This window comes from Hyla sarda, unplaced genomic scaffold (assembly GCF_029499605.1).
Source record: "Hyla sarda isolate aHylSar1 unplaced genomic scaffold, aHylSar1.hap1 scaffold_273, whole genome shotgun sequence".
Lineage (NCBI taxonomy): Eukaryota > Metazoa > Chordata > Amphibia > Anura > Hylidae > Hyla > Hyla sarda.
This window is the reverse complement of record NW_026609429.1, coordinates 215,139-287,227: the sequence shown is the minus strand read 5'-3', so window position 1 is coordinate 287,227 and position 72,089 is coordinate 215,139. Positions and strand designations below refer to the sequence as shown.

Here is a 72,089-nt window from a genome sequence, read left to right as displayed (position 1 = left end):
TCACATCATTACCTCACATCTTTACCTCACACCTTTACCACAAATATCTACCTTACATCATTACCTCACATCTTTACCTCACACCTTTACCACAAATATTGACCTCACATCTTTACCTCACACCTTTACCTCACATCTTTTCCTCCCACATTTGCCTCACATCTTTTACCTTACATCTTTACCTCACATCTTTACTTCACACCTTTACCTCACATTGTTACCTCATACATTTGCCTCACACATTTGCCTCACATCTTTTACCTTAAATCTTTACATCACATCTTTACCTCACATATTTACCTCACACCTTACAGTGGGAAGATGGAGGCTCTTGTCACTCAGTGTAGAGACTCCAGGAAGACATCAGAGGCCATATTCACCCTTTTTAAAGGATTCATAAGGGCACAGTGTCTCCAGCAACAAACATGTGACTCCATCTCAATCTGCAATCCTCAGCCAAAACAGAGGTCACCATGGTGGTTGAGGTAAACCCTTGTGGTAATGAGGAAAATGACACCATTTTGGGATCCATATATATCTTATTGTTAAATATTGGGTAAGTCTTTTTTATGTTGTGGAAATAGAAAAAATTTGATTTTTTCATTCCGTATATGAGTTCTAAATTAACACCATGATGGACACCATTCATCAAACTTTACCTCTGCGCAGGGCGCAGGAAAAACTATAGCACAAAAATGACCCCCATACAGCCCCGTATACGGAAAAATAATACATTTTTTTAAGCATATTGGCCCACAGAATAAAGAGAACGTGTGATTATATATATATATATATATATATATATATATATATATATGTGTGTGTGTGTGTGTTTGTGTCAACAGCAATAAATGAAAATAAACATATTTCAATAAAACTGATTAAAAGATACAAAAGAGGTTGTAGAAAAATGTATGTGAAATAAACAGCACAAATAATGAGAAAATAATAGAAGTATAATGGTCAATCTCCCTACTATATGTGATACTTTCCATCCAGGACCCTATGTGGATTTGTGGATTTGTGGATTTGTGGTTTTGTGGATTTGTAGATTTGTGGTTTTGTGGATTTGTAGATTTGTGGATTTGTGGTTTTGTGGATTTGTAGATTTATAGATTTGTGGTTTTGTGGATTTGTAGATTTATAGATTTGTGGTTTTGTGGATTTGTGTTTTTGTGGATTTGTAGATTTGTGGTTTTGTGGATTTGTAGATTTGTGGATTTGTGGATTTGTAGATTTGTGGATTTGTGGTTTTATAGATTTGTGGTTTTGTGGTTTTATAATTTGTGGTTTTGTGGATTTGTAGATTTGTGGATTTGTGGTTTTATAGATTTGTGGTTTTGTGGATTTGTAGATTTAAGGATTTGTGGTTTTATAGATTTGTGGTTTTGTGGATTTGTAGATTTATAGATTTGTGGTTTTGTGGATTTGTGGTTTTGTGGATTTGTAGATTTATAGATTTGTGGTTTTGTAGTTTTGTGGATTTGTAGATTTGTGGTTTTGTGGATTTGTAGATTTGTGGTTTTGTGGATTTGTAGATTTGTGGATTTGTGGATTTGTAGATTTGTGGATGTGTGGTTTTATAGATTTGTGGTTTTGTGGTTTTATAATTTGTGGTTTTGTGGATTTGTAGATTTGTGGATTTGTGGTTTTATAGATTTGTGGTTTTGTGGATTTGTAGATTTGTGGATTTGTGGTTTTATAGATTTGTGGTTTTGTGGATTTGTAGATTTATAGATTTGTGGTTTTGTGGATTTGTAGATTTGTGGTTTTGTGGATTTGTAGATTTGTGGTTTTGTGGTTTTATAGATTTGTGGTTTTGTGAACACGCCCCTTATCCCAATCCCTAATTCCCACTATAGGGTCTGATTTTCTCACCACCTGAGTTGTGCTTGTTTTCCTGATTCCACAATTTCCCCTTCACATTATCTGCTAATCCTAAAGGTTCACATACTTTTACCCCTCACAGATAAATATTATTCAATCATGTCCAATATTTTTATTATTGTATTTGTTTGCTTCTTTATCTACTTTAACCACTTAAAGGGGTACTCCACCCCTAGACATCTTATCCCTTATCCAAATGATAGGGGATAAGATGTCTGATCGCGGGGGTCCCGCCGCTGGGGACCCCCACAATATAGCATGCGGCACCCACCTGTTTCTTGTTCAGAAGTGCTGGAGGGTCTGGGTCCCGACCACGGGAACGGAAGTCCATGACATCACAACTCCACCCCTGTGTGACGTGACGCCCCGTCTCCTCAATGCAAGTCTATGGGAGGGGGCATAGACTTTCATTGAGGGGACGGGGCGTGACGTCACACAGGGGCGGAGTCGTGACTATACGAACTTCTGTTCCCATGGACGGGACCCAGACCCTCCAGCGCTTCCGGACAAAAAACAGGTGGGTGCTGCATGCTATATTGCGGGGGTCCCCAGCAGCGGGGCCCCCGTGATCAGACATCTTATCCCCTATCCTTTGTATAGGGGATACAATGTCTAGGGGTGGAGTACCCCTTTAAGGACCCAGGGCGTACCTGTACGCCCGTGGGAATTCTGGTCCCCACTGCTCTCCGGGCGGGGACCAGACTGGGAGGCCTCCTGAAATCGTTCAGCAGACACCCCGTGTAAACCCCTGTGGGTTCTTGAGACCCCTCCATATGGGCAGTTGCCGCAAATCACCTATTCAGATCGTCAATTTGCTGCAATTCCGAGCTGATCAGGTCTCTGGTGACCCGATCACCCAAAAAATAGGGATGATCTGAGCTGTCAGAGACATCCCCGATCATCCTGAAGGATAGGAGCGAGGCGGCAAGGGTCCCACCTCCTCCTATCCCCTGTGATTGGTCAGGACTGACCGGCAAATCGCAGGCAGGTGCGGGGGGGTGAAAGTTAATTACCCCACTCTGCCCACCCCTAGTAGCCCGGGAAGATCGGGGGAAGATGGCGGCGGCTGCGGGGGCCCTTGATGCGGGTGGGGGACCAGCGGCAGATACCTGGAGGACACGTGGGGACCGGCGGCAGAAAGGGGGCGCAGGCAAGTGGATCCAGCGTCGTCGTCGTCAGAGGCAGCAGTGAAGATTTCTGTAAAGTGATCTTCACTGCTGCTTCTAGGAGTTTCAAAACTATAACTCCCAGCATATCCAGACAGCCTTTGGCTGTCTGGGCATTCTGGGAGTTGTAGTTTTGCAAAATCTGGAGTGCCACAGTTTGGACACCACTGTGCAGTGGCTCCATTCTGTGCCCTTCATATGTTGCCAAACTACAACTCCCAGTATGCCCAGACAGTCCAGGCATGCTGAGAGTTGTAGTTCTGTAACATCTGGCCCTTTATATGTTGCCAAACTACAACTCCCAGCATGCATGGACAGTCTGGGCATGCTTGGAGTTGTAGTTTTGCAACATCTGGAGGGCTACAGTTTGGACACCACTACACAGTGGTCTCCAAACTGTTCTCCTCCAGTTATTGCAAAACTACAACTCCCAGCATGCAGTGACAGCCGAAGGGCATGCTGGGACTTGTAGTTATGCAACAGCTGGAGGCACATTGGTTGGGAAACATTGTCTGTTTCCTAACTCAGTGTTTCCCAACCTGTGTGCCTCCAGCTGTAGCAAACCTATAACTCCCAGCATGCACTGACAGACCATGCATGCTGGGAGTTGTAGTTTTTGCAACAGCTGGAGGCACACTGATTGCAAAACACTTAGAGTTTGTTACCTATCTCACTGTTTCGCAACCAGTGTGCCTCCAGCTGTTGCAAACTACAACTCCCAGCATGCACTGATAGACCGTATATGCTGAGAGTTGCAGTTTTGCAACAGCTGGAGGTGCACTGGTTGCCAAACACTGAGCTAAGTAACAAACTGTCAGTGTTTTGCAACCAGTGTGCCTCCAGCTGTTGCATAACTACAACCCCCAGCATATACAGACAGCAAAAGGGTATGCTGGGAGTTGTATTCTTGCAACAGCTGGAGGTTTGCCCCCCCCATGTACAGGGTACAGGGTACATTCACACGGTCAGGTTCACAGTGAGTTTCCTCCTGCAAGTTTGAGATGCAGCAAATTTTCCGCCACAGTTCAAACTCCCAGCGGGAAACTCACCGTGAACCCGACCATTTGAATGTACCCTAAAAACACTACACTACACCTACACTACACCGCATTACATTACACTACACATTACACTACACTACACTACACCTAGACTACACTGCACTACACTGCACAACACTACACTACACCTACACTGCACTACACTGCACTACACTACATCTACACTACACTGCACTGCACTGCACTACACTACACTACAATACACTGCACTACATTACACCACATTACACTGCACTACATTACACTACACTACACTGCACTACATTACACTGCACTGCACTACATTACACTACACTACACAGTACTGCTTTACATTACACTACACTACACTGCACTACATTACACTACACTACACTACCACATAATAAAAAGTAAAACACTACACACACCCCTACATAGTTACCCCCCCCCCCCCCAATAAAAATGAAAAATGTCTTGTATGGCAGTGTTTCCAAAACGGAGCCTCCAGCTGTTGCAAAACAACTCCCAGTATTGCTGGACAGCCATTGACTGTTCAGGCATGCTGGCAGTTTTGCAACAGCTGGAGGCACCCTGTTTTGCAAACACTGCCGTAGGGTCATTTTGGTATCGGAGGCAAGTGTAATTCTAGCATCCGGGCCCGTCCCTATGCAAATCCCTAATCTAGGCTTCAAATGTGCATGGTGCTCTCTCACTTCGGAGCCCTGTCGTATTTCAAGGCAACAGTTTAGGGCCACATATGGGGTATTTCCGTACTCGGTAGAAATTGCGTTACAAAACTTTGGTGTTTTTTTCTCCTTTTACCCCTTATGAAAAGTAAAGTTGGGGTCTACTCCAGCATGTTATTGTAAAAAAAAAATTTTTTTTACACTGGACATACTGGTGTTGCCAGTGTTAAGGTAAAAGGAAAAAAGGACCCCCAAAATTTGTAACAGATTTTCTCCTGAGTACAGAAATACCCCATATGTGGACGTAAATGCTCTGCAGGCGCACAACAAGGCTCAGGAGTGAGAGCGCCCCATGTACATTTGAGGTGATTTGCACAGGGGTGGATGATCGTTACAGCGGTTCTGACATAAACACACAAAAAAAAAAACACCCACATGTGACCCCATTTTGGAAACAACAACCCTCACGGAACATAACAAGGGGTACAGTGAGCCTTAGCACTACACAGGTGTTTGACAAATTTTTGTTAAAATTGGACGTCAAAATGAAAAATTTGTGTTTTTTCACAAAAATGCTGGTCTTATCCCAAATTTTTCATTTTCACAAGGGGTATTTGGAAAAAAGCCCCCCAAAATGTGTAACCCCATCTCTTCTGAGTGTATATATACCCCATGTGTGGGCGTAAAGTGCTCTGCGGGTGCGCTACAGAGCTCAGAAGAGAAGGAGCGCCATTGGGCTTTTGGAGAGAGAATGTGTCTGGAATTGAAGGCCATGTGTGTTTACAAAGCCCCCATAGTGCCAGAACAATGCTGCCGAATGGTGCCGAAGCTTTAAGAAGAGCGGTGCGAGTCTCTCGCCAAATGGAGGAAAAATCCTGGATGAGCCCATCAACTGCAGGAACAGAAGAAGAGGAAGACAATGGCAGAGGGGGTAGAGGATGGCAAACGTAGACCACGAAAAACGGTGATTTGTTGGAGGCGAAGGAATTGCTGTAGTTGTAGGAGAATTCCGCCCAAGGAAGAAGATCAGCCCAATCATCATGACGTGAAGATACAAAATGGCGTAGATATTCCCCCAAGACTTGGTTTACGCGTTCCACTTGGCCGTTATTTTGGGGGTGATGAGAGGATGAGAAATCTAATTTCACTTTGAACCGTCCACACAGAGCTCTCCAGAATTTATAAACAAATTGCACCCCAGGATCAGAAACAATATGCAGAGGAAGACCATGAAGGCAAAAAAATGTGCAGGAAAAAATGTGTCGCCAGCAGAGGCGCAAAAGGTAATCCTAGTAGGGGTACAAAGTGTGCCATTTTAGAGAAACGGTCAACAACGACCCAAATGACCGTCATACCCTGGGAAGGAGGAAGGTCAGTCACAAAGTCCATGGCAATGTGAGACCATGGGGTCTAAGGAAAAGGAAGAGGTTGGAGCAGCCCAGCCGGCTTCTGACGAGGCGGCTTGTCCCGTAAGCAGATTGTACAGGCTTGAACAAACTCAAACACATCCTTAGCCATAGTGGGCCACCAATATCTTCGGGAGATTAGTTCAAGGGTCTTTTGTACACCTGGATGACCCGCCAGCAAGGAAGAGTGCCCCCACTTAAGGACTTCCATCTGTTGGCTAGGAGGTACAAAGGATTTACCCGGAGGGAGAAGACGAAGATCCACAGGTGCCACGGCAATAAGGTGCTCAGGTGGAATTATATGTTGTGGAGTAACCTCTTCACCCACTACATCAGCAGAGCGGGGGAGGGCATCTGCCCTAATGTTCTTGCTAGCTGGACGGAAGTGGATCTCAAAGTTGAAGTGAGCAAAGAACAGGGACCAACGAGCTTGTCGTGGGTTGAGCCTCTGTGCGGACTGGAGATAGGCAAGATTTTTGTGGTCTGTGTAAATGCAAAAAGGAAGGATGGAGCCCCCGAGAAGATGCCTCCACTCTTCGAGTGCCAATTTAATGGCCAGCAACTCTCTGTCTCCAATGGAATAGTTCCTCTCGGCTGGGGTGAAGGTCTTAGAGAAATAACCGCAAGTTAAGGTCTTGCCCTTAGATGATTTCTGGGTGAGAACGGCTCCGGCTCCTATGGAAGAGGCATCCACTTCCAAGGAAAAGGGCTTAGCGGGGTCAGGTCTGGAAAGCACTGGTGTGGAGGCGAAGGTGATCTTTAGCGATTGGAAGGCCTCTTCAGCCTGAGAAGGCCAGGATTTTGGACTAGCCCCTTTCTTGGTCAAGGCCACCATAGGAGACACCAGGGTAGAGTAGTGCGGAATGAATTGCCTGTAATAATTAGCGAAACCCAGAAATCTTTCAATAGCATGAAGTCCAGAGGGGCGTGGCCAGTCCAGGACCGCGGAGAGCTTAGCCGGGTCCATCCGTAAGCCCTGGGCGGAGATGATGTACCCTAGGAAGGGCAGACTGGACTGTTCGAAGAGGCACTTCTCGATCTTGGCATAGAGGCGTTTTTTCTGAGGCGGGACAGAACTTGTACCCAGTGTAGATCAAGGTTTGAGGAGAAAATGAGAATGTCATCAAGGTATACGACCACGCAGGTGTAAAGCAAATCTCTAAAAATGTAATTGACAAATTCTTGAAATACGGCAGGTGCATTGCAGAGACCGAAGGGCATCACCAGATATTCGAAATGGTCATCCCGCGTGTTGAAGGCAGTCTTCCACTCGTCGCCCTCTCTAATTCGGATCAATTTGTAGGCTCCTCTCAGATCCAATTTGGTTAAAATCTTGGCACCTCTAAGTCAATCGAAGAGCTCAGAAATGAGTGGAAGAGGATACCGATTCTTAATGGGGATCTTGCTTAGGATGGAGGGAACCGTCCTTTTTAGCCACAAAGAAAAAAACTGCTCCTGCAGGAGAGGAGGACTTCCTAATGAATCCTCTCTGCAAGTTTTCCTGAATGTAGTCCGACATGGCGAGAGTCTCTGGTTGAGAGAGTGGGTAGATTCTACCCTGAGGGGGTGTAGTACCCGGCAACAAGTCGATTGGGCAATCATAGGGTCTATGGGGTGGAAGAACCTTGGGTTGTTTCTTGCAAAAGACGTCCGCGTAGCTGTGGTAGGGCTCAGGAAGGCCAGGTGGAGGAGGAGCTACGAGGTCATGCTTAACAGGAGTTGACTGGAGACAGCGGCCAGAGCAAGAGGGACCCCAACTCTGGATCTTTTTGGAGGACCAATCCAGGACAGGACAGTGGCGTTGTAGCCAGGGCAGCCCCAGGAGGAGTTCAGAGGAGCAAAAAGGAAGGACCAGGAATTCCACTCTCTCGGTATGCAGGATGCCAATGTCCATCTGTAAAGGTGAAGTGCAGTACTGCACTGTAGTGGTAAGTCTCTCACCATTAACTGTAGAGATGAAGAGAGGCTTGGGCAGACGGTGAACAGAAATCTGATACTTGTCAACCAGAGCGACGTGGATGAAATTGCCGGCAGATCCTGAATCCAAGAAGGCGGTAGCAGTGAAGGTAGACTTGGACGGCACGGTGAGCTGTACTGATAGTGTAAGACGTGGAGAGGAAGAATCCACACCTAGCAACGCCTCTCCCACGTTCACTAGGTGCGTGTGTTTCCCGAATGCGGAGGACGGAGAGGACAGTCTCTAAGGAAGTGCTCGGTACTGGCGCAGTACAGACACAGATTCTCATTTTCACGAGGACTCCGTTATTGAGGGGTTATCCACCTGCATGGCCTCCACAGCGGGAGGCCCAGAGAAGGGTTGCGGTGGATGCTGAAAAACCATAGCCAGCTGAGGATAGTGTCTTGGACGAGCTTTCTCCTTTTCTTGCTGCAGTTCCTCTTTTCTCTCCAGGAAACACTTGTCAATCCTAGTGGCCAGCAGTATAAGCTCACTAAGGGTAGATGGCATCTCACGTGCCGCCGGGACGTCCTTGATTTCACTGCATAGTCCCTTCTTGAACGTGGCACATAGAGCATCATCATTCCAATTCAACTCGGAGGCAAGAGTGCGGAATTGGATGGCGTAATCACCCACGGTAGAACCTCCTTGGGTCAGTTTCAGCAAAGCAGTCTCTGCAGAGGACACCCGGGCAGGTTCCTCGAATACACTGCGGAACTCTTGGCAAAAATTCAGGACGGAGGAAGTGGCTGGATCAGAGCGGTCCCACAAAGGTGTAACCCAGGCCAGGGCCTTCCCGGTTAACCAACTGAGAATGAAGGCCACCTTGGCACGTTCAGACGGAAACTGGTCGGCCACTAATTCAAGGTGGAGTGAGCACTGTGACAGGAACCCACGGCACTGCTTAGGATCTCCGCCATACTTTTCAGGCAAGGACAAGCGGATTCTGGAAGAGGAGACGGCTGCTGGCTGAGGCGGAGCAGCCGGCATAGGTGGAGGAGACGGCTGTTGCTGGACAGGCAGGAGCTGCTGCACCATGGCGGTCTGCTGCGTCTGCTGAGCCACTACGGTAGTGAGATCCGCAAGGCTAGGAAGAGGTACCTCAGCGGGATCCATGGCCGGATCTTACTGTAACGGCCCGGACAGATGACTGGAGGTGGATCCACTGGACCAGGGGAGTGATGGCGTGGGCCGTACCCACGGAACGGAATCTAAGGAGCTACTGGTCTTCACCAGAGCCCGCCGCAAAGCAGGATGGTCTTGCTGAGGCAGGTAACCCCCAGGTCGTTCCACCAGATAGCGCCTCAACCCCTCTGGTTGCTGAGATAGGCGCGGTACAGGAGGAACAGGCAGAAGCGTAGTCAGACATAGCAAAGGTCAGGGCAGGCGGCACAGGATCAGAAGCGATAGTCACTGGCAACAGGTCTAGGCAGGCAGCACGGGTTCAGAGGCGGAGGTCACGGGCAAGGGTCGGCAACAGGCAGGGAACACTTTAATAACAAGGAACGCTTTCTCTTGGCACGAGGCACAAAGATCCGGCAAGGGCAGGAAGGGGCAGGAACCATTTATAGGGGACTTTGGGCCAGGCACCAATTAATGGTGCGCTGGCCCTTTAAATGTCATGAAGCCAGTGCAAGTGCGGCCTAGAGAGAGGGGCCGCGCGCGCCGGGGCACAGAGGGGAGACGAGGAGCCGCAGAAGGTAGGGGACAGTGTCGGGATCTGGCACGTGAGCGGGAACCTCCCGCCACGCTAACCGCATCCCCGTCGGGAATCACTCTGTGCTCCCGGTCAGCGTGTCTGACCAGGACGCGCAGGGACGTAGCGGACCGGGACAGGGGCAGTGAGCGCTCCGGTCCAGGAGCGGGGACCGGAGCGCACACTGTAACAATAATATTCACATAGGGTTCAAGGCTTCCAGCAGGGGCTGCACATTTACTTCTAGAGTGTGGTTTGGGTTCCTTTGTTGGTTCGGTAATGGAAATGTGTATGGGCAGACGTGTCTTGGCTAATGTGAATTCTCCAGTTCAATTCCCTTCTAATCGGATTCTAAGCTTCATATCCCCAAGTATCCCATACTTTACGATAGTTACCATTTACTTATCCCACTAGCTAGGCCAATCCTTTCTATAATATTACACCAAGTATTCCTTTTCTTTAAAATATTATCACCCACTAAAATGCCTGACATACACTTATAGGTTTTAAGGAAATGGGTGACAATTACAGAATCTGAACTAGGCACAACTTTATAAAAGGTTCTTAATTGTATTCTTTACTGTATCTATGGTTAGGGAATCAGTACATTCAGACAAGGACATACTTATATTGGCCCACCCCAGGCAGTTAGATGAAGTCTACTCAGTCTCTGAAACAGGTAAGATGGTTATGGAGCGTGTTGGTCAGGTACCTTTATTGTTTTACCTAGGTCATAACAGATATAAATAATGAAGTCTGTACAAACCTTCTTTCTGCATTGTTGAATCCTAGGCGACCCAATATATGGACATTACTACACACATAGCTCCCTTCTGCTTAGTGAATGGGGTCATATATGTTACTATGGGGTACAAGACTGCTGGCACACACAGTTTCTTATCAACTTTTCAGATGCCATCTTTGCCCTGTACCACCTCTTTCTTCTTCCATTGGTCTCTCTCAGCATACATTGCTGGTTCCTGCAAGAGACCTAACCAGACAGATTCACACTCCCCATCCGCCTGTACACTTTGTACCATAGCTGTGGGAGGACAGGAGCACTGCAGCCTTGGCAGCCTTCTCCACCACCCAGTCCCCTTGGCTTCTGGGGCTGTTTCCTCCATGTGGCTCTGATCTTTACGATGGCCACTTTCTCTGGCTGCTCTCGGACTTTTAACACTGGAATTGTCAACTACAGATTGGTTTGCCCCAGGATTCAAGAAAATCTTTACTCCAATAGGCCCATACTTGTGGGCAGTAATAAAAGTGCACCTGTACTCATTATGTCTTACCTTCAGATATCGTACACATCTCAGTGAATATCATCAACTCTACTTTCCTGAACCACCAGCTCAGATCGAGTGGTTTATTGCAGCAGAACTTCATTCTGCGTGTGGTCACCATATATCCTGCCTTATGTATTACATCTTTACATTACTTGGAACAAGCTTACATTTATAACTCAGCATCAACCATGGATTCACTGATATCCTATCATGGCTCTTGAATTTTTAACCTTATAAGTTTAAGACAATCAGCATCTTCGTGTTACACTAAATTATCATTAAAAAGTTATCCACTCAAAATTGATGTTATTCAAATAAATACAATGTAGAATGTATAGGTATATCACATTGTGTATGCAGGTACTATAAACACATTCAAGTTTAAACAGTAGATATATCATTTCTTCAATCTAATGTGACTGTGTTTCAGTAGATCAAGGCTGTTTTGTCAATCTTTCTATAAGCCCCGCCTTTCTCCCCCCACTCCTCTGTGTCACTGGTCACCACCCCTTTGAGTCTGGCTTTTTGTTCTCCCTCCTATTTGGTCAGTCCTCAATCAGCCTCGAATGTCTAGGTATCTGCTTGGATTCATGTGTTGCTTTACAAAGAGACATACAATACACATTTAACATGTAACAATACCAACATTTACAAATACTCAATGTACAACACACAGAGCCCACATTCTCACCAAAAAATGTAAAAGAATAAAAATATACAGAGCTCTTTAAAAAATTGGGAAAAATCACCTTCAATGCGCATTATTTATAATCAATAAACCATTAGCTGATTTTAAATGCTTAAAGTAATATTCATTCATTAAACAGTGATCACTTTTTAATTTATTTAACATTTTATTTTCCTTGGCCAAACTTCTTCTCTGGTTACTCCTATAATATAATCAGACAATTAATTGCATTTCCTTATGCATTTTAAATTTTTTTTTTTCTCATCCATCCTTCACACATGTGAAAACAAAACTTAATAGGAACTTAATAAAATATCATCAGATAGGTTTTATCAATACCACGTGGATTGTCTTTTGTTCTTTGCCAATTTAAAAGTATCCATTAAAACATTAACACATACATAAACAACTTCACCAGAAAACATTCACTGGTCATACTCCATGTATTCCTAATTCCTTAATCTACATCATACATACTTCACTATATTAGGTGTGCTAAGTTGGCTGCCGGGGGTGGAGGTGGGAATAATTGGGTAAGCTAAAGTGGCTGTTTGGGGCGGAAGTGGGAATAATTGGGTGAGCTAATATGGCTGCTGGGGGAGGAGGATGTTGGAGCAGTGGGTGTCTCAATATGGCTGCTGAGGGAGGAACTTCACTTCTGGGGGTGGTAACATGGCTGCCCCCATACGGAGTAAGCATGGTATATACGGAGGAAGAAACCATGGCGGTAACAAGTATTACTCCATAAAGGATTTTTAGCACCACAATGGAAACATGACCAATAAGAATATGGCGGTGGCTGGTTACTCCCTCCAACATTGGATACAGATGGCACGGAAGGTATTTCATCTGAATTTTCACATCCCCTCCCCCCTCACATTCCTTTGCTTCCCTCACTCAATCTCCATTTTCCATTCATGGTATCTCACACCCTAAAACAAAGTTCTCTTCATTGAATATATGATATTTCTCACTATCTTATCACTAGTTTATAAAAATGTATGTCTGTACATCAGTGTTAATTTCATTACCGAAATATTTTCATCATACTTTCAGCCAACAACTTCTGACCTATCTATACCCATTCAGATGACTACACTATAACTAATTTAAATCACAATTGTTCTCAGGAATCACACGCTGTATATGACTGTATATAACACTGCTATATATGAATGTATATAACCCTGCTGTATATGACTGTATATAACACTGCTATATCTGAATACACTTGTCCATCAACCATTAGTATATATCTTTAAATTTTGGACTAACTCATCCTCAACTTTTGGACTAACTCACCTTCAACAACAATGCATACTGTTATTTTTCTACTCAAGCTACTATATCCAATACAACTAAGGAACATTCTGTGGGAGATAATTGGGCAATCCTAATCAGCAACTTAGTTTACCACACAGACACAGTTTTGACATTTCTGAGGGTACTACAACTCCTATCATACCTTCTATTCATCCCTTTATACATACACCCTCTTTTTCAGATTCTCCAGCTTTCATAAGTTTCCCATCTTTGCACAATCATACATTCTTCCCTTGGTGTTTCTGCTCACTCACTAGGGCTGATGGTGGCCCCCTACAGTTCCCCTCCTCCTTTCTTTTCAGCACAGACTTGCAGCTGTGTTATCTCAGCCCCCTGTGTCTCATCTAGAGCCCACAGCCCCCCTTCCTGATGGGACCTATTCATGGGCCTCCAGCTGTTGCACAATTAAAACCCTCTCAACCCCTCCTGTACTTTAGGAGGTATCTTTTAACCTCTAATAGATTTAAATGCAGTTCTTTTTAACTAGGTCTAGTATTAGAAAGGAAAGATCTACTCCCTCTCTTCCTCTGAATTAGCTAATTTAACAATCTATGGACACATTAAGACAAAACATGACACATACACCACATATTCAATCAGTTACTATGGGAAGATGGTCCCGAGGATATTTTATTTTTGGGGAGTCCCTGGAAATATGTTATTTTAAGAGTCCCATGAACCATATACACACTGTCCTAGATGACAGTCTACCCCAAAATTCAATTCCCCCAAGGGACATAGGCCCGTTTAATTTGCGTCATGCGCCAAAACTCCACTGATACTCTCTTTGGATCATCAACTCACCCCAAACAACTCAATCCTCCCAGGCGACCCAATCCCTCCCGCCAGGATCCTGCTTACTCACTCACTCACTCACATTTCATACACACTCGGGCAGTAGATAGTTACTTTATGACAGGTGCAAGGTTCATGACACTGGGCGAGAATTTACCTGCCTCTGGTAAAGACAGGGGTACTTTGGCTAGGTACAAGAATGTCCTACCGTACAGCCTTTGTCCAATCTGTCTGCTCTGTGTATTGCGACTTGCACATGAGGCCTAAAACCCAGTGCCCCACTTTGGTTGAGCGCCAAATCTGATATGGATTTTATCAGTGATCTTGTAACTATCTTACTCCCGACCAAATCAGAATGTGTACACCAAAGTAAATCAAACGGAGCCATGTCAGTTTCAAATACTTCTGCCTCTTTATTAGCCTGTTCACTTGGTTATATAACCTCTGTACTTAGCATAAGTTCCCACCCTCACTAGGGGGATGTTCTTAGTCTTAACATACTATATGCATACCATATAAGGTATAGTCCTTTGTTAAACTTCAGGGGCAACAAGTCCTCTTGCCTGCTAGCCAGCAATTTCCTCTCTTCGATGGTGGGGGTCAGACAGGAAATAGCTTTCGGGGAATGGAGGCCCCTAAATGAACATTTTACGTGTACACATACATAAGCATATATATATATATATATATATATATATATATATATATATATATAGACACACACATATATATACATGACACTACTGCTTCCACACATCTGCTACTACCTACTGTCTGCTGGATTCTACAACTACCAACAGTCTTCCACCTGCTGCTGTAGCTACTACAACTACCACCAGTCCACCACCTTTTGCTGTCACTCCATCTCATACTGATATTCGCTGTCTGCTACAACTCCCAACAGTCTTCCACATCCTGCTATAAAACTGGCTTGCTTCAAAGGCGGTGGAGAGTTTCAGTGCTGAACAGACCCAACCAAGGATAACAGCAACATGGTTTATTTTCCCAAGATGCAACACATTTCATAGAACAGAAGGCTTCTTCATCAGGTGTTGGTAAAATAAACCATGTTGCTTTTATCCTTGGTTGGGTCTGTTCAGCGCTGAAACTCTCCACTGCCTCTGAAGCAAGCCCATTTTATTTTTATGTTCCTTTGGGTGGAGGGGCTGCAGAACGGCTATCATTCTCATGTACTTTACCATGGTTGTATATGGAATACATAACTATTTGGGGTAAGCGTATCTCTCACCCCCTATCTATTCATTCCCTCTTGCTTTGATCCTGCTACGCTATGGAGCGCTCTCTCTCTTTGTTTTAGACATCCTGCTATATGCTGGGTACTACACATACCACCAGTCCACCACCTCATGCTGTCCACTGGATACTACAACTCCCAACACTCTGCAATCTTTTGCTGTACACCAACTGCTACACTTCCCGTCTATCTGCCACCACTTGATGTCTTTTGGCTACTACAACTTCCACCAACCACATCTACATACTGTTTGCTATTTACTACAACTGCCAATAGTCCACCACTGCCTGCAGTCTGCTAGCTTCTACAATTCCCACCAGTCCACTACCTCCTACTGATGCCATTTTCTGCATGTATGTTGGCTACTTCAACTCCCACTAGCCCACTACTACCTGCTGTCCGCTGTGTACTACACTCCCACCATTCCATCAACTCCTGCTTTACGCTGACGACTACAACTCTTTCCAGTCTATCATCTCCTGCTGTACACTGGCTGCTGCTACTCTCATCGGATCGCCACTCTTTGCTGTCTGCTGGCTACTACCATTCCTACCAGTCCACCACCTCCGGCAGTTCACTGGATGCTACAACTCCCACCACTATGCCACCTTCTGCTGTCTGCTGGAGACTACACCTCCCACCAGTCCGGTACCTCCTACTGTGTGCTGACTAATACAACCCCGACCAGTCCACACACATTCTGCTGTCCGCTGGCTGCTATAATTGCCACTAGTCTGCCACCTCCTTCTGTACACTGGCTACTACAACACCCACTAATCCACCACCTTCTGCTGTAAGCTGGATACTACAAATCCAACCAGTCCGCCACCTCCTGCTGTCTGCTGGCTACTACAACTCCCACCAGTCCGCACCAGTTACTTTAGCTTTCACAAGACTGCTACCTACTTATATACTTTGGTTTCATCTCCCAACAGCCTGACGTCTTCTGCTGTACCTCAATACTACAATGCCCATCAGCCCACAACATTCTGCCTGCTGTATGCTGGCTACTACTCCCACCAGACCCCCCCCCCCCTTCTGCTGTATAATGGATTGTACAATTCCCACTAGTTCGCCACTGCCTGCTGTTTGCTGTCTACTACAAGTCCCACCAGTCTACCGCTTCCTTTTTTACAATGTTTACTACAACTCCCACCAGTCTACCACCTCCTGCTATATGCTGGATGCTACTTCGCCTACCAGTTTAACACCTTCTGCTGAATGCTGGCTTCTACTCCTTTTTCATCTCCTGTTTTCTGCTGGCTAATACAAGTCTCACCAGTCCACCACCATCTGCTGTCTACTATGCCTCCCACCAGTCCACCAACTCCTGCTGTCTGCTGGTTACCTCTCCAACCAGTCAACCACCTCCTGCTTTATGGTGGATTCTACAAACCCCACCAATCTGCAACTACGGTCTGTCCACGCAACTCCTTTCTCACCATTCTCATGTCTTATCCCAGACATCCTGTGGTGGGATTGTCCACTTCTGTCTACAATAGACACATATGGTTCTCACCCCCTATTCCTTATCACATCATAAATATTGAGGTGACTTAAGGCGAATTCTTCCCTCTACTCAGAGAAGGACGCAATATGGCAAAATCTAATAAGCATATTAGCATGGCCACTTGAATCAAAATGGAGACTGGACATGTCTCCTTGGTTCATTTTGGCTTATAATTAGTGTGACACTTCCCCCCTATAGTCCCTCATGAGTGGCTGTCACTCCCCCCTATAGTCCCTCATAATTGTCTGTCACTCCCCCCTATTGTCCCTCATTGATTTTCACTCACCCCTATAGTCCCTGATTGCCCCTATGGTAGATAGCTTAGTGGTACATGTCACATGTCTTGGAGCTTCCACTCTTATTCTCTGCTTAATCTATGGGGCATCGTTGGATTGGACCCAAATATATGAGCCATTGGGTAGTCAGATCCCATGTAAAAATGGGGGATCATATGGGATTGGGTGGAAGTTAGGCAATTGGTTAGAGAGGTTCATTAATGCCCCTGCACCCCTTGGTTTATCTTCTCAATCTCCCACTCAAACTTTAGTAAGCAAGGGTACAAGACTTCTATTGCTCATGCTCATAGCGGTGAGAATTCATTGCAACGTCCTGGAAATTACTAGTCCCACCCCCGATTTCACAACTTTTAGCTAAAATTTGGGAAATTATGTCCCATAAGCATTATATGTTTTGGTTATACAAGCGTTACATGTTTTCTTCCATTTGGGCTTTGATTGTTTACTGATGCTTTGCCCCTTTTCTTCTACCCCCAATGTTTTTGTGTATTTCTGTGTTGTCTTGTGGTGGTTTTGTTAACTCGGTTGTAATAACATATGCTGATTATGTTGGTAAATTTTGGTGCTTTTGATGCCATTAAGGAATTATCACTACTTACAATAGACTCTACTACTGTGTACTACCAATGTAGCTGAGTCAGGTTCAGGTTTGTCGCTTCTATTACAATGTTGGTCAAGTCTATAACAATGATAGCCAAGTCTATTACAATGTTAGTCAAGTCTATTACAATGTTAGTCAAGTCTATTACAATGTTAGCCAAGTCTATAACTATGTTAACCAAGTCTATAACAATGTTAGCCAAGTCTATTATAATGTTAGGCAAGTCTATTACAATGTTAGCCAAGTCTTTTACAATGTTAGCCAAGTCTATAAATATGTTAACCAAGTCTATTACAATGTTAGCCAAGTCTATTATAATGTTAGGCAAGTCTATTACAATGTTAGCCAAGTCTATTACAATGTTAGCCAAGTCTATAACCATGTTAGCCAAGTCTATTACAATGTTAGCCAAGTCTATTACATTGTTAGTCAAGTCTATTACAATGTTAGTCAAGTCTATTACATTGTTAGCCAAGTCTATTACAATATTAGCCAAGTCTATTACAATATTAGCCAAGTCTATTACAATGTTAGCCAAGTCTATTACATTGTTTGTCAAGTCTATTACAATGTTAGCCAAGTCTATTACAATATTAGCCAAGTCTATTACAATGATAGCCAAGTCTACTACAATGTTAGTCAAGTCTATTACATTGTTAGCCAAGTCTATTACAATGTTAGTCAAGTCTATTACAATGTTAGCCAAGTCTATTACAATGTTAGCCAAGTCTATTACAATATTAGCCAAGTCTATTACAATGTTAGCCAAGTCTATTACAATATTAGCCAAGTCTATTACAATGTTAGCCAAGTCTATTACAATATTAGCCAAGTCTATTACAATGTTGGCCAAGTCTATTACAATATTAGCCAAGTCTATTACAATGTTAGTCAAGTCTATTACATTGTTAGCCAAGATGATTAAGGGCTCATCTGTAGCCCTAAACGCGTCGGCGCGATGTTTTTATTCATTATTTAGTTATTTTTGTCCTCATGGATTTTAACCGTCCACAGTAAAGGTTACGTTTTAATTTTTTGGTCAGCGAGCTGAACTTCTCAACTTCTTTCCACATGCCATTAACGGGAAGCGGCCCGTGTGTTCGTGCTCCAGACTGCTCTCTCCCTATGAAGCCCAGGACTACATTACGGTGTGGTGAGTGAGCTGAGTTGCCCCTTGGCTCTTCCTACATTACTATTACAATGTTAGCCAAGTCTATTACAATGTTAGCCAAGTCTATTACAATGTTAATCAAGACTATTACAATGTTAGCCAAGTCTATTACAATGTTAGCCAAGTCTATTACAATGTTAGCCAAGTCTATTACAATGTTAGCCAAGTCTATTACATTGTTAGCCAATTCTATTACAATATTAGCCAAGTCTATTACAATGTTAGCCAAGTTTATTACAATGTTAGTCAAGTCTATTACAATGTTAGTCAAGTCTATTACAATGTTAGTCAAGTCTATTACAATGTTAGCCAAGTCTATTACAATGTTAGCCAAGTCTATTACAATGTTAGCCAAGTCTATTACAATGTTAGCCAAGTCTATTACAATATTAGCCAAGTCTATTACAATGTTATCCAAGTCTATTACAATGTTAGCCAAGTCTATTACATTGTCAGCCAAGTCTATTACAATGTTAGCCAAGTCTATTTCAATGTTAGTCAAGTCTATTACAATGTTAATCAAGTCTATTACAATATTAGCCAAGTCTATTACAATGTTAGTCAAGTCTATTACATTGTCAGCCAAGTCTATTACAATGTTAGTCAAGTCTATTACAATGTTAATCAAGTCTATTACAATATTAGCCAAGTCTATTACAATGTTAGCCAAGTCTATTACAATGTTAGTCAAGTCTATTACAATGTTAGCCAAGTCTATTACAATGTTAGCCAAGTCTATTACAATGTTAATCAAGTCTATTACAATATTAGCCAAGTCTATTACAATGTTAGCCAAGTCTATTACAATGTTAGTCAAGTCTATTACAATGTTAATCAAGTCTATAACAATATTAGCCAAGTCTATTACAATGTTAGCCAAGTCTATTACAATGTTAGCCAAGTCTATTACATTGTCAGCCAAGTCTATTACAATGTTAGCCAAGTCTATTTCAATGTTAGTCAAGTCTATTACAATGTTAATCAAGTCTATTACAATATTAGCCAAGTCTATTACAATGTTAGTCAAGTCTATTACATTGTCAGCCAAGTCTATTACAATGTTAGTCAAGTCTATTACAATGTTAGTCAAGTCTATTACATTGTCAGCCAAGTCTATTACAATATTAGCCAAGTCTATTACAATGTTAGCCAAGTCTATTACAATGTTAGTCAAGTCTATTACAATGTTAGCCAAGTCTATTACAATGTTAGCCAAGTCTATTACAATGTTAATCAAGTCTATTACAATATTAGCCAAGTCTATTACAATGTTAGCCAAGTCTATTACAATGTTAGTCAAGTCTATTACAATGTTAATCAAGTCTATTACGATGTTAGCCAAGTCTATTACAATGTTAGCCAAGTCTATTACAATGTTAGCCAAGTCTATTACATTGTCAGCCAAGTCTATTACAATGTTAATCAAGTCTATTACAATATTAGCCAAGTCTATTACAATGTTAGCCAAGTCTATTACAATGTTAGCCAAGTCTATTACAATGTTAGCCAAGTCTATTACATTGTCAGCCAAGTCTATTACAATGTTAGTCAAGTATATTACAATGTTAGCCAAGTCTATTACAATGTTAGCCAAGTCTATTATTATGTTAGGCAAGTCTATTACAATGTTAGCCAAGTCTATTACAATGTTAGCCAAGTCTATTACAATGTTAGTCAAGTCTATAACCATGTTAGTCAAGTCTATAACATTGTTAGTCAAGTCTATTACAATGTTAGCCAAGTTTATTACAATGTTAGCCAAGTCTATTACAATGTTAGTCAAGTCTATAACCATGTTAGTCAAGTCTATAACAATGTTAGTCAAGTCTATAACAATGTTAGCCAAGTCTATAACCATGTTAGCCAAGTCTATTACAATGTTAGCCAAGTCTATTACATTGTTAGTCAAGTCTATTACAATGTTAGTCAAGTCTATTACATTGTTAGCCAAGTATATTACAATATTAGCCAAGTCTATTACAATGTTAGCCAAGTCTATTACAATGTTAGCCAAGTCTATTACAATGTTAGTCAAGTCTATTACAATATTAGCCAAGTCTATTACAATGTTAGCCAAGTCTATTACAATGTTAGCCAAGTCTATTATATTGTCAGCCAAGTCTATTACAATATTAGCCAAGTCTATTACAATGTTAGCCAAGTCTATTACAATGTTAGCCAAGTCTATTACAATATTAGCCAAGTCAATTACAATGTTAGCCAAGTCTATTACAATGTTAGCCAAGTCTATTATAATGTTAGCCAAGTCTATTACAATGTTAGTCAAGTCTATTACAATGTTAGCCAAGTCTATTATAATGTTAGCCAAGTCTATTACAATATTAGCCAAGTCTATTACAATGTTAGCCAAGTCTATTACAATGTTAGCCAAGTCTATTACAATATTAGCCAAGTCTATTACAATGTTAGCCAAGTCTATTACAATGTTAGCCAAGTCTATTACAATATTAGCCAAGTCTATTACAATGTTAGTCAAGTCTATTACAATGTTAGCCAAGTCTATTACAATGTTAGCCAAGTCTATTACAATATTAGTCAAGTCTATTACAATGTTAGTCAAGTCTATTACAATGTTAGTCAAGTCTATTACAATGTTAGCCAAGTCTATTACAATGTTAGTCAAGTCTATTACAATATAAGCCAAGTCTATTACAATGTTAGCCAAGTCTATTACAATATTAGCCAAGTCTATTACAATGTTAGTCAAGTCTATTACAATATTAGCCAAGTCTATTACAATGTTAGCCAAGTCTATTACAATGTTCGCCAAGTCTATTACAATGTTAGTCAAGTCTATTACATTGTTAGCCAAGTCTATTACAATATTAGCCAAGTCTATTACAATGTTAGCCAAGTCTATTACAATGTTAGTCAAGTCTATTACAATGTTAGCCAAGTCTATTACAATGTTAGTCAAGTCTATTACAATGTTAATCAAGTCTATTACAATATTAGCCAAGTCTATTACAATGTTAGCCAAGTCTATTACAATGTTAGTCAAGTCTATTACAATGTTAGCCAAGTCTATTACAATGTTAGCCAAGTCTATTACAATGTTAATCAAGTCTATTACAATGTTAGCCAAGTCTATTACAATGTTAGTCAAGTCTATTACAATGTTAGCCAAGTCTATTACAATGTTAGTCAAGTCTATAACAATGTTAATCAAGTCTATTACAATGTTAGCCAAGTCTATTACAATGTTAGTCAAGTCTATTACAATGTTAGCCAAGTCTATTACAATGTTAGCCAAGTCTATTACAATGTTAGTCAAGTCTATTACAATGTTAGCCAAGTCTATTACAATGTTAGCCAAGTCTATTACAATGTTAGTCAAGTCTATTACAATATTACCCAAGTCTATTACAATGTTAGCCAAGTCTATTACAATGTTAGCCAAGTCTATTACAATGTTAGTCAAGTCTATTACAATGTTAATCAAGTCTATTACAATATTAGCCAAGTCTATTACAATGTTAGCCAAGTCTATTACAATGTTAGCCAAGTCTATTACAATGTTAGCCAAGTCTATTACATTGTCAGCCAAGTCTATTACAATGTTAATCAAGTCTATTACAATATTAGCCAAGTCTATTACAATGTTAGCCAAGTCTATTACAATGTTAGCCAAGTCTATTACATTGTCAGCCAAGTCTATTACAATGTTAATCAAGTCTATTACAATATTAGCCAAGTCTATTACAATGTTAGCTAAGTCTATTACAATGTTAGCCAAGTCTATTACAATGTTAGCCAAGTCTATTACAATGTTAGCCAAGTCTATTACATTGTCAGCCAAGTCTATTACAATGTTAGTCAAGTATATTACAATGTTAGCCAAGTCTATTACAATGTTAGCCAAGTCTATTACAATGTTAGCCAAGTCTATTACATTGTCAGCCAAGTCTATTACAATGTTAGTCAAGTATATTACATTGTCAGCAAAGTCTATTACAATATTAGCCAAGTCTATTACAATATTAGCCAAGTCTATTACAATGTTAGCCAAGTCTATTACAATGTCAGCCAAGTCTATTACATTGTCAGCCAAGTCTATTACAATGTTAGTCAAGTCTATTACAATGTTAGCCAAGTCTATTACAATATTAGCCAAGTCTATTACAATGTTAGCCAAGTCTATTACAATGTTAGCCAAGTCTATTACAATGTTAGCCAAGTCTATTACATTGCCAGCCAAGTCTATTACAATATTAGCCAAGTCTATTACAATGTTAGTCAAGTATATTACAATGTTAGCCAAGTCTATTACAATGTTAGCCAAGTCTATTACATTGTCAGCCAAGTCTATTACAATATTAGCCAAGTCTATTACAATGTTAGTCAAGTATATTACAATGTTAGCCAAGTCTATTACAATGTTAGCCAAGTCTATTACAATGTTAGCCAAGTCTATTATAATGTTAGCCAAGTCTATTACAATGTTAGTCAAGTCTATTACAATGTTAGCCAAGTCTATTACAATGTTAGCCAAGTCTATTACAATATTAGCCAAGTCTATTACAATGTTAGTCAAGTCTATTACAATGTTAGCCAAGTCTATTACAATGTTAGCCAAGTCTATTACAATATTAGTCAAGTCTATTACAATGTTAGTCAAGTATATTACAATGTTAGTCAAGTCTATTACAATATTAGCCAAGTCTATTACAATGTTAGCCAAGTCTATTACAATGTTAGCCAAGTCTATTACAATGTTAGCCAAGTCTATTACAATGTTAGTCAAGTCTATTACATTGTTAGCCAAGTCTATTACAATATTAGCCAAGTCTATTACAATGTTAGTCAAGTCTATTACAATGTTAGCCAAGTCTATTACAATGTTAGCCAAGTCTATTACATTGTTAGCCAAGTCTATTACAATGTTAGTCAAGTCTATTACAATGTTAGCCAAGTCTATTACAATGTTAGCCAAGTCTATTACAATATTAGCCAAGTCTATTACAATGTTAGCCAAGTCTATTACAATGTTAGCCAAGTCTATTACAATATTAGCCAAGTCTATTACAATGTTAGCCAAGTCTATTACAATATTAGCCAAGTCTATTACAATATTAGCCAAGTCTATTACAATGTTAGTCAAGTCTATTACATTGTTAGCTAAGTCTATTACAATGTTAGCCAAGTCTATTACAATGTTAGTCAAGTCTATTACATTGTTAGCCAAGTCTATTACAATATTAGCCAAGTCTATTACAATGTTAGTCAAGTCTATTACATTGTTAGCTAAGTCTATTACAATATTAGCCAAGTCTATTACAATGTTAGCCAAGTCTATTACAATATTAGCTAAGTCTATTACAATGTTAGCTAAGTCTATTACAATGTTAGCCAAGTCTATTACAATATTAGCCAAGTCTATTACAATGTTAGCCAAGTCTATTACAATGTTAGTCAAGTCTATTACATTGTTAGCTAAGTCTATTACAATGTTAGCTAAGTCTATTACAATGTTAGCCAAGTCTGTTATAATGTTAGCCAAGTCTATTACAATGTTAGTCAAGTCTATTACAATGTTAGCCAAGTCTATTACAATGTTAGCCAAGTCTATTACAATGTTAGCCAAGTCTATTACAATGTTAGTCAAGTCTATTACATTGTTAGCTAAGTCTATTACAATGTTAGCCAAGTCTATTACAATATTAGCCAAGTCTATTACAATGTTAGTCAAGTCTATTACAATATTAGCCAAGTCTATTACAATATTAGCCAAGTCTATTACAATGTTAGCCAAGTCTATTACAATGTTAGCCAAGTCTATTATAATGTTAGCCAAGTCTATTACAATGTTAGCCAAGTCTATTATAATGTTAGCCAAGTCTATTACAATGTTAGCCAAGTCTATTACAATATTAGCCAAGTCTATTACAATGTTAGCCAAGTCTATTACAATGTTAGCCAAGTCTATTATAATGTTAGTCAAGTCTATTACAATGTTAGTCAAGTCTATTACATTGTTAGCCAAGTCTATTATAATGTTAGCCAAGTCTATTATAATGTTAGTCAAGTCTATTACAATGTTAGCCAAGTCTATTACAATGTTAACAAAGATATAACACTATGTGAGAAAAAATAGTGGTAAGGGAGGTGCTAAATAAAACTTAACATTTATTAATGTCCTGATAAAATATAAAATCACGTGATGTGATGAGTAGTTTGATCAGCTGGGTACAGTGCCACCCATGCGACACTGTTTAATAGAAAGACACTGTTAATAACACAAGTTATCTCTTAGGTTTTCCCAGGAGAATAGAACCCCTATTGAATCCACTCTATTCCCAACGCGTTTCTGGCGCCCCTATTGGTGTAGCGCCTTCCTCAGGGGAATTTTAAAGGGGGTATCGCATGCCCATACACCATCTGCTTTGCAGCCAACCAGAATATTTAATTGTATCTAGTTTGCTACATATGTGTTGGGCTCCAAATATTTTACAAGATCCAGCCAGCGCCTTCAGAATTTCTGCTGTGTACTCAGCCCTGAAGTGCTGTACGATTAAGCTGATCTTCTCCTGGTTACATTCCGGGAGCGCAGCGTCCTGCAGTAGCACAAATGCCGGCTTGTTTCAGCTCGGCGCGCGCCGATGGCTGTCCGGGCTTGCTGGGAGTTGCAGTTTTGCAACATCTGGAGGTCCGCAGGTTGAAGACCACTGATGAAGGGAATGACAGGTGGAGAGTTCACTCGAGTATAAGCCGAGGGGGGGCGTTTTCAGCACGAAAAATCGTGCTGAAAAACTCGGCTTATGCTCGAGTATATACGATATCTGTGGGCTGAAACTGTAATAAAATACAACAACCATGTAATTCAGCAACTTTGAGGGATTTATTTTGTGCGCCATACACTTTGAAGTAAAACTGATGTGTTTTCTTCATTCTGCCGATAACTATGGTTACTTACTCCATGTATATATTTTTTTTTTAGCTACTTAAAAAAAAACTAAAATTTAAACTTACTAATAATGTTAAATAAAAAAAAATAACAAACTAAATGCTAAAAATACTTAAATAAATGTAATAATAAATTTAAATAAAAATACTTTGACTCAACTTATTCGGACCCCTATAACCTTTCTATGGTGTCTCATATTTTGCGCGGTGTCCTGTCGCAGTTGTCGATGTTGTGTTGTGTGGGTCCCTCTTTCTAGCAGCAGTTGTGTGATTTGTTACTACCAGCAGAGATTAGTGATGAGCAGCAGGGGTCATATTCAAATTCGCGATATTTCATGAATATATGGACAAATATTCGTCCTATGTTTGCGAAATTCGCTATGTTCGTTCCCTTTTTTTCCATGCGAAAATTCGAATAGTGCGCATGATATCTTTCACCTAAAAGAAGGGAGGGATTAGTGTCCTCTGGAAGTGCCTATATTAGCAAAAATTTGCATATTCGCATATACGAAATATTCACGCTCCACATCGACTTACACAGTAAATAATAGTGGAGCCTTCTTTGGACCACAAGCTGGAAGCAGGGAGGGATAATCACTTTTTTTCTTACACTACACACATTGGCCCTCATTTACTAAGAAAATCGGGTTGTAAGTCTATTTTGCTTTCTTACCCGACTGCTTTTATCCCCTGGTATTTATTATTATGTCGCATCCTGTTTCTCGCACGTTGGTTTTGTAGGTTTTGGTTTCCAACTCCTCTGAGCTGTCGGGAAAAAATCCACAACAATTCAACTAATTCGGGTTGGAAACCTTAATAAATACGTGGGAAAGCTCAGAAATGTCGGGTTACGCCCCTTTTTCGGGTTTGGGAGAATCCACATCGGGTCTGTCGGGAAGAAATGTCGCATAGTGTCGCAGACTGGCGCACGATGTCTGCGACATGGCGCAGACAAAGATGCGACAAAAAAACCCGACAAAAGAGGCCGGGTTTAGAATAGTAAATGAGGGCCATTGTGAATAGTCGTCATTATGAATATATATCGCTATATTCTAAATATTTGCGAAATCGCCAAGTGCCAATATTCGTGGTAAAAATTCACATTTTGAATATTCGCACTCAACACTAGCAGAGATGAGTGAATATTTTTGGAAAATATTAAATTTGCCCCCCTCCCCCACTTTTTTTTTTTTTTTTTGAGATTTGTTTTGGGTGAATATATACAGGAGCAGGAACTCCTGTTTAAGACTGGCATCCCTGCTCCTCTACTTACTGAGCATTGAGGCATACAGTTATTGCCTGCTGTTCAGTCCATATTTAGTGATCTATATGTGCCCCAGATCACCCAGAATTAAAATCTGACAAAATTCCCCCACTCCACTTACATAACAGTAAGCCAGGGGTGCTGCCTCACTGTAAGCGCTCTGCCTGTGGATTATCCAGTGCTGATTAAATGTATCTACTAACATCATAGGGTTTCCTGAACAAAAGCAGAAAGTGCAAAAGATGACATGGGTATTGTGGGCCACATTCTGGTGCACTTGTGCTCCTTACAAAGCGCACTATGCTGCTAATTAATGTAGGGCATCTTTCGATAGATGTAGCGCACCAACTATACAGCTGGCCCTGCAGCATTCTTATCAACATTGGAGTTTTTGGGGGGGTGAATTAAATTATTGATGGGATTTCCCTGCACTACATTAGTGGTGGCCTATCCATAGGATGGATCACTAGATTCCTGACTTCCCTGTCCTGCTGATTGAAGGTGCGGCCGTGCTCCACCGGTAAACCATCCTCTTCATGACTTTCCAGGCATAGGTTTGTACATTTTTTGTGGCTTTCGTGGTATCATGGCTCGGCTCCCTTCCTTCACCAGGTAAACTACTACATACTGTATGGGGTTGTGTCTGGTGACAATGGAGAGGCTGCGGCTGATCGGGGGAGGAGTTGGGAATCAGATCACTGCTGATCTGATATTGATTACTTCCCCTAAGAATAGGTCATAAATATTAACTTCCTCATAAACTTTTTTAAGAAAATGACTGTAAATTGTGTTTATTGTAGCATAAACTACTATTGTATCTGTATTTAGGAGAAGAATCTGACTGTGGTGACAGAGATTTTCCTTTTAGGACTCCAAGTCAGTCGAGGACTAAGAATTTTCTTTTTCTATCTTTTTTTTTGTTCTTTATTGTGGGACCATATAAGGGAACCGCCTGATCACCTCCCTGGTGTCCTCCAGCAGGAACCTCCGCACCCCCATGTACTTCTTCATCTCACATCTGTCCATCAGTGACATCTTAGTGGTCACAGACATTGTCCCCCTCTTGCTCTACGTTGTGCTGAATAATGGGGGGGGGGGCATTACTTTTATTGGTTGTGTCACTCAGTTTTATTTTTTATGCTCTACAGAAACAGTTGAGTGTGTTCTCCTCGCAATGATGTCCTATGACAGATATGTGGCCATCTGTAGCCCCCTCCATTACTCCACCATCATGACTATTGGACATTGTGTGAGATTGTCTATAACCTGTTGGTTACTTGGATTTTCTATGGTTTTAATTTATATAATAAAAACTGGAAACTTATTATTTTGTGGACCCAATATTATTGACCATTTCTTCTGTGACATTGTCCCCTTACTAGACCTCGCCTGTTCAGACACTTTCATTGTCCACTTGGAGATATATCTCATAGGAACTCCACTTCTCCTAATTCCAACCACCATCATTGTAGCATCTTATATTTATATTGTTGTAGCAATCCTTAAGATACCATCCAGTACCGGCAGACAGAAAGCCTTCTCCACCTGTAGCTCCCACCTCATTGTGGTCTCCATATTCTACGGGACTCTGTTCAGTATTTATCTTGTCCCAATGAAAGGACAATCATCAACCATAAGTAAGATCCTCTCCCTGCTATACACAGTGTTCACTCCTTTGGTCAACCCCATTATATACAGTCTGAGGAATAAAGACATCAGGAAAGCCGTACAGGAAACCCTTCAGAAGTGGCTGATCTGGTGACCCGTCAGTAATGTCATTTACATCACTGAGGTTAGACCTCAAGATTCGAGAAGCGTCAACCAAATTGCATCTTCTTTTTTTTAGCTTTCAAAAAATAACGGTGGAAAATGTGAACTGCTTTATTTCCCACTGAAAAAGATTAAAAATGATAGAGTGACGCTTGGGACAATTGGGACTTGTAGTTGTTGCATTCACCATAATCAGTATCACAGACGCAGATGTTAGGGTCTCTGGTCTTAGGGTACTTGTCTAGTGTCCAGAGCACTGTATATGGAGTGCACTGGTGATGGAGTCTCTATCCCCCTGGATATATTCTGTGTAACACGTCTGGTAGATGGTAAATGGGGTACTCATGGTGTTCAATGACCCAACCAGATATAGGTTTTGCAAAACAGTGGAACTGTTTTATGTGAATAAACTTGTCAGAAGAAATTTTTTGCAGGATTCAGTCTCTTTTTTAACAGTAAAGTAATAGTGTGGTAGGAGGTTGCCCGTACTAGCTGTAGTGCAGGCAGGGGTGCATGTGGTAAAGAAAACATTCCTGAAATCCTTTACACAGTAATTCCCAGTAGGTGACGGTATACATAGTAAGATGGTACTCGTGAACGTTGAGCTGTAGTTTCCTATCACAGGATGCAGGTCTGTATGAAGACCGGATGTGATCTTCTCTTAGACAGTAATTTGTTTTCAGATGCAGAGTAGTATATACACATATATATATATATATATATATATAATTCACCCCCCCCTTTGTATAAAGGCTGCAGGATGAAGCTGGTCCTCTAGGATATAGAGAACACAGGATGCGTCTTCCTGAGCTTGAGTAACTATATCTGCTCAGCCATAGTCACTGACTCTGGTCCAAATCAGATCCTTGCCCATAGCTAAGAGAGAGTCAGGACTAGAGAGGGTTTGGGGCATTATATAAGTAGACAGTGGAATCCATTAAGCCATGCAGCACCGGCAGCTTGGTCAGGTGAGAGTTCATTTGTAGCACAATGGCTGGGTGTGTATTGGTCTCTGCTCACACATTTTATTACAGAGAAGCAGTAGATTGTGGTGGTGGTGATAATTACAATGGCCGTGTACCACCTATGGATGTGACCTGGCTAGTAGAATGGATAGGAAAAGGGAGAAGGTGGACAGTCCTCTTTAGATAGGTGGCCAATTTCCAGGGTAAAATAGTAAAAATAAAAAATATATTATACCCAGAAAGTATGAATGAGCAGAGGCCAATGTGACTAGAAGTCAGCTGGGTACAGGGGGTGGGGGGTGTTGGTAGTTAAGTATCAGTGATTTTTCATATTTTCCAGTCCCCCAGCAACATGTAAAAAACTTTATTCCAGAAAACCCCTTTAAAGCCTAACGTCCAAATTGATCAGTGATTTGGGCCTAACATTGTCGCACACTGTGGGTGATTGAGATGGGAATGAGACCACCGCTGCTACGCTATGGTGCTAGAGACCCTGCAAACAGCTTGTAAATTGGGGCAGAATAGATGTTTGGGCATTTACCTACTTTGGAGCCCAATATACGGGCATCAGCTCCTCCAATCAGAATCCTTCTCCAATTCCTCTCGGTGGAGATCCTGGGAACTCTGACTGCTCCGCTCTGACAAGTAAGTCTGAGGTTGGAGATCTGAGGGGCGTAGTGTAGTTCTTGGTCTTTATCTCATTGAGAGGAGCAAAAAAAATCTCTAAACGGAAAGAAAATCTTTTTATTAGGAAACACCTGAGGATGAAATGAAGTATATGTGATCACAGCCTCAGATATAGGGTCCCACAACCTACATCTCCTAAAGTGTCCCCCAGGGCTCTGATCAGGTCAAAGTTCTGTAGAGATGCTTGGATATAATGTGTTCCATATTGAAGATCTCAACCAATGTCTATTGAGAGCTTCGTCTTTGAGGATTCCCACTACGTAGAGGAATGTGTCACCTTCAAACTCACTATTACCCTAGAAATCTCAGGGTGGTTAGGTCTTTTTCCATTAAGATGCCAGGAGGACCATCTGTGGTGTCCCAGCACAAGCTCCTCCAGCTGCTACCCTCTAGACTAGTCAGGTGGCTGAGTAATATGATGATTGCTGGATGTATAGTATGTCTCTTTTGTATTGTACGCTCAAGCAAAGTATTTTCTGCATTATATAGCATACGCCAAGGTCTACGAGAGGGTAATGTTCCTACATTGTAATTTGTGTACAGCTGAATGATTAATCTGGTCACATGTGGACTTCTGTCCAATAGATGCAAGAACCAGTCCTAGCTTCACCCCCTCTATTGGGAAAAGAGATGGACCTAACTTTCTTCTAGACAGTTCTGAGAACTTGACTAACATGTAGACCACAGGTCATCTGCCAGAAAATCCTCATCCTTCATCAAGTTCCAGTGCCATTGTGAGGACACAGTCTTCAGTCTTACTAGCTCCAAGAGATATTTCTTTAAGAAGGGATAAGTTAAACAAGGGCCCCTCTGCGTTTCACTGGATCTTTTATTTGCCTGTGGTCAGCCCATCAAATCATGTTGGTGTATTTCTGCCACGATGTCCTCTTTTTGCTGATAGAAGTGAATCCTGTACACAACAGGGAGGTGGCTTTACCTGTTGAAATTGGTCACCTATCTGAAGAGGACTGTCCACCTTCTCCCTATTCCTATCCATTCTACTAGCCAGGCCACATCCACAGGTAGTACCCGGCCATTATTATTATCACCACCATCTACTGCTTCTCTGTAATAAAATGTGTGAGCAGGAAACAATACACAGCCAACCATTGTGCTACAAATGAACCCTCACCTGACCAAGCTGCCGATGGTGCCCCATGGCTTAATGGATTCCACTGTCTATGGACAACTTATAGTGGGGGCTCCTCCTCAATGGAGGATTCCCAGTCGCCATTTCTCAACTAATTATATTAAAACGTACTATATAGCCAACAGCGCAAGGCGGGGGAGAGTGAGAGTATAAACAGTGCGGTATCTAGAGGGTAAAGCAATCAAGTGTAGAAGCGGTTAATGTGGAAGGTCACCAGTAGAGATGAGTGAATCGAATCTGACGAATCCGAATTTGTTACGAATTTCATGGAAAATTCGATTTGCAACAAATGCGAATATCGCGCAAATCGCTTCATTAAACTCCATTTAGTGCAGTCCAGGTTTCAGGGCGTCTAAAATGGCGGATCCACATGTGAGGACATGGGGCAAGAAACTCTGGGAAGGCGGGTACAAGGGTAGGTGGGATGACCCTGAATCACATGCAGGATGCAGCCTATCAGCAGCCAGTCACCCCTGTGATGTCACAGCCCTATATAATCGGCAGCCATATTCTGGCCAGTCACTTCATCCTTTCACTGCAGAGAGATAGGACAGCCTGTGTGTGTTACACAGAAAAGCTTTTTCCAGCAGCGTTTCACATCCTAGTCATGTCAGCGTTCTGGTGGACAGAGAGCAGTGCATTTTTCACAGAAAATAATTTTTACTGCAGCGATTAACCTCCCAGTCACTTTCTACAGCATTGTATTACAGAGAGGGGCAGAAAGCTGTGTGCTGCCTCATACGTATGAACAAGCTGGCTAAGCTGGAGAAAGGTTAGGAGAGGTGGGAAGAAGTTTTTAGCACAACTCTGTGTCTTTGTTCAACATCAAATGGTCTGCTGGTCATAGTAGTCTGTAGACAGTATAATAACCCAGCAGTCCATTCCTTTGAGAGAGAAAGTGCAATTTTGTGTTTAGTACACAGCGAGTTTTGTACTGATGGTGTTGTGCACAAATACTTATATAAGCGTACTGTAGCACATTTTTCTGCCCTCATAAGTGCATATCACATACCTACATCTAAGTAGTGTACTATGTTGTACCTGTTAATCTGTCAACGGCCTAGATACTGTGAAAGTCCAGGCAAAAGTAATCACCGGCTGGTGTTTTACTCAAATACTTTTTTAAGCGTATTGTATCGTATTTTTCTGCCCTCATAAGTGCATACCACATACCTACATCTAAGTATTGTGCTATTTTGTACCTGTTAATCTGTCAAGGGCCTAGATACTGTGAAAGTCCAGGTAAAAGTAATCACCGGTTGGTGTTTTACTCAAATATTTTTTTAAGTGCCCTGTAGCGCATTTTTTTGCCCTCATAACTGCATACCACATATGTACATCTAAGTGGTGTACATTTGGTTACTGATAAAGTCTTAAGGGCCTTGTTACTGTAAAAGGACAGCCAAAAGTACACACCTGTTTCTGTTCTAAACAAATACTGTTTTAAGCATAGTGAAGCGTATTGTACTCCCCTCATATACGCACTGATAAAGTCTTAAGGGCCTTGTTACTGTAAAAGGACAGCCAAAAGTACACACCTGCTTCTGTTCTAAACAAATACTGTTTTAAGCGTATATGCACTAAGTATGTCAGGCAGAAAAGTGCCAGGACATACACAGAGGTGTGGCAGATGCCTAAATTCATCAGGCGCAGGCAGAGGTCACAGCAGACTAGGGGTGAGTGGCAGCAGGAGTGGCAGCGAGAGGACTGATCTCCCGGTATCAGCTAGCGGTCGTGTCTTGACCAGTAACCCATCTGCTGTCGTCGATTGGTTAACACGCTCATCCACATCACCACAAGTGACATCTGACATCCCCAGTCAACAGTCGGTGGGTTCCTCAGACACAACCCTCAGTTGGCGTGGCCCGGGAACAGTCCCTGTCCTCCCATTGCCTTTGTCCTATGCTGTTCCCTCTCCTACAGAAGTATCTTATGCTGTGGGTTCAGCTCCACTATTTACTGAGGACAATCTAATAGAGGACAGTCTAGCAGCTACTGCCCAGCCAAGAAGGGGAGGAGACATGCGCCGCTTCCTCCGCTAGGTGGGCAAGTAGTGATGAGGAGAGTGAGGTGGGAGGCGGTGTTGCCTTGAGGAACCTGAGGAGGACATCAGTGACGGGCAGACACAACTCGATGAGGATGAAGCCGATCGTGATTGGGAGCCGGGTGCAGAAGGGGCATCATCATCATCAGGAGAAGAGGGTTGCAGGTTGCCCGTGAGGCAGCAGTGGAGCCAGCAAGGTGGTAGAATGATTGGCAGTCAGTATGGTGTCAGAAGTGGAAAGTCAAACGTGCCCGGGAAGACCACCTGCTTCGCGGCAGCCTACCATGCTCCCTGCATGGCACACGTGTTCAATCTGATTGTCAAGTGGTTCCCAGAAGTGTTTCCCCCATTTGCAAGACATCCTAACAATGGGATGGAAACTGTGCATGCACTTCAGCCACTCATACACCGCAAAGCACACCTTCCTTGAGCCGCAGCATCAGAACGGTATCACACAACATAGTCTGATTTGTGACGTTTCCACACGTTGGAATTCCACCCTCCATATGTTGGACAGACTATACAAACAGAGAAAAGCCATCACAGATTTCTTGATGATCCAAGCAGATAGGAGTACTCCCCTGTGTAACTTCAATGTGAACCAGTGGCAGCTCATACGTGACACCTGCCGTTTGCTCAGGCCCTTTGAGGAAGCCACATTATTTGGAAATCGCCAGGATTATGGGATGAACGATGTCATTGCACTGCTTCATTTCCTACAACACGTGTTCAGGAAAAAAAGGAAAAAAGAGATATGCGCCCCTAGTGAAATATGTCACAATACACACAAGCATACAATAGATGTAGTTGCACTCACCCTGTGGAGTTGCACTAAGAACGCAACACCTCAGTAGATGTCTGGTATTTGTAGTGCTGTTTTTGGATCCGCAGCCGTAGCTCAGCCAGACTTGAACAGTGCAGGTCTGGAACACAATTCAGGTAGGCAAAAAGGAACTCAGCTGGAATACAGCTGTATTGCCAATAAATTTGATTTTAGGACATTTATTGTGTCTTTCTCATTTATGAACCTGTTGGAACAGCGCCTATCAGCTCAAATTGTCCTTTTTTGCCTACCTACAACACGTGTTGGAAGCTGGTCAGGGCACTGGAGACGTGGCGCCTACATCTCATGGCCACTTGAACCCTGTGGGGCTGAACTGGAAGAGGAGGGGGAGGGGCACAGTGGAGCACAGTTTAGGTTTCGTGAAATGGGCAGTTTTTCTAGTCATCTGACAGGAGAGGAGGAGCAGGAGCAGCCAGAGGAGCTGGAGGGTTATGAGGAAGGCAAGACAGAGGACCCAGAAACACCGTGGCAGTATGCAGTGGAGATGGAGGCAGGGAGTCTCTACGAGTTACTTGCACACATGGCACGATAAATGCTTGCTTGTGTAGTGACCGTAGAATTGTCACCATTCGGCAGCGGGATGACTTCTGGCTCTCCACCTTATTGGACCCACAAAATGGGGGCCTTTTTTACAACCACTGACAGGGAGGACAAACTGACCTACTACTGAGACGTCCTATGTAGTCAGTTGGCTGATGCCTATCAGCGCCATCGTCCATCCACTCGCAGGTCTGACTTGGGGGGCCCTCTGCGCTCACCTTTCACTGCCATGGCTGCTGGGGAGGGGAGGGGAGGAAGCAGTACCAGCTACATCAGCAGCAGCCTGAGTCTATAGTCGCTGATGAGTAGCTTTCTTCACCCGCATAGTGAAGCAACTCATCAGCAGCAGGTAGACATGGAGCAGGACCTGAACCAGCAGGTGGTGGCATACCATGACATGGCCATGCCAACAAACCTTGAAGATCCGCTGGACTTCTGGGCAGCCAAACTTGATTTATGGCCACAACTAGCAGAGTTTGCCCTGGAAAAGCTGTCCTGCCCAGCCAGTAGTGTGCCATCAGAGCGGGTGTTTAGTGCGGCCGGGGCCATAGTCACCCCATGGAGAACTCGTCTGTCCACGAAAAATGTGGAGAGACTGACCTTTGTGAAGATGAATCAGGGATGGATCAGCCAGGATTTCCAGCCACCAATGCCAGATGCCTCAGAGTAGATTGGCCATGGTGCTACACCAATACAAATATGGATAGTGCCAAACAGATTTGGCCGAAACTTTGCCTGTAACATTATTTGGTGATTCAATAAAAGCCACCCCTTTTTGAACACTAATTTGGAGTGCTGCCGTGTCTCCACTTGCTGCATGTAGAGGGGCCTTTGACCAAAGCCTGACCGCAGCGTGCACCCATCTTCTATTTACTCTGAGTGCTGCACCACCTGCTTGTTATATGCCATGTCTTGTGTTTCTCTTTTCTATTCAGCAAATAAACTTTGACCCTAATAAATCCCCCGATCCGAGGCCTTGATGACCTTCTGGGCGCCGTGATTAGGTTAATGAATATATGATCCATTAGCACCAATACATGGAGGGTTGATTAACCTATTTACCAAAAGATCACCAAAAGGGTGATCCACTAATACCCTAAATTTGCCATATATTATATCTTTATTATAATTGTAATTAAACACACAAAAAGAAAAGGATTAAAAACATCAGTGTGTCTCTCTTCCCATCTAGATTGATTATACTGCCGCCGCTCCGGCTTCAAAAGGTCACTGGTTTACCTGTGTGTACCTGCAGTGTGCACACAGTTGTGGGAAGGACAATCACTGATTTTAAATTCAATTAGTGGCCCCCCTCGACATGTTTCGCCGCTTCACACTGCTTTGTCAAGAGGTGCCCAGTTACCTCTTGACAAAGCCGTGTGAAGCGGCGAAACATCGAGGGGGGCCACTAATTGATTTTAAAATCAGTGATTATCCTTCCCACAACTGGTGATCTTTTGGTAAATAGGTTAATGAATAGATTTGCCCTATGTGCCGGACATACACCAGACCTTGTATTCTTGTGTATGAGTAGTCGGGCAGCTTAGATATATTTAAAGCGTATATGTTGTTTAAAATGATTTTTATAAACCTGCCTGGTTTGGTTAGATTAACCCTTCAGAGGGGGGACTAGTGCCACTGGTTAGACACTACTACCACCACCCCAGTTGTCCACTGCCTACTACAACTCCCACCAGTCCACCACTGCCTGCTGTCCTGTTTGCTGCCTAAAAGAATTCCCACCAATCCGCCACCTTCTGCTGTATGCTGGATAATACAATTCTCACAAGTCTGTCACCCCATGTTGTATTCTAAATACTACAACTCCCATCAGTCTCCACCCCCTGCTATACGCTGGCTACTGAAACTCTCACTAGTCCACCACCTCTTGCTGTATACTGGCTACTACAATACCACCAGTCTCCCACTGCCTGCTGTCTGAAGTCTACTACAGCTCTCAACAGTCAACTGACTCCTGCTGTACACTGGCTACTATACATACTGTTGTATGCTGGATACTACAACACCCACCAGTTCGTCCCCTCTTGTTTTCCGCTGGTTACTACACCCCACCAATCCAACACCTCCTGCTATACACTGGCTATTACACTACCCCCTGTCTGCCACTGCCTGCTGTCTGCTGGCTACTACAATCCTGCCAGTTCACCACCTCCTGCTGTGCTCTGACTACTACTCACACCATCAGTCCACCACCTCTTAATATCCTCTGGCTACTACAATGCACACCAGTCCACCACTGCCTGATGTCCTGTCTGCTTCCTAGAATAATTCTCACCAGTCTGCCACCTCCTGCTGCGTGCTGAATACTACTCTCCTACCGGTTGCCATCTCCAGTCATACGTTGACTACTATAACTACTACCAGTCTGCCACTGCCTGCCGTCTATTACAACTCATACCAGTCTATCAATTCCTTATGTACGCTGGCTACTATGACTCCCACCAGTTCAGTACTTCCTCCTGTATGCTGGATACTATTACTCCCACCAGTCAACCACTTTCTGCTGTTTGCTGGTGTGGTGTCCCGGTACCGTATCCTATCCGGTACCGTATCCTATCCGGTACCTGCGTGTGTGGGTCCCCTTAGCCAGAGTCCCTAGGACGTCGGGGTCCCCATTGTCTAGTTCACCCCTGGTCCCCTCTCATCCAGATAGTTATTGCTCTAATAGTTTATTTAGGAAGCATGTAAATATTATATCAATGTCTATAAATAGTTAATTACCTGTCTGTAGCGTAGCAGGATCTTCGGGTCACGTGGTCAGGTGAACTCTATGGTATTTCTGCTTAAGGACCTTTGGAGATCCCTGTGACGTTGTCAATCCCATCATACTGTGTAACAGTGAGTGACGGATGTTCGGACCAGTCAGATTCCCCCCGCCCATATAAGGGAGTGGCGGCCATTGTTCTCTCTCTTGTTCCTGGGCTGTCAAACGAGCAGGATCTGCGCAGCTGTCTATCGCAGTAAGTTATGCCTGAGCCTTGTGGCAATGGCTGATATATTCAGGATCGCGAGTGCATCAATCCCTAAGCACTCTGCAGGATCACCGGACCTTATCTATCCCCTAAATCCGGACGGAGCTGCAATAATTATCCTAAATTAATTTAATTTCATTCAAGGTCCGCAAAAATTGTCAGTCATTGAGATATATAGAGACTGTTTGCCTGAGACTGTTATTGTTCATTGGATGTACCGCAAACATCTAAGTAAAGTTCTTCAAGTTAAAGTTCAACTACTTTGTGGATCTTAAGTCATTTTATTACATGCACCTGTCTTTACTGGGAAGGGCAGCGATAGGCCGGAGAATTACCTCAGCATACTACCCCTCAGCCTGGCGTCACAAACTATAGAGTTAACATTAACCCCTCATTTACCGAAACAATACCCCCACTACCAACACCCCCCCAAGGGCTACCACAAAGCCTTATTGGCGTCACAAACAGGATACGGGTGTGTGCCTACTACAGTCGCCATTAGTGAAAGTGTACTCCCCCCCCCCCAGAAAAAGAACTTTATTCATGTGCTGTAAACCGTTTTGCTGTGTACAAGAACGGTGCTTGTGGTGCACCATACAAGGGGGCCAAGAGAAAAGTAAGGGGGGGAGGGGAAAATTCTGTTACAACTAAAATGTGTAAACTGCGCAATGAGTTCATGCTGCGATCCTTTGGTCCGGTCTGCACAGGCGGAGCCGAACTGCTGCCGGGAAAGCGCGCAAAGAAAGCCCGCGCTGCGCGACGCCCCGCCCCTGAGCGTGGCCACCAAGTTGCAGTGTCGCAGCCGAAAGGGAACTCAGAGATACAGGAGTAATTTCTGGAGGGACCGGAAGTCGGGGCTGCACCGCTAGTGTCCTTCCTGCTGGGCGCCATTTTGGAGAAGCCCACTATAAAAGACGCCACGCACAGCGACCTCTTCAGTCTGCACGGAGAGCCGGAGAGTACAGACATGGCGGAGAGCAGCGTTCCACGTGGTGAAGTCAACAAAATGGGGCCGGAAACACGGAAAGTTGTGGCAGTCGCAGTCCAACTTTTTCAAGAGCTTGGTGACTTGTCATTAGACGAAGAGGGGGCCTGCAATCTTCCCCCACTGCCTGATGATTACGACGATTGGCCAGAGACACCTCCAGCGAACAGTGCAGGGACACCTGGAGGTGCGTCACCGGTGACATTGTCCCCTCACCACAGAACCTGGGGCTCGTGGGCCGAGATCCCGTCGGAGGAGTCGGCGAGCAGTGCAAAGGCCATATCTCCATAACAAGTTCTACACCTTGGAGGTGGGTGAAATTGTGGAGTACAACCCCGTCCAGAGCCTTCGTGGAGAATGGGCTGCAGCGGTCACCAGACCAACAGCCCCAACACAGCTTCCTTTCAAATATTTCCTGTCAATGGATTGGGAGCCCGATCCCTTCAACTTGAGGCCGAAAAGGTCTGCTCCTAAAGCCTCCACCAGCGTACCCAAGAAGGAGGCGCTTCAAGAGTCAAGTTCATCATCTTCTATGTACAGCAAGGAGCCAAGTTCTTCATTTTCTACAGATCATCGAGAGTCAAGTCCTGCTCAAGTTCAGGAAAGTAAGCCCAAATTGCGGGCACCAAAGACCGTACCTAGACCCTCTCGGAGCAATGAGAGTTTGCCTCCTGCACAGGTACCAACGTATGTACCAAGGCCCTCTTCTGACATGGAGAGTTTGCCTGCTTCCAGGGTACCCTACTTTGATCCCGGCTAGAAAGCCTATAACTCCTTTTCAAGCTGCCTTCCACAACTCCATCCTCACCAATGTGGTGTGGCAAAGCTATGTTAAGTCTAATCCTGCCCCTGATGTTGGCAGATATAGAGGAACCCAGAGAGGCACTAGAAGAGTAAAGAAGAACATCTTCTAAAGAGACTCTAAAGTAATGTCCTATTGTTTTCCTGTCTAACCATTTTTGTCTTACAGCAACCAAGTTCAAGAATAGTGCCTAGCAGGACTGTGCTAAGATTGTTCCAGTTCAAAGTTCAACAACGTAACCACTAAGCTTGTGCCTGACTATTAAGTCAAGAGACTCCTAGCCTGTAGGAGATTCATTAAGGACTGTACCCGGCTGAGTTGTGGTTAAGGCAGTGTTTACCTTTCCCTTTAATTGAACTCTTAGTGTAGGTGGACTGCTGATCCTTACACGCCACTTTGCATATTTCCCTTTAAATGGACTCCTAGTGTAGGTGGACTGCTGATCCTTACACGTCTATTTCATGTATATACCAGCAACTTCATAAGAACTCTTATGCTAAATGTTGCACTTATCAAGTGCACCACTTCACTAACACCTGCGGTAAGTTGGATGCTACAGTCCTATCTGTTCACCAACTGCTGCTTTACACTGGCTGCAAAACTTCCACCATTCCAACACATCCAGCTGTATGCTGACTACTACTAACTCCCACCAGACCATTACTTCCTGCAGTATGCTGGCTACTATCACTGCCAGCAGTTCGCCGCAGCCTGCTGTATCCTGTCTACTACAGCTCCCAGTAGTCCACCTCCTCCTTCTGAACACTGGCCACTAAACTCCCACACATTGTGCTGGCTACTTCAACTACCACCAGTCTGCAACCTCCTGATGTCCTCTAGCTATTACAACCCCCAGTCTCTTACACTAGACTCTACTACTGTTTATGAAGTCAGATTATTTGGGAATTTATTGTAATTATTTCAATGCTTAAACTTTACTAAAAGCAACAATTGTAAAATAAAAATATTAATAACAATAAAAAAAAGTTGCAGGAATTTTGGCCCATTTCCCCTGCCAAATCTGGTGTAGCTGAGTTCTAGTTTTATTTATTTATTTTACTTGCAAAAACAAAGGAGACTACAGAGACGGGGAAAAGAAATCTCCCCAGACTCCCAGTCCCAGGCACCGCGCCATTTATTTAGTACATAAGCAGCTGCTGTAGTTCGTAGTTCATACGGCTTACACCGTACACACCACCGCTACTACATCATCTGAGCTCTCAACCATTTCCCTCTGGGACATTTCTATTTACCGGAGATTTAAAGAAAGAAAAGGAACTTAAAATGAATATTGAGAGGAAAAGAAACTTAGACATAAGAAACCTGAGCGATCCAGAGAGGATGAAGGTGACCGATGATTTCTCTCTCACTGTAAGGATTAGATTTATTTATATAAAAATAGAGAAATGTGTTCTTCACTAGATATAGAAAAGATCCAGAAACCGGTTCTAACGCCTCATGTTCTAAGTGCCAGAACTCTCTTATTTCTCCACAGGAGGGTATTTTTTTGTAGGAGCGATTAAACTTTTAATATTATTTACCATAAAACAGAAAAAAAAAATTTGGACTTAATACTAAATGTAAATATTTTTTTAAACAAATAAACTAAATAATACATTTAAAAAGTTGCTTTGAATTACCTTATTCTGAGCTCTTTAACTTTGTTTTTCTTTTTTGTCGGGGGATTTGTATGATTTTTTGCACCGAGCCCTCTACTGTTAATCCCCACCATGCTCCTAATATACCCCACCACCAACAGACGCCATTGTCACCAGATCACCCATATGATCACTGCTCCTGTCTATTGTTATGGCTGATTTTCTTATGTACCGGGAGCAGCTCTTGTTATAGAGAGAGTTATTTTAGTGTTAGTTGTTTATGTGGGTCCGTTCGTCTAGCATCAGTCATGTGATTACTGACCACCAGCAGAGATGAGTGAATCTTTTTGGAAACAATCAAATTTGGTTTGAAGGTTTCCCCCAAAAAATCAGATTTTTTGTTTTGTTTTTTGAGATTCACTTTGGGAGAATCTGTACAGGAGCAGGAATTCTGTAAAGACGAGTCCCTGCTCCTGTACTTACTGAGCAGTTAAACATACATTGATTGCCTGCTGTTCAGAATTCCCCTTCTAAACTTAGAAAACAGTAAGCCAGGAGTGCTTTATGCATTAACTGCTTACTGTTAATAGCTTACTGCTTACTGTTGGCGCTCTGCATGTGGGTTATATATTGATGTCTTACTGTATCTGCTGAATGCCACAGGGTTTCCTGAGCAAAAGCAGAAAGTGCAAAAGAATACATGGGGATTGTGGGCTACATCCTGGTCATCCTTACAAAGCGCATTGTCAGGAGCCGGGGGGGTTAAACGGTTTTGACAACTCTCACTCTGTTTTGCTTTGCCTTTTGCTACGCCCAGCTGTTTTAATTCTTAATTTTATTAATTTATTTATGCCACTTTCATGTATTTTCATCACTAGTCACATGTCACTATATTATAAATATATATATATATATATATATATATGTATCCTCACATTGTACACTGCACTGTACAACATTCATCCACATATGTCTGCAATACTGATATGGGCATGTCTTATGTATCTATTTATTACTGTATTTATCAGCGTATAACACGCACTTTTTAGGCTAAAATTTTTAGCCTAAAGTCTATGTGCGTGTTATACGCCGATAAGCCGCTGCAGTTCAATGATTTAAAGCGGGCGCTTTAAATCAATGAATTGCAGCGGCTTTGCAGGTGCAGAGACAGCCAGCGCTGCCGGCTTCTCTGCCCCTGCCTTTGCTGGGGTCTAGAGCCCTGCTGCCGGCCCTTCTCTCCCCCTGGCTATCGGGGGGAGAGAAGGGGCAGAAAAGGGCCAGCGGCACCCATTGCCAGCGCCGCTGCCCCGTTGCCTCCCCCCATCCCTGGTTGCATAATTACCTGTTGCCGGGGTTGGGTCCGCGCTGCTTCAGCCCTCCGGTGTGCGTCCCCTGCGTCGTTGCTATGCGCTGCACGGCGCGGCGCATGACGTCAGTGCCGGGGCGCCAGCACCAATAGTCAGGGGGAGAGAACGGGCAGCGGCGCAGATAGCCAGCGGGAGAGAAGCGGCGGCAGCAGGGCTCTAGACCCCAAGAAAGGCAGGGGGAGAGAAGAGGGCAACGACGGCCTCTCTCCCCCTGCCTTTCCTGGAGGTGTATCGGGGTATACACGCGCACACACACACACCCTCATTTTACCATGGATATTTGGGTAAAAAACTTTTTTTACCCAAATATCCTTGGTAAAATGAGGGTGCGTGTTATAGGCCGGTGCGTGGTATACCCCGATAAATACGGTATAAATTTTTCTATTATATTCTTCTTCTTTTATTATTCATTCATTTTTTATTTATTATTTAATTTATGCATGTTTCTTCACTAATATTAATCTATACCCCTTATTCAGTTTAATATTTTTCCTATATGCATTCATTCTTAGCTATTATCATGTGTTAGCCCTGGTCCTGGTGTGGTTATTCACTATCGATGCAGTGATCAGGTTTGGCCTCTAGATCTATTTTCTGAAGACTAAGTGTCATACAGTGCTCTCTGCGGGTCTTTACACAGTGCGGTCATGTGACTTGATCACATGGCGGCTGTGTGACCCGGCAGCCCGGAAGCGGTTCAGCGTGGGAGCAGCAGACTACACTGATCCTTGGGCGCACTGGTGAGCGTTATTATTATTAATTAAGCTGCTGTCACCTCATTGGCCCTGCATGTGTATATATACCCTGTGCTATTGGGTTGCCGACACCCCCGGACAAAGGTCGTTGGACCGAAACACGTGTTGGGGTGGCGGCATCCCAGGACTCCCTATTCCTCATTACTGCCAATTGTGGTCTGTATTGTTGTCACAGCTCTATGTATTTACCCTGTGTAGTATGCATTGTCTATACATGGAGTTTCTGCACTCTGCATTTAAATATTGTACTGTTTACTGGAGTATTGTGCAGATTTCAGAAAGTGGTGTGTGGCTTCCAGATGGAATACCCCAGCTTTGATTTGTCAATTTAGACTGGGATTATCTGACATCCTGGAGGATATGTTAGTGACCTACCCCTCTTCTGACACCTTAGACCAAGCTATTCGCACTACAGAAAAGCGCAGAAGGTTTCGACAACTCTACGGCTTGTGTCTCTACTGTGGGGAGGACACACATTTCATCAGGTCCTGTGCCCATTGTCCGCTTCCAAGTGGTCATCATGGCAGCCACTTGGGCACACAGGTACTTTCTGTTTCCCAAAAATGTAAACCTGACAATTTGTCTCTGAGGGGAATTGATATGCCTGTTGTTTCTTCTGGGGGGTATTTAGAAGACAGATAAAATTGTTCATGTGTAACCTAAGTCTGAAGAGTGAAGATGATTGTGAGGACACCAATCAGTGGTGTGACATTGAGGATGAGGATACTGTTGAAGAAATTGATGATTCAGCCATACCTCTTTACTCTCAGGTTGTGAAGGGTCCAGTGGCCCCTCCTAAAAGGGGGGGGGGGGGTACTGTCAGGAGCTGTGGGGTTAAATGGTTTTGACAGCTCTCACTCTGTTTTGTTTTGCCGTGGGCTATGCCCAGCTGTCTGGAGTGGTCAGCTGACCTTGATGTGAGCACCTTGTTTGGGCCTATTTAAGCTGTCAGTCTTCTTCCAATTGCTGCCTGCTATAGAGCTCAGTTTTTATTCCTAGCTAGTTTTCTACTGTACCTGTAATATCTGGCATTTTGCCCCTTTGGCTCCACTCTCTGACTCTTCTCTCTAGTATTAGCGATCTTGTACTCTGACAACTCCTGCCTTTAGACGTGGATAGTGGACTTGGACTTGTGTGAGTGTGTTAGTTTTACTTTGTTGCAGGGAGTATGTGAAAAAAGAGGGAACAGAGATGGCGCCCTGATTGTGCCCTTACCTTTTTACAATTGCATGTATGTCGTGAAAAATAAGAGAGAAAATGCTCACCTTTTAGAGTTGTGCGATGTTCAGGCACAACTCTGAGATGCGCTTTGGGTGCCTTGCGGGAGTTCATCGGTACCGCTGGCAGCGGTAAGATATGCAGGCTGGAGGCAGGTTGCGGGTGTCCCTGGCAAGGGATGAAACCCAAAATCCGACTTCTTCTTTAGCGTTTCACCGGGGTGACAATGGCAAGTTTCGCAGATGTGCTATAATAACTTTTTATTTTCCAATGTACAAGGTATACATGGACAATATCAGTTATACAGTTTTTTTGGTGCACAGGACAACACGTTTCCAGAGAGGATTCCTCTCTTCGTCAGGTCCGTTATATTGCTGTATGGTGTGTGTATTTATACAGTGGAGGGGCTTCAATTTTCAAAGATGGCGGGTAACTGAGGTCACTGGGGGCCGGTTTATGACGTTAGTTCCTGTGAACTTGGGGAGGGATTTGCTGGAGGCTTAAATAGGGTTTACCTATAACATAGAGGAATTTTCCCCATAGTCGTCAATATGCCATTTGGGTCTACGGCAAGTTGCACTGAGCTTTACTTTAAGCTAAGGAGACAGGAGGTGCACAGTGATTGAAACAAGCTGCAAGTGTAGCCAGCAGGGGCAAGCAGCGTACTGGAGATTGGCTGCTGAGTTGAGGACACTTTTCTGAATGGGTTTTGTATGTGGATGTGGTGGGGGTGTTTATGGTTGGGGTAGGGAAGTTGGTGCCTCTACATGTTCATGGAATGCTACATAGAGGTCACATTACATTATCTCATTGGTAGGTAAGAAAGAAAGAGTAATGATATAAGAAAATCTATCAGAGCTGCATTGTTTATGTGATTACATTATCAGTTCTGTGGCATCATTTAACCCATGAGGTTGGATCGTTCCCAGACGGTAGATCCAGTATATCTACCGTGCTGAAAATCTGTCGCTTCTGTGTGCTGGAATTTGGTCAATGGGACCAGCCCGCAAAAGCCACAATCCAACTCAGACGAACCAACCTTCACAGTACAACTGTCCATCCTCAACACTCACTTCCAGACAAGCAAAAATCAATGACATAATGAAAACCATAGAAGTTCTTAAAAAGCACATCCATAAATCACCAGCTACAAATCCCAACCCACCATCACCAAAACCATCACCAACACCGTCACAACTATCCATTTATGACAACAACCCAAACTATGAAAATCTAAATACATCAGATCCTCTCATCACACTAACCCCATTGAAAAGTCCAGTAGTCAACGTCAATAAACCCCATGTCCCCATCACCATTGTCAATACCAAAAATGGAAATCGGAATTTCGTACCATTTCTAAAACTCTGCAACTCAACCTCAACCCTCTCAGCCCATCCACCCAAATCGGAGTCTTTTTTAGGGTTAAGCCAGAAGCCAACCACCAAGAAGAAAATAGAAAATCTTTCTACCAATCCCACCAATGAAAAGAAAAAACACAGAAGAGAAAAACAAAAAGAAGAGAGAAAGAAAAACTGAACTAAATCTATAATACCCACCAATGAGAAAACAGACTCAGAAACACTGGTGAAAATGTTCAACCTATCTTCCTATGCATTGAATCGATACGAGATCTCGCTTCTAAGAGAAGGACTATCATTCTGCCCTACAAATAAGCCAGATGACTTCACGTTATTTCTAGATTTGCACCAGTTCACCAGAAAGCTTACACTCCATAGGCCCTTCCTATTGCCCAGCCAGTTAACATCTTCCAACTCAATACCCCAGGAAATCGATCAACTGGAAGGCAAACACCCCCAAAATAAAGAATAAATCAACATTCTATCCCACAGCCAAGGTCACCTTATCAAATCATTCCAAGTCCTTGTAGCCCAAGACATCAAATGCCCACAACCACCAGAAACCATGGAAACGGATCACTGACAAAAAAATGAAAAACAATCGCTCAAAAACCTAAAAGTGAATAAAGAATTAGTCATAAGTCCGGCAGACAAAGGTGGAGGACTTGTCCTACAAAACTACGACAACTACCATACTGAAGCTCTAAAATCCTTCAAGACGATGACTACTACAAAAAACTCAATCACAACCCCTACCCCAAACTACAAGAAATCATAAAAAGACTTCTGGACCACGCATTTGCTGAGAACATCATAAGCAAAAATGAAAAGAAATTCCTATACATAGACAAACCCTCATACCCTTTTATTACCACCTACCAAAAGTCCACAAAAAACAAGAAAATCCCCCCGGCAGACCTATCATTTCTGGAATCAATAGTCACATCTCACAAATTTCTTATTACCTGGACCTAATTTTAAAAGATTACGTTCAATCCCTCCCCAGCCATCTAAAAAGTTCAGATGATCTAATCCAATTACTCTGTCCCATACAATGGCAAGAAAACCTTACATTTGTGACCATGGATGTCACAGCATTATACTCAAACATAAAGCACGACATAGGCTTGAACTGCATCAAACTCATCCTAGAAGAAGATCTCACCATCCCACAAAAACAGCGACAACTTCTAATGCACTGCTTGGAGATAATTCTCAACCACTATTATTTCACATGCGACGGTACCACCTACCACCAGACGCTGGACACTGCGAGGGGCACACGGTTGGCACCATCGTATGCAAATCTGGTAATGGGGAATTTTTAAAAAATATTCATCACTTCCTAACTGTTATTCCAACAACATGTCGTACTATACCGCCGTTGCATAGATGATTTGTTCCTCCCATGGAACGGACCATTACATTTAATTGAGGAACTCATCACCACCATAAACAACAATGACTGGGGTATCACACTCACTTCCAACAAATCCGACAAGAAAATCGACTTTCTGGACCTGGAGATATACCACTAAAACAACAACATCATTAACGCTACCCATTTCAAAAAAGTTTTTTCAAACAGTTACGTGTCATTTAACAGCGGACATAAAAAAAATGGAAAACCAACATACCCTTCAACCAATATAAACGAATCCGGAAAAATTGCACATCCAAAAGTACTTTTCGCGCACAAGCCAAAACCGTTTTTTAGCCAAAGGTCACCCCGCAAACACCTTAAACAAAGCTTACAACAAAACCATATCACTAACACAAGAAGACTGCTTGAAACCAAAAGAAAATAAAGAAAACCCCCAAAAAACAAACAATCAAACTCAACTTCATCACAATCTGTAATTCCTCCCACACCCGATCCGTCCTCCAGAAACATTGGCACATACTGCAATCTGATCCAATCCTAAAAAACGCACTTCCAAACAAACTGGGCATCACATTCAGGTGAGCACCCACACTAAAAAACATACTGGCCCCCAGCAGGCTAAGATGCCACACAACCAGTCACAACACCACCAAATATAAAAAACCAAAAGAATCATACGGATGTGAAACAAAGAGATGCCTGTGCTGCACCATAAATCACAGAAAACATTCTCCAACAAATCAACCAATGAAATGTTCAACATCAAATGCCCCTCAACTGTAAATCCAGCTACGTTATCTACCTCATCACCTGCATCTGCAACCAACAGTACATTGGTAGAAAAACCCAAGAACTTCACCTCAACCAACACAGAAACAACATCAAATGCAAATTCACCCTCAACAGCCTCCAAACATTGCTCTGAAAAAACATCCGGACATAATCACCATATGTCCCATTGGCCATATTCCAGCACACAGTAGCGACAGGTTTTAAGCACTAAAAAAGCGAGAGATGTACTGGAACTACCGTCTCAGAACGCTCCAACCTCATGGGCTCGGTGATGCCACAGAACTCATAATGTAATCACATAACAATGCCGCTCTGATACATTTTCGTAGGTCATTACTCTTTCTTACCTACCAATGTTCTAATGCAATGTGACCTCTATGCACCATTCTATTAACATGTAGAGGCACCAGCTCCCCTACCTCTATATTGTCCATGTATACCTTGTACATTGGAAAATAAAAAGTTATTATAGCACATTTGCGAAACTTGTCTTTGTCACCCCGGTGAAGCGCTAAAGAAGAAGTCGGATTTTGGGTTACATCCCTTGCCAGGGACACCCGCAACCTGCCTCCATCCTGCAGTTTTACTTTGTTAGTCTGTTCTGTTGTATTGTCTGTATTATTGTATTTTATTATTTTGACAATAACGTCCCTCACTTGTCTAGGTAGGGACTGTCACCTTGGTTACGGACCTGTCACCTAGGGCACGTACGAAAATAGACAGGGATAGGGGAGTGGGCGAGAATAGTATGCACTCCTTCCCTGCTCATACATGACAGCACCATATATGGCATCTTGGAATAAATGTAGCACACCAACAATACAGATAACTCTGCAGCATTTATATCCACATTGGAATTTTTTGCAGGGGGCCAATTTAAATATTAAAGGGATTTTCCAGGACAACAATAGTGGTGGCCTAACCATAGGACGGATCATCAATACCAGATTCCTGACTTCCCTGTCCTGCTGATTGAAGGTGCGGCCGTGCTCCACAGGTAAACCATCCCCTTCATGACTTACCAGGCATAGGTTTGTACATTTTTTATAGTTTTCCTGGTATCACAGCTCCGCTATCTTCCCTCACCAGGTATACTGCCGCAAACTGTATGGGGCTGTGTCTGGTGACAATGGAGAGGCTGCGGCTGATCGGGGGAGGAGTTGGGAATCAGATCACTGCTGATCTGATATTGATTACTTCCCCTAACAATAGATCATATCAATATTAGGTTCCTGATAAACCTTTTTAAGAAAATGACTGTAAATTGTGTTTATTGTAGCATAAACTACTATTGTATCTGTATTTAGGGGAAGAATCTGACTGTGGTGACAGAGATTTTCCTCTTAGGATTCCAAGTCAGTCGAGGACTAAGAATTCTCCTGTTCTGTCTTCTCCTGGTGGTTTACTATGGGACCATATGTGGGAACCTCCTGATCATCTCCCTGGTGTCCTCCAGCAGGAACCTCCGCACCCCCATGTACTTCTTCATCTCACATCTGTCCATCAGTGACCTCTTATTATCCACAGACATTGTCCCTAATATGCTTCATATTGTCCTGAATAATGGGGGGGGCCATTACGTTTATTGACTGTATGACTGAGCTTGGTATTTTTTCTTCTTCAGGAAGTATAGAGTGTTTTGTCCTCGCTGTGATGTCCTATGACAGATATGTGGCCATCTGTAACCCCCTCCGCTACACCTCTATCATGACCAGTGGACATTGTGTGGTACTGGCCATCATCTGCTGGTTGGTCTGGTTTTCTATCGCTTTATTATATGTCATCACATTGGTAAAGCTAAACTTTTGTGAACCAAATATCATTGACCATTTCTTCTGTGACATTGTCCCCTTACTAGACCTCGCCTGTTCTGACACTTTCATTGTCAATGTCAACTTGGAGATTTATCTCATAGGAACTCCACTTCTCCTAATTCCAACCACCATCATTGTTGTGTCTTATACTTATATTGTCTCGTCTGTCTTAAGGATCTCATCCAGTATCGGCAGACAGAAAGCCTTCTCCACCTGTAGCTCCCACCTCATTGTGGTCTCCATATTCTATGGGTCTCTGATCAGTGTTTATCTTGTCCCAACAAAAGGACAATCATCGACCATGAGTAAGATCCTCTCCCTGCTATACACAGTGTTCACTCCTTTGGTCAATCCCATTATATACAGTCTGAGGAATAAAGACATCAGGAAAGCCGTACAGAAACCCTTCAGAAGCCGGTGATCTGGTGACCCGTCAGTAATGTAATTTTAATCACTGAGGTTACTAGAAGCATCATCAAATTTTTCTTCATTTTTGATAAACTTTCTAAAGATAATAATTAGAGATAAGAGAAGTTTTTGAAACTAAAATAAAGCGGCATCAAGTCTCCCTGGTTGCCAGTAGATGTTGCTGGTGTTAAAATGAATATGGAGGGATCAGAGGCCACAATGGCTTTTTCCAAGTGTTCCAAAAATTATCTCATTTTGGGAGAAGCAACAAAATTGGCAGACTGGCATTAGCCAGTGTACAGCAGGAGGTGGCGGACTCCATCCAGTAGCAATAGCTTTTTAGTCTAAAATAGTCAATAGAATAATCTCTTTTAGGGATCAAGGGTTGTGTATGTGGCCTGAGTGAAGCTACCAGCAGCGAGGGTAATGGCGGACTTTAGGGACATGTGGTAGCCAGCATACAGCAGGACGAGGTCACACGGCAGAATTTCAGCACTGAATTTTGCATAAAAATTCTGCATTAATTCATAGTCAATTCACTTTAAAGGAATTCCTGCAGTGGAAATTCTGCTGTGTGAATGGGACAGAAGAATGCCATTGAAGTGTATTGGCTATAAATTCATGTAGCCACCAGACAGCAGGCAGTGGTGGACTAGTGTTACTTCTAGCCAGGTCTTGTGATGTCTCTCCATGTGCTGACGTAGAGGCCTAATTCCTAAATTCGGACCCTGACTGTGCCTTACTTTGTGCCTTTCTCTGCAGATACGGCACTGTGCCTGCTTTCCTGCATCTGGTAACATAGTAAAGAATTTCCACACATGAGGATATCATAAATAGCTAGTTACCCCCCCCCGACTGTACCCCTCTACATTACCACCAGACTGTACCCCTGGACATCACCACCCGACTGTGCCCCTGTCCTAAAACACCTGCAGATCCAGCACCAGTGTCACCATCACTTGCTCCTGAGCTACTCAGACCAAGAGGCCTGCTGACATGTTCCTCCTCATCATCATCATCCCCACCCCTCCTCTCAGTAAGAACTGCTGATGTGTGACTGTGGCCTCCTTGCCCCCCCCCCCCAACCACCTCGGCAACACGCTCCAAAGGCTGACCGTGACACAACTCCTCCCTGTGGCTCGTGCTATCTATCTGTGTAGCATTGGGGGGGGGGGGGGGGGGGGGAGTAAAGACGGGATGAGGAACCAAAGCATCTAGGAATAACAATTCATTGACCAGTCATTATTTGGGGGCATTGTAAAAGATTTTGTTTGATGAAACCAAACGTTCAGGTGGTTTTTACTTTGTTGCCCTCATATAACTAGGAAGATATAACAAACGTGTGTAGCTGTAGTTTGACCAGAACATTTTGCGAATGATAACCAAGCCCCAAATAAACTTTTCAAAATTATACTCAGCTCTACTCTAGATCTTCTTTGACACTACATATGTTACCAAGAGAAGAGTCTGAATTTTAAGTAAAGAACAATCTCAACCTCAAGGTAGTTGGCGGCAAGAGGTGCTTGGTTGACTGCGGCCCTGAGGCGTGTTCTTGGGAACCTGAGGAAATTCTACCAGTGCATCATGACTGTGAAGAAAGGCGGCCAGCATGCAGTGCTCCTGCTGTTACCTCGCTGCTAACATTGCCGAGCCAATCACTCATCTCCTCTGTACTGTCGCAGCCGGTGACAGTTTCTGGCGCACCCCATAGGAGCCCCACGCATGCACAGGCTATCTGTTTAAGAGTCCGGGCACATCCTTGATTTCCGGCCTTCTCCAATCACTGCCAGGAACCACCTATATGAGAGCTCTCCTCTATTTCTGTGGTTCCCGCACAATAGTATTTTCATCTGTTCTAAAATGTTGTGTTGCTGATCCAAGCCTGTTTCCTGACTCTTCCTCTGTCTGATCCTACTTGTACCTTCATGATTTTCCAGTTTTTGATCATGGCTGTGTATACTGAGCTAAATAAACACCAGCAGACTGCTCCTGAGCTATTCTAGTCTGCTACTAACAGAACAGTCTGCAGAATCACTCAGGCTACAGGTGGCAGCAGCATGAGTAGACCATATAGTGGGTGAATGACAGTCTTGAGGTGGCAGCATGAGGAGACCATATACAGTGGTCCCTCAACATATGATGGTAATTCGTTCCAAACGAGCCATCGTTTGTCGAATCCATCGTATGTTGAGGGATTCGTGCAATGTAAATATAGGAAGCTGTACTCACCTGTCCCCGCCGCTCGCGATGGTGTCCCCGCCGCTCCCGATGGTGACCCCGGGCCTCCGCTGGGCTCTCCGCTGTCTTCTCCGGTCCTCCACTGTCTTCTCCGGTCCTCTGCTGTCTTCTCCGGTCCTCTGCTGTCTTCTACGGTCCTCTGCTGTCTTCCGCAAGGCCTTACTGGGCCTGCGTAGCGACGTCATTACGCCGCTGTGTACGCCATTCCTATTGGATAACGTGCGCAGCAGCGTATTGACGTCATCGGAGAGGGCCGAGAAGAGACCGGAAGTCCAGCGCTGGACCCGGAGGGCACCCTGGAGCATTGTGGAGGGGTAAGTAATACTTACCACACCACACAGGGAACATTAAGCTGCTATCCGGCAGCAGCTTAAGCATTTTGTGCTGCCGGATAGCACTTAATGAGATGGCCCCGACATAAAAAAGCATCGTATGTCGATGCTGACATCGACATGCGATGGCCTCTGAGAGGCCATCGTGTGTCGATTTGATCATATTTCGGGGCCATCGTAGGTCGGGGGGTCACTGTACTGGCTGAATCACTTAGCCTGGAGCTGACAGCAGTATGAGTACACCATATATTGGCAGAATGACTCAGCCTGGAGGTGACAACAGCATGAGCAGACCATATAGTGGCAGAATGACACAGGCTTGAGGTGGCAGCAGCATGAGGAGACCATAAAGTGGCTGAATGACTCAGCCTGGAGGTGACAGCAGCATGAGTAGACCATATAGTGAGTGAATGACACAGGCTTGAGGTGGCAGCATGAGGAGACCATATAGTGGCTGAATGACTCAGCCTGGAGGTGACAGCAGCATGAGTAGTCCATATAGTGGCAGAATGACACAGGCTTGAGGTGGTAGCAGCATTAGTAGACCATATAGTGGCAGAATGACACAGGCTCAGGTGGTAGCTGCATGAGTAGACCATATAGTGGCAGAATGACACAGGCTTGAGGTGGCAGCAGCATGAGTAGACCATATAGTGGCAGAATGACACAGGCTTGAGGTGGCAGCAGCATGAGGAGACCATATAGTGGCTGAATGACTCAGCCTATAGGTGACAGCAGCATGAGTAGACCATATAGTGGCGGAATGACACAGGCTTGAGAGGGCAGCAGCATTAGGAGACCATATAGTGGCAGTATGACACAGGCTTGAGGTGGCAGCAGCATTAGGAGACCATATAGTGGCAGAATAACTCAGGCTTGAGGTGGCAGCAGCATGAGTAGACCATATTGAGGCAGAAAGACACAGGCTTGAGGTGGCAGCAACATTAGGAGACCATATAGTGGCAGAATCACTCAGCCTGGAGTTGGCAGCAGCATGAGTAGACCATATAGTGGCAGAATGACACAGGCTTGAGGTGGCAGCAGCCTTAGGAGACCATATAGTTGCAGAATCACTCAGGCTTGAGGTGGCAGCAACATGAGTAGACCATATAGTGGCAGAATGACACAGGCTTGAGGTGGCAGCAGCAAGAGTAGACCATATCGTGGCAGAATGACACAGGCTTGAGGTGGTAGCAGCATGAGTAGACCATATAGTGGGTGAATGACACAGGCTTGAGGTGGCAGCATGAGGAGACCATATAGTGACTGAATCACTTAGCCTGGAGCTGACAGCAGTATGAGTACACCATATATTGGCAAAATGACTCAGCCTGGAGGTGACAACAGCATGAGCAGACCATATAGTGGGTGAATGACACAGGCTTGAGGTGGCAGCATGAGGAGACCATATAGTGGCTGAATGACTCAGCCTGGATGTGACAGCAGCATGAGGAGACCATATAGTGGCAAAATGACACATGCTTGAGGTGGCAGCAGCATGAGTAGACCATATAGATGCAGAATGACACAGGCTTGAGGTGGCAGCAGCATGAGGAGAACATGTAGTGGCAGATTGACACAGGCTTGAGGTGGCAGCAGCATTAGGAGACCGTATAGTGGCAGAATGACACAGACTTGAGAGGGCAGCAGCATTAGGAGACCATATAGGGGCAGTATGACACAGGCTTGAGGTGGCAACAGCATTAGGAGACAATATAGTGGCAGAATGACACAGGCTTGAGGTGGCAGCAGCATTAGGAGACCATATAGTGGCAGAATCACTCAGGCTTGACGTGGCAGCAGCATGAGTAGACCATATAGTGGCAGAATGACACAGGCTTGAGGTGGCAGCAGCATTAGGAGACCAAATAGTGGCAGAATCACTCAGCCTGGAGTTGGCAGCAGCATGAGTAGACCATATAGTGGCAGAATGACACAGGCTTGAGGTGGCAGCAGCCTTAGGAGACCATATAGTTGCAGAATCACTCAGGCTTGAGGTGGCAGCAGCATGAGGAGACCATATAGTGGCAGAATGACAGGCTTGAGGTGGCAGCAGCATGAGTAGACCATATCGTGGCAGAATGACACAGGCTTGAAGTGGTAGCATGAGGAGACCATATAGTGGCTGAATCACTTAGCCTGGAGCTGACAGCAGTATGAGTACACCATATATTGGCAGAATGACTCAGCCTGGAGGTGACAACAGCATGAGCAGACCATATAGTGCGTGAATGACACAGGCTTGAGGTGGCAGCATGAGGAGACCATATAGTGGCTGAATGACTCAGCCTGGAGGTGACCGCCGCATGAGTAGTCCATATAGTGGCAGAATGACACAGGCTTGAGGTGGCAGCAGCATTAGTAGACCATATAGTGGCAAAATGACACAGGCTTGAGGTGGCAGCAGCATGAGTAGACCATATAGTGGCAGAATGACACAGGCTTGAGGTGGCAGCAGCATGAGGAGACCATATATTGGCTGAATGACTCAGCCTATAGGTGACAGCAGCATGAGTAGACCATATAGTGGCGGAATGACACAGGCTTGAGATGGCAGCAGCATTAGGAGACCATATAGTGGCAGTATGACACAGGCTTGAGGTGGCAGCAGCATTAGGAGACCATATAGTGGCAGAATCACTCAGGCTTGAGGTGGCAGCAGCATGACTAGACCATATAGTGGAAGAATGACACAGGCTTTAGGTGGCAGCAGCATTAGGAGACCATATAGTGGCAGAATCACTAAGCCTGGAGTTGGCAGCAGCATGAGTAGACCATATAGTGGCAGAATGACACAGGCTTGAGGTGGCAGCAGCATTAGGAGACCATATAGTTGCAGAATCACTCAGGCTTGAGGTGGCAGCAGCATGAGTAGACCATATAGTGGCTGAATGACCAAGGCTTGAGGTGGCACCAGCATGGGTAGACCATATATTGGCAGAATGACTCAGCCTGGAGGTGACAGCAGCATGAGGAGACCATATAGTGGCAAAATGACACTTGCTTGAGGTGACAGCAGCATGAGTAGACCATATAGATGCAGAATGACACAGGCATGAGGTGGCAGCGGCATGAGGAGACCATGTAGTGGCAGATTGACACAGGCTTGAGGTGGCAGCAGCATTAGGAGACCATATAGTTGTAGAATGACACAGGCTTGAGGTGGCAGCAGCATTAGGAGACCATATAGTGGCAGAATGACACAGACTTGAGGTTTATGGCCTTTAACAATTTCTGGCTCCTATGACTTTAACAGGAATAAACGTAAAAGCACTAAGTGCGTATATTACACTTACATTAGATAAATATAAGAAAAAAAAGAAACCTCAATGACCTCACCAGAGTGACTGGTGCATGATTGTGGTATGATAATAAACTATATAAAATATATAAAAATATGAGGAGACCGTGTTTCAAATTTTGAATAACATTTATTTATAATAACAAAGTAAAAACTGTAGATACACACTATTACTGCAATTATAATGTATATTTTAGGCATAAAATAGATATGCTGGATAAAGGTGGTAGATTAAAGTTCCCGTTGAATATCAGTTAATCCAGCATTTCCTACTCCTGCACTGGTGGCAGGAGATGGTTAAAAGTGCGTGGCTATCGGCCTAAATGCTTCACAGTCACCGACAGAAGATACGTGTCTAAATTATGGTATATAGAAGTATGTATTGATAATCTCAACAAATAGATTGTGGACGTCCTGTATAGGGTCAGCTCTGGCAGCGGGAGGACGGCTGGCACCGTTCTGCGACGGGCCGTATGATGGATTATAACACACTGCCTACACTGCACCGCTGTCACACTTTATTTTGATTAGCAGAGAATAGACACTTGTTGCTCCAATTGGCAAGACCGGAGCTCCAGCGGAGTGGCGTCTGACATCAGGAGGAGGTCCACGTGGGGTGAGATGATGGCATCAGAGGCCAGCTGTTTGATTGAAAGTGCATGAACGAGATGCTGCTATTCTGTCCGGGCAACAGATGAATAGCTTTTCCAAAGATGGCACATTTCTTGTAGTAGTAGTGCGTATTCAAAAGTCCACCATCTAAACGCGTTTCAAGGTACTAATACACAACCCCTTCCATATATTTTTATATATGTTATATTTTTTTTTATCATACCACAATCATACACCAATATTTCTGGTGCGGTCCTGGAGGTTTTGGATTTTGGTTTTATTTATCCAATCTTTTTAATAGCACCCAGGGGTATGTGGGAGGTGCAGGTACTTATGAGAAATGGTGCACTGGCCTTTTAAGTCTGAGAGCTCCGGCGTGCTTGCCCCTAGGAGGCGGGGGGACGCGTGCTGGTGCTGAGGACAGAGAGGGCAGAAGAGAATCGAGGTGAGTGACGGGCTGGGATTCGCATGCGGGTGCGTCCTGCGATGCGAATCCCAACCCCGCCGGCTGGGGAGGCGAGAAAAGGGGAGCGCTCGCAGCCAGCATGTCTGTCTGAAGCGCTAGATGTGACACTCTCTCTCTCTCTACTGTCCCTGTCTATCTGCATGCCTGCAAAGATGAGGGCTTCATCTGAATTGATTCGCTGCTGTAAAGATATTTCTCTGGAAATTCAATACAAATTCTGATTCGTCCGATTTGATTCGCTCATCTCTACAAATTAATTTGTTAATGGTATGGTAGCCTGGGGTTGTAGGGTATATGGGGGTGTAGCTGTGCGGTAACTAAAGGGTGCTTGTTTAACCTTTATCACTCGTGACTCCAGGGTGAGGGCTCCTCTGTAATGCTTATCCTATTGCCACCCGTCCCAAGAACGATAGGGAGGTATAATAAATGATTGTCCACAACCGGAGGTTTTCAGAAAACTGTCGGAACCTTTACTGCAGCTTTTATGCAACGTTAAACAGGAAACAGTCTTTGTACAAGAGTCTATTTGGAGTTTGACAGTTGGTTGGGACCTCGTGAGTTTCTAGAGCTTAGAAAAGGAATAAGTTCTGTTCCGCTGGATTTTGGGGATTGATATTAGGTCCAGTAGTCACACTAGCTTTAGTGTGTAACTCAGGATTAGATTCAGGCTGAGGCTGGCAGGCTTTAGGCCTAAGCTTGCCTTGAAGGATATAACAGGTCTGCTCAGTCTGGTAATCCGGAAACAAGAGATATGCTGCTTGCTTTGCAGCTCAGGAGCAAGAGAGCGATAATTGGCTGCAGCTCCCTTATATGGGCAGGGGCTGGCCTTAAGCTCACTGGTCCATACCATCTGTCAATCACTTTACAAGGGATTATGGTCTAACCATGTGACACTCCTGAGGAAGTCACTCAGTGACGGAACGCGTGGAGGTTCTTCGGACCCAGGCGTATGGGTGATATTTGCTCCCACCTTGTGCAGGTCTTGCCTCCTATCTGACCTCATCTAGGCATCCTTTGCTGGCATCTCTAGTTCATTTGTTTACATTTATTGACTGCTTGGCAATTTATTTCTAGAGATTCCTTGTCATCTCTGATGTTCATTGTGACACTTCTGTATATAGGTTCATTTTGCGTATTTTGCATATGTCACTTTATTATGTGCTTGTGTGATATAGGTCAGACGGGGGCATAGTGTACTGCAATCCCTTTATTTGTGGTAGGAGAGTTATATTTCTTTAGCCCAGGTCTGGATGAGACATATACCGTATTTATCGGCGTACAACACGCACTTTTTAGGCTAAAATTTTTAGCCTAAAGTCTGTGGGCGTGTTATACGCCGATAAGCCACTGCAGTTCAATGATTTAAAGTGGGCGCTTTAAATCAATGAACTGCAGCAGCTTTGCAGGTGCAGAGACAGCCAGCGCTGCCGGCTTCTCTCCCCCTGCCTTTCCTGGGGTCTAGAGCCCTGCTGCCGGCCCTTCTCTCCCCCTGGCTATCGGCACCGCTGCCCGTTCTCTCCCCCTGACTATCGGTGCCGGCGCCCCATTGCCGGCGCCGATAGCCAGGGGGAGAGAAGCGGCGTTGCCCCGTTGCCTCCCCCCATCCCCGGTTGCATAATTACCTGTTGCCGGGGTCGGTTCCGTGCTGCTTCAGGCCTCCGGCGTGCGTCCCCTGCGTCGTTGCCATGTGCTGCACGGTGCGGCACATGACGTCAGTGCGCCGCGCCGTGCAGTGCATAGCAACGACGCAGGGGACGCACGCCGGAGGCCTGAAGCAGCACGGAACCGACCCCGGCAACAGGTAATTATGAAACCGGGGATGGGGGGAGGCAACGGGGCAGCGGCGCCGGCAATGGGTGCCGCTGCCCCTTCTCTCCCCTTGGCTGTCGGCGCCGCTTCTCTCCCCCTGGCTATCGGCGCCAGCAATGGGGCGCCGGCACCGATAGTCAGGGGGAGAGAACGGGCAGCGGCGCAGATAGCCAGTGGGAGAGAAGCGGCGGCAGCAGGGCTCTAGACCCCAGGAAAGGCAGGGGGAGAGAAGCGGGCAGCGACGGCCTCTCTCCCCCTGCCTTTCCTGGGGGTGTATCGGGGTATACACGTGCAAACACACGCACCCTCATTTTACCATGGATATTTGGGTAAAAAACTTTTTTTACCCAAATATCCTTGGTAAAATGAGGGTGCGTGTTATAGGCCGGTGCGTGGTATGCCCCGATAAATACGGTACCTTGTCTCATCTGTGTGGTGTGGCCCGACATGGGCCTTTTTACATGGTTTTAATCATATTTCCTTTGTGTTTGTCATTATTGTGTTGTGTTTTTTTTGCTATGTCAATCATGTGCTCCTTATAAAGATTGTTAAATTTTGCATTTATTGTATAATTTTTGGTGTGCTTCCATTTGTACATTATTTCTGGGTTTGTTGTAGATTCAGGCTAAGGCTGGCAGGCTAAGCTTGCCTTGAAGGATATAACAGGTCTGCTCAGTCTGGTAATCCGGAAACAAGAGATATGCTGCTTGCTTTGCAGCTCAGGAGCAAGAGAGCGATCATTGGCTGCAGCTCCCTTATATGGGCAGGGGCTGGCCTTAAGCTCACTGGTCCATACCATCTGTCAATCACTTTACAAGGGATTATGGTCCAACCATGTGACCACACATGAGACCTCCAAAGGTCCTTCAACACCTTACTAGAGTTAACATGAATCATGTGACCTAAGGTCCTACGACACTCTATAGCTAATTAAATATACAATTATTTAAACATATAAACATCACAGAACTGCATAAGAAAGAGGCGACTAGGGGCTATCCCACCAGGAGGATGCTACTGGAACCAAGTAACTATGACTTTGGGGACCACCACACAAGGTACGGTATGCAATACGGTACCGGGACACCCCAAACCGCCTTACTTAAGATAAGTCGGCCTCGACGTCTGTCCCCTAAGGCAGAGGGACGAAGTGCAACATTGTTTTTTTAACAGTCCTGGGCATAGTCTTTCAAATGTCCATTATTCAGGCTGTAGGAACACAACAAGAGAGTCTTTGCATATAATGAGAGTCCTTGCAAGCTCTGAAGAATTTTTGTTATTTTCTATATATTAGTTTTTTCTTTTTCTAACAAACTTTATATATACTATGATGTACATACATGAGTACTGATAAACTCACGAACAGGATTGCATTGTTCATGAATTTAGTAACAGTATGACAATATAAGCATTAGATACATCCTAAACACTTTTACTTACTGTATTTTCTATTGACTGAATAGAAACATTATGTAACATATTATAAACCTCACTTGACATTGTTATTACCGTATTCGTTACCTGTCTAGTACACTGAAGTTCTATTGGCTATCTACCAATAACTAGCTACTAGGGTCCATTGGCTACACGCACGTATCCCTAGAACTCAACAGATAGACATTATCTTGGTTACCTTTTGGATATGTGTATATACTTAGGCTTACAGGAGCGCCTTCTGGCCAGGAAGAGCATCCTGAACACGTAAAGAGAACAAAGTTAGTGTACATAACAGTGGCAGGAATTGAATAATGACATAGGCTACAATCACTTAAAGTTTTGTTTCTTTGGTTACTTAGAATATGAGATATATTTTTGTTTGTTTAGTGTACTAAATTATAGTGAGGTAGTTACACTAGAGTGATTATTTGATGTACTATGTGTACATGAATTATGTGAAGAGTCAGTCTTGGTATCTTAAGGGTAGGTTACCCTGAGTAGACCTTTGAGAACGACGCAACACCATCTCTGGACTATTCGGAACCTCGTCGATCAACAACTCTCTGACGACTTCGGTCCCTGAGGGACCAGCTTGAGGGCTGGGAGCAGGAGTGAGATCCCTTTCTGGACTGAGAGAACCCATTGGGATAGGCATAGACGTCTCTAAGTTGCTTGGAGCTGTCAGTGGAGATGGACTAAAGCTGGGCGAGAAGACTAAAGATGGCTGGACAGGGGTTGGCCACGGTACACCACAGACTCCTGAGGAAGCCGCCGTAGTAGGGCGGGAACGCGTGGAGCAAGCTGTCCCCCTATCTCGTGGTGGAAACTGTCCTATGTCTGTGCACCTTTATATTTCTTCCATGAGTCCAAGTCCTTGTGTACATTTTTACAGATAAGTTTTTTCGCTTAGTATCACACATTCCTTCTTTAGTTAGGAGCATAGTCTATTTATATATATACATTTTTCGGTGCCTTCAGCACTCTGGTGTCATGTTGTTAAGTATATAGTGGTACCGTATTAATTATTGTTCAGGATCATTATTTATATATTTTTTTCTTGGTCACGTTTTCGGTATTTTCTGTGAGAGGGCATTATTTATATAATACCTATTTTTTACTTTACTCGCCATTTACATTGTTGCATTATCTTTTGTGGACTTGGCAGGGTCTATTTGTATTGACTTTGTGGACAGTTTCCTACCGACACGCTATTTAGCGTCGGTTAGGGGGTTGAGGTAGGGTTACGTCCCTTCTCTCTGTACATTAATTTGTGTTTTTAAGTGTTTTTAAGATGGTCTCTCCCTTTGTGGTTTTTCTAATAAAGTAATATTTATATTTATTTGTATATGTGGTGGTGTGCATTCTTTGTGGTTGCCAGTCTTTCCCTTCTTTTTTCAATTGTGTTATGTTTGGGCAACCTCTTTGCACCCACGTTTATTATTCCAGCGGTGCCCATCGCTCTCTTTAGTATCACGGTACACCACAGAACATTGCAGGCTGATGAGGGGAGAACATTCGAACGTCCATTGATGGATGAATTCCTTCTCCTGGAACATATTCTCTCACTGGCCTTGCAGTTAGGGGAGTAGGAGGAGGTGGCTGTGGTAATTCTTCTTTTAGACATAGTTTAATTCTATTTCTGTGGACCACCTGTAGTTCAAATACCTCCTTTTGTATCTCATAGACATCCGTATCAGGATACGGCACTGCAGTAATAGTGTAGGGGAATCCAGCTTATGTGACCTGGGGAATTTTCTGAGCCATACTCTGTCTCCAAGCTGCAATGGTTTGGCTGAAGCATGCTGATTGTAATCTCTTTGCTGTCGGTCCTGAGCTTCACCCATCTTCTTTTCCACAATCTCTTCAATCCTCCTTTGGTGTTCAGTGACCCAATCTTGTGAGGTCTGAAGGGAGTTATTAAAAGGGGCTTGTAATCCAAAAGCCCTATCCTTGGGCAGCTGACCATGTCGTCCCATCATGAGGAAAAACAGAGTGTACCCTGTGGAGCAGTGGATAGTGTTATTGTAGATTTCCAGCAGCTCAGGCAGGAGTCGGGGCCACTCTGTGTTTAGAAACATACGCTGCTCTCAGCATATGAATGAACACCTGATTCATCCTTTCACACAATCCATTCATAGTTACATAGTTACATATAGTTAGTACGGTCGAAAAAAGACATATGTCCATCAAGTTCAACCAGGGAATTAAGGGGTAGGGGTGTGGCGCGATATTGAGGAAGGGATGAGATTTTATATTTCTTCATAAGCATTAATCTTATTTTGTTCCAGGAATGTATCTAATCCTGTTTTAAAGCTGTTAATTGTTCCTGCTGTGACCAGTTCCTGAGGTAGACCGTTCCATAAATTCACAGTCCTCACGGTAAAGAAGGCGTGTCGCCCCTTGAGACTAAACTTTTTTTTCTCCAGACGGAGGGAGTGCCCCCTCGTCCTTTGAGGGGGTTTAACCTGGAACAGTTTTTCTCCATATTTTTTGTATGGGCCATTAATATACTTATATACGTTTATCATATCCCCCCTTAAACGTCTCTTCTCAAGACTAAACAATTGTAACTCCTTTAATCGCTCCTCATAGCTAAGATGTTCCATGCCCCATATTAGTTTAGTCGCGCGTCTCTGCACCCTTTCCAACTCCGCAGTGTCCCTTTTATGGACAGGTGACCAAAACTGAACAGCATATTCCAGGTGAGGCCGTACCAATGCTTTATAAAGGGGGAGTATTATGTCCCTTGAGTCCATGCCTCTTTTGATACATGACAATATCCTGCCGGCTTTGGAAGCAGCAGCCTGACATTGCATGCTATTCTGTAGTCTGTGATCTACAAGTACACCCAGATCCTTCTCTACCAGTGACTCTGCCAGTTTAATCCCCCCTAAGACATACGACGCTGCAGGTTATTAGTACCCAGATGCATAACTTTACATTTATCCACATTGAACCTCATTTGCCAAGTGGATGCCCAGACACTTAGTCTATCCAAGTCATCTTGTAACTTATGCACATTCCCCTGAGGATGATAGGCTGTGGTCCGGAGTTTCTTGCAATCACGGAACTGGCAGAGTTCTTTAAACAGCTGAGCTTCAAAGGCAGTCCCTCGATCCGTGAGGACTGACTCCGGACACCCCAAAGGCTGGACCCAATGGTTGTAGAACATTTGAGCAGCAGTCCTGGCACTAAGGTCTTTTACAGGGATGACCGCCACCCACTTAGAGTAATGGTCCAACATGGTCAGGGCATATGTATAGCCAGTTCGAGTGGGCGACAGCTTCACATGGTCCAAGGCAACCAACTGAGTAGGTCTTGTCGTGCGGTAATAACTCAATTATGAATTATGGTCATAAAAATGAATAATTATGAAAATTTAAAAATCCTGAAAATTATTAAAAAATTATCAAAATGATGACCTGGCGAATTGTAGACAAAGCTAATCAATACAATTCACATCTGAGTCCGACTATTTCCTCAGATATTAACAAGTTCTTTTTATGATGGGATGACATTAACGCATAAAGGACAACTGCAATGGTAAGCATTTCTATATGCCCGTGCCCGGGTCTCAAAAATAAACAAAATAAACTCATACATACCTTCCTATGAGCCCCCGTTGGTCCAGCACAGGCCTCACGGTCTGGCAGTTCTGACGTCATTCCACTTCCTGGGGACGGGGACGCCCAAGAGCCGTCGGCGTATCACCGGCCGTGGCGATGTCCAGCCCCGGCCTGTGATAGGCTGAGCCCACTGTCATGTAAGGAGCTCTGGCCGGCTTCTTACATGACAGTGGGCTCAGCCTATCACAGGCCGGGACATACCCAGGAAGTGGAATGATGTCAGCACTGCTGGACCGTGAGGCCTGTGCCGGACTAACGGGGGCTCGTAGGAAGGTATGTATGAGTTTATTTTGTTTATTTTTGAGGCACGGGCATATTGAAATGTTTACCACTGCAGTTGTCCTTTAAGGATGTAGTTTTGCAATATACAATAATACAAAGGTATTATAAAGTATGCAGATTTATTGGTTATAAGATTATAAACATAAATGAGAAATAAACACAATGATATATGCAAATGAATATCAATTAGATATTAGTAAACAGTACAAGATTGTTAATTGATGTTACGGCGAGCGCTCGGGTCCCCGCTTACCTTGTCACAGCACCCCGGTCAGACCCGCTGACCGGGAGTGCTGCGCTAGTGTCTCTGGCGGGGATGCGACCCGCGATGCGGGACGCGCCCGCTCGCGGTTCGCATCCCAGCCTTCTTACGCGACCTGTTCCCCGATTGTTCAGTCCCGGCGCGCGGGCCCCGCTCCCTAGGGCGCGCGCGCGCCGGCTCTCTGCGATTTAAAGGGCCAGTGCGCCGCTGATTGGCGCCTGGCCCAATTAGTACTTTCACCTGTGCCCTAGCCTATATTACCTCACTTCCCCTTCCCAGCATCGCCGGATCTTGTTGCCATTGTGCCAGTGAAAGCGTTCCTTGTATGTCCCAAGCCAGTGTTCCAGACCTTCTGCCGTTGCCCCTGACTACGATCCTTGCTGCCTGCCCTGACCTTCTGCTACGTCCGACCTTGCTCTTGCCTAATCCCTTGTACCGCGCCTATCTCAGCCGTCAGTCGGGGTTGACTCGATATCGGGTGGAACGACCTGGGGGTTACCTGCCGCAGCAAGTCCATCCCGCTTTGCGGCGGGCTCTGGTGAATTCCAGTAACCCCTTAGACTCCGTTCACCTGGTACGGCCCACGTCATCACCCCACTGACACAGAGGATCCACCAGCAGTATCCTCACAGTACCCGGATCCTGACAATTGATTACATATAAGTAGAACAATATATGTGAGTAATTAGTAACTTGTTACAATAAACAAAAGCTCCTAGGTTAGAATATCATATAAGAAAAAGGTTACATATCATTCTACTCAGAGGAACCTCATGATATTAAGGTGGGCAATATCTAGTCATCAAATGCTAAATTCACTACCAGCCCCCTTCTAACCAACTACAAATCACATGATTCCATGAATGGGAAAAACCATCTAAGAATAAATACATGGAAGAACTATGATATACCTCCACCCCATTCTGGACTACTTTTCTATACATGACTTTGGTAAGACATTAAGAAAATTAGCAGAGATATATGATCTTGCTCTATATTTTAGGAGGAAGAACTTGAAACAAGTTTCCTGTGTGGGAACTATATTGATAACACTTAGCTTGGCGAGTAGGAATTCTATCAATGTCTAAGCAATTATTTAATGCTTTGATAGATTATGAGTGTTGATTCTTCTGCAGGTAGAATGAAGTCTCACAATATCCTAAAACTATAATCTCAATATCGAGATAATTAATTATTTTATTTTATTAATTTAGTCGCCAATCTAAATGGTATAATTCCATCCACATTATCCCAATTAGTCTTAATTAAATGGAATACCATTTTTGTGTCTTTGTAGGAACCTTACTTCTGCTCTGAGGAACACTGAACGGTCCATCTCATCGTCAGGGACAGCCATTGGGTCGGTACCGTTTGATTAGTCCGGCTGGAAGGGATCTCACATGGCTTTCATGGCTTCCATCTTGTGGATCTCTTTGTGTTCTCTAGGGTACTGCCCTCAGCACAGAGAGTCTCCTGTCTCCAGCTCCCAGTTAGAGCAGTTCAGTTCAGCCTTCAGTGTCAGTATTCAGTATCAGCCTCTAGTTCCCTAACATCTGCTTTACCAGACTTTTTAATTAGTTAGACACACCCTCCTAAATTGGAATTCCCCACTGAATGTAGGTTGGGCGTGTACATATGGTAATGACTATGACATCATTTTACTGCCCAGAATGCAGCTATTGCATAAGCAATTAGCAGCATTACCATTAAGGGTTAACTTGTCAATAATTGGTCTTTAACCAACATTCCACACTTGAAAGGTGGAGCCATAATTAACAAACAGGTCTTACTTTTGACATCTATAATTAATCAAACCCTGGATTCTCATAGACATAGAGTCTCCATTTAGACATTTTAACTTATTGAAGAGATAAGAGTTTGATGTAGGTCTCTTTCACAGATGTGTGAATGTTTTAGAGAATGTAACCAGACCCCTTATCAGTCTCTTGGCTAAACACCATAAATAAAAGTAGACATCTCTACTCCCCGAGTAGAGGACTTTAGAATTCCTTTTGGTCTACGTCAGAACATACACAAAATGGCTGACATCATGCTCTTATGCTATGAAGCATATTAAAACATAGTGATTCATTTTTAGGGTGTAATTAGCACGACAGTCTCTCAGTGTGGATGGGGTGTAGAGGTGCTCTCGCATCCTTGCGAAGATTCTTAGTAACATTGCAGACATTGCAGTGCTTTCGGCGCACCACTTTTCAATATCTCCATGCATTCCCATCCAATAAAACCTTCGTCTGATGGTGGCTTCAGTCTTGTGAACTCCAAAATGTCCTGACCGGTCGTGGTATGTATTCAGGTCCATGGCTGCGTCCCTTCGGGGAACTAGAATTTGATGCAGACGCTCCCCTGAAACTGGATCTGTAAGGAGATCTGATCATATCTAGGTACCCCTGGTACCGAACTTCGGTGGTTAGCTTGATTTAAGTCTTTATCTGGATCCAGGAGAATGAATCTACCAGAAATAACACGTAACAACAGTTTGTCTGGTCAAATTCACTCTAGTTTATTCAGCAGTCCGTAAGCACATAATATAGGGGGGGGGGGGGGTTGCACCCCTCCTTCCGTCACTCAAATATTTGGTATAATCTCTAGCCTATAATATTAGGTATACGGAGGTTTCTGGATTAATTCATGGGAGAGACAGATGATTGTAAAAGACATAACACTTGTAGAATAGGAAGTCCTAATATGGTTAATTAACCTTCGCGGCTACATTCCTAGCAAAGAGAAAACATGAAATGCTGACAGGATAAAGACACTGTGTGATGGATGCATACAATACAGTAACCCCTTCAGGATCCAAGGAATTTCGGTACAGTAATCCCTTGTGGATGAACAGGCGATTTAGTTGTCGCCACAATCATTTCAATTCAAAGTCTCCTTGTGACTTGGGCAGGCGAGTGGGTACCCTCTTCTGGAGTAAGTAGTCTAGGAGATCACCCATGGTTTGGCTCTCATCCTGGAGAGTCTATCAAGTATACAGAATCTTCCGGAATCTTGGGAGGTCCAGGCTCTTCTCCCTCCTGGGTAGCCTGAGTGTTTTGACTCACGAACCTTTGATAGAAGGGCGGCATCTCCACATCTTCCCACATGTCTTCTACGGGCGGTTCTTCACCAGGAGCCATATGGGATAATACATCAGCGTTGATGTTGCTTTTACCACTCCTCTACTTGATACAGAAGTCATAGTTAGCCAGTCGGGAGGCCCAACGCTGTTCAATGGCTCCCAATTTTGCAGTATTCAGGTGTCGGATTGTTGTCGGTGTAGACTGTAAAGGGAGTGGCTGCCAGGTAGTCTTTGAACTTCTCAGTGACCTTGCAGGCCAAAGCAAGGAGCTCTAACTTGAAAGAACTGTAGTTGGCATCATTCTTCTCGGCTCCTCGCAGATGTCTGCTTGCATAGGCGATCACTCTCTCTTTACCCTCTTGCACCTAGGATAGGATAGCTCCCAGGCCTTCAAAGCTGGCATCGGTGTACAGCCTGAAGGGCTGACCATAGTCAGGATATGCCAGGATGGGAGGTTCAATGAGAAGACACTTCAGAGTGCGGAAAGCTGTCTCTGTCTCTGTAGTAGCCGGTAAATCCCAGGAAACTTCTAATATCTCGCACCATGCGAGGTGTGGGCAAATTCTTCACAACCCTCACTTTTTCAGGGTCGGGCTGCACACCTTCGGCACTGACGTGTCCCAGATAGTGAATTTGTGGTTTCAGCAGGTGGCACTTAGATGGCATGACCTTTAGTCCATGCAGTGTGTGAACTTGGAAGACTTCCTTCAAATGGTCCAAATGTTCCTGGTGAGTCCTGAAATAGACTATGACATCTTCTAGATACAGAAACATTCAGGCACCACGAGGGAGACCACCAAGACCCCCCAAAAAAAGTCAACCACACCGAACCAAACCAAAAGAGGTATGAACAATACTCGGGATGACATACCTATGACACCCAGGACAAATAAAAACAAGAATGGATCCAGTATGGAAGAAGATGTATACCGAACTCCAAAACCCAATTCGGGAGAACAAGAAGTGGACATCAGCTCCAGACTGAAGGATATTCGGAACACAATAGACCGCATCAAGAACAACTACCGTCTCAAAGAGAACACACTTTCGGACATCGGAACCCTGTCACCCGCCAAACTACGACTCGCCCCGTCGCCACACAAAAAAGAAGGGATGGAAAACACCAACCACTTACCACACAGTGCCATAAACGAATCGATCCTCACAGTACACAGCACAATAGATGAGACGCAAGACCACAGCAACAATGATGAAATAGAAGAAGCAGATTTAATTGTCTTCGACAATTCTGCATCCGGCACTACGGCATCCGTGCCCTTCTTAAAGCCTCTACACTTAGGGGATAACAACAAAACCATGCCAAAAGAGGTATCCGAGAGCAACCACCCACACACCAGGGGTCCTTTTTTAGACAAAGGAATCCACCAGAAAGAAAAAACTATCACGGACTACTTCATACTGAAACGCCAACAAGTAAAAAGAAAACTAGAAGAGGAAAAAGAGGGGGAAACCCCGAAAAAAGGAAAAAGAAACTAGCACAATACAACATGCAAAGAAACAAGAAAAAGGGAAACACCGGTGACAACATGAATGAAAACAAAAATAAAAATAAAAACGAAGACTTAGACTCTACCATCAAAATATTCAATCTATCTACCCATATCCTGAATTCTGATGAAACATCACTTCTGCAGAAAGGCTTATCATTTTGCCCTCACAACAATCCGGCTAAATTTGATATGTTTCTAGATCTTCACAATTTCACTCGCCGTCTGACACTACAGCGTCACTTCACACTCCCCAATACCCAAAAAAGTCACAAGAAGGACGAGGATCAAGAAACCACCGGAATACACCCTAATATGCATATCAAATCAAAATTCTATCCAGTAGAAAGTCAGGGTTTCAGATTGAAAACCTTCCATGAACTGGTAGCAGAGGACCTAAAGAAACTGCCAGACCGATTCCCGCAGAAATCCCAAGAGGGATACCTCACATGGGGAGAAAAACAAGCTCTCAAAACTCTGAAAGAGAACAAGGATATCGTTATCAGACCAGCCGATAAGGGTGGGAGCCTGGTCATCCAGCATTACGAAGACTATCACCAGGAAGCCTGCCACATTCTGGAGGACACCAACTATTACAGAAGAGTTAAAGGGGATCCTTTCCCTCTTATAAAAAAAGAGATCTTGTTCTTACTCAACGACGGTCTCAGTAAAAAAGTAATTTCCAAACAAGAGAAAAAATTCATCTTCATACAGAATCCCTCTGTCCCCTACTATTACCACCTTCCCAAAATTCACAAGAACTCCACACGCCCCCCCGGGAGACCCATCATTTCAGGGATAGACAGCAGTACCTGCAATATGTCACACTACCTGGACCTTATATTGCAGACATACGTCCAAAATCTCGACAGTTATCTAAAAAACTCCGACCAACTCATTTCACTACTCAAACCCATAGCATGGGTGGACAACATGATCTTGGTAACAATGGACGTAACGGCGTTATATACCAATATACGCCATGACATTGGTGTACAGTGCACTAGGTATTTCCTAGAAAGAGACCCTGATGTCCCCACAGAACAAGTCACATTCTTAACAACCTGTCTGGAAACAGTCCTCAAGAACAACTTCTTCCAATATGATGGGCAAACATTCCATCAAATACGTGGCACAAGGGTAGCCCCTGCCTTCGCCAATTTATTCATGGGGCGTTTCGAGGATACTTTCATAACCAGCAACCCCCTGTTCACCAAACACTCCAGACTATATAAAAGGTACATAGATGACCTTGTTACGCCGAGCGCTCCGGGTCCCCGCTCCTCCCCGGAGCGCTCGCTACACTCTCGCTACTGCAGCGCTCCGGTCAGATCCACTGACCCGGTGCGCTGCGATTCCGCCTCCAGCCGGGATGCGATTCGTGATGCGGGTGGCGCCCGCTCGCGATGCGCACCCCGGCTCCCGTACCTGACTCGCTCTCCGTCGGTCCTGTCCCGGCGCGCGCGGCCCCGCTCCCAAGGGCGCGCGCGCGCCGGGTCTCTGCGATTTAAAGGGCCACTGCGCCGCTGATTGGCGCAAGTGGTTCTAATTAGTGTGTTCACCTGTGCACTCCCTATGTATACCTCACTTCCCCTGCACTCCCTCGCCGGATCTTGTTGCCATTGTGCCAGTGAAAGCGTTTCCTTGTGTGTTCCTAGCCTGTGTTCCAGACCTCCTGCCATTGCCCCTGACTACGATCCTTGCTGCCTGCCCCGACCTTCTGCTACGTCCGACCTTGCTTCTGTCTACTCCCTTGTACCGCGCCTATCTTCAGCAGTCAGAGAGGTTGAGCCGTTGCTAGTGGATACGACCTGGTCACTACCGCCGCAGCAAGACCATCCCGCTTTGCGGCGGGCTCTGGTGAATACCAGTAGTGACTTAGAACCGGTCCACTAGCACGGTCCACGCCAATCCCTCTCTGGCACAGAGGATCCACCTCCTGCCAGCCGGCATCGTGACAGTAGATCCGGCCATGGATCCCGCTGAAGTTCCTCTGCCAGTTGTCGCCGACCTCACCACGGTGGTCGCCCAGCAGTCACAACAGATAGCGCAACAAGGCCACCAGCTGTCTCAACTGACCGTGATGCTACAGCAGCTTCTACCACAGCTTCAGCAATCATCTCCTCCGCCAGCTCCTGCACCTCCTCCGCAGCGAGTGGCCGCTTCAGGCCTACGACTATCCTTGCCGGATAAATTTGATGGGGACTCTAAATTTTGCCGTGGCTTTCTTTCTCAATGTTCCCTGCACTTGGAGATGATGTCGGACCACTTTCCTACTGAAAGGTCTAAGGTGGCTTTCGTAGTCAGCCTTCTGTCTGGAAAAGCTCTGTCATGGGCCACACCGCTCTGGGACCGCAATGACCCCGTCACTGCCTCAGTACACTCCTTCTTCTCGGAAATTCGAAGTGTCTTTGAGGAACCTGCCCGAGCCTCTTCTGCTGAGACTGCCCTGTTGAACCTGGTCCAGGGTAATTCTTCCGTTGGCGAGTACGCCGTACAATTCCGTACTCTTGCTTCAGAACTATCCTGGAATAATGAGGCCCTCTGCGCGACCTTTAAAAAAGGCCTATCCAGCAACATTAAAGATGTTCTGGCCGCACGAGAAATCCCTGCTAACCTACATGAACTCATTCATCTAGCCACTCGCATTGACATGCGTTTTTCCGAAAGGCGTCAGGAGCTCCGCCAGGATATGGACTTTGTTCGCACGAGGCGTTTTTT

General features: G+C 44.1%; 2 pseudogenes; both read left to right on the top strand.

The window, feature by feature from the left end:
* The first annotated feature begins 12,568 nt into the window (after window positions 1-12,568).
* LOC130325655 (olfactory receptor 1009-like) lies at window positions 12,569-28,695 on the top strand (annotated as a pseudogene).
* A 16,949-nt stretch (window positions 28,696-45,644) lies between these two features.
* Window positions 45,645-50,423, top strand: LOC130325654 (olfactory receptor 1-like; annotated as a pseudogene).
* The last annotated feature ends 21,666 nt before the right edge of the window (window positions 50,424-72,089 follow it).